General features: G+C 46.9%; 1 protein-coding gene across 1 annotated transcript; it reads right to left on the bottom strand.

Moving 5' to 3' along the window:
• Positions 1–31,136: 31,136 nt before the first annotated feature.
• On the bottom strand, positions 31,137–69,328 carry CTNNBL1 (catenin beta like 1). The gene is made up of 16 exons (XM_073683848.1): positions 69,176–69,328; positions 51,276–51,437; positions 49,709–49,815; positions 49,477–49,616; positions 47,653–47,750; positions 47,474–47,567; positions 44,972–45,063; positions 42,669–42,741; positions 42,349–42,407; positions 41,003–41,151; positions 40,686–40,867; positions 38,450–38,547; positions 38,264–38,344; positions 34,063–34,200; positions 33,774–33,846; positions 31,137–31,386 (listed from the first exon to the last, which is right to left on the bottom strand). Exons 1-16 carry the CDS (start codon positions 69,203–69,205, stop codon positions 31,298–31,300), a joined length of 1,665 nt encoding a protein of 554 aa, XP_073539949.1. The 5' UTR covers positions 69,206–69,328; the 3' UTR covers positions 31,137–31,297.
• Between the last annotated feature and the right edge of the window lie 2,761 nt (positions 69,329–72,089).

The raw sequence follows: 72,089 nt of genomic DNA, 5'->3' as shown, positions 1-72,089 counted from the left end.
CCTCGAACAGCCGAATTTTTCTCAAATCGTTCGTGTTCGCCGAACGGCTCGAACACCGCCCAAAACAGCTCGAATTTGAGATTGGCGAACAGTTCGAGTCGAACAACGCTCATCTCTACTTGCAACCCTCACAGCCTCGGACCCCAATGTCCGGTAGTGTAGTTCTCTCAGCCAGGACCGGCTCTCGTCACCTCTGTCCCTGGCTCGCAGCTTCTCCTCTGCCTCACGGACTCCTCGGCTGCAGCTGAACTGTCCCTCCTTCTCTGGGACTAGTCTCAGTCCTGAGCTAGGTCGTCCAGTTCTCTCTAACCCTGCCCCCAGTACCAGCTTTTATAGGGGCAGCCAGCTCCCCCTACTGGCCTGGGACAGGAGGTGCTGTATGCTAATTGTCCCTGACCAGGGAACCTCCCTCCTGCTCTCAGACACAGCCTTTAATATTTGTGCCATCCAGGCCTGGGGTGACACACTTCTTACTAACAAAAGTACCAAGTAATGAACAGAGAGAAGTTTTATCCAAGGGATTAAATTTTGTCCCAGATCAGAAATTTGATTTATTTCAAACATCATTAGATGTTGTTATGCTCGCGCTCAGTTTAGCGCAAGCATGGATTGTGGTCCCACTGTGCCAGGGACCAAGGAGTGCCTGGAGGGGCGTAACTAGGGACCTCAGCAAATCCGAACACAGATGTACGATGCCTTTATTACTCCGCCGTCCGAAGAGCGACGAGGGAGGTGGACCAGACCTTGGACACACGGCTGTACGGTTGTGACCCTCAGCGAGGTATGCAGGCACTGGCCGGTTCGGCTGGTATGCAGATAAGCACTACCAGGTGCGGGCAGATCCGACTGGTATACAGACAGGCAGGTAGGTGCTGGCAGGCACGGCTGGTATACAGACAGGCTGGGTAGGTGCTGGCGGGCACGGCTGGTTTACAGATAGGCTGGGTAGTTGCTGGCAGGCACGGCTGGTATACAGATAGGCAGGTGTTGGCGGGCACAGCTGGTATACAGACAGGTACGGTAGGTGCTGGCGGGCACAGCTGATACAAAGCCAGGCTGGGTAGGGCCCAGGACTGACTGAAATACAGGAACGAGTAGGGCCCAGGACAGACTGGATAAGCACTGGCAGGTGCGGGCAAATTCGTCAGGTATGCAGACAGGTAGGTAGGTACTGGCAGGCACGACTGGTATACAGACAGACAGGTGCAGGCAGGCATGGCTAGTAAACAGACAGACTGGGTAGGTGCTGGTGGGCACGGCTGGTTTACAGACAGGCAGGTGTTGGTGGGCATGGCTGGTCACGTGACCATCAACTGAGCGGTGACGTCAGTATCCTGCACAGCAATGTACACTGTCAGGGGGTGATTTTACACCCCTGTCAGTATACATTGCTGTCTTCTACAGCAGTGACCTAAGTGATGGCTGATGTCACTGCTGTAGAAGTGACACGAACTGTCGTGGGACACTTGGTGGTACGAGGACTGCGTCGTTGACGGCAGACAGGTTAGGAATATGGTTGCTTTTAATTTTACGTTTTTTTCAGGAGATCGACGGCTTCGCAGAGGCGTGTAATAAAAAAAATTGTGTGTTTTATTGCATCATAATACTTTATTCTGGTCATGTCTTTTATTGAAAAAGCGGCGACCATTTTACTACGCAGTTAGTAATGGAGACGCCCTCCATTACTAACCTGGGCGTCACGTCAGCCACCAATACAAAGCTGATGTGAACCCCAACCCCATTACCCCACTCGCCACCGCTACAGGGCAGTGGGAAGAGCGGAGGCTAAGCGCCAGATTTGCCACATCTTATGGATGTGTAATTTCTGGGACTGCTGAGGGGTGATATTAATAGCCACAGAGGGGGCTAGTATCCATGGCCCCTTCCCTGGCTATTAATATCAGCCCGAAGCTGTCTAGTTTAGCCTTTGCTGGTTAGATTTTATAGGGGGACCCTACGTCAATTTTATCTGGGGTCCCCCTGTAATCCAGCCAGTAAAAGCTAAACAAACAGCTGTGGGCAAATATTAATAGCCAGGGAACATTGTTGGCTAATGGCCCCTTCTCCGGCTACTAATATCAGCCGCCAGTGGTCGGCTTTCCTTTTGCTAGTTATAAAAATGACGCGGGAGCCCACGTCATTTTTTTTTTAAATGTTTGGCTATGTGCAAACGATCCGGTAGCAGCGCTTTGGATGCATATTTTTTGCTGCATCCAAAACGTTGCATTCTATTGAACGCAGGTAAATCCACATGTGTTCACTCAACCATGTAGATTTACCGCATTCAATACTTTCTAATGGTCAAATTTCTGTTACGGAGAATAGCGACTCCGCAATAGAGTTTGACATGCTGCGGTCCTGAAAGACGCGCCGCATGCCAGTGTCCATGGGTGATTCACAGCCTCTGATGCATGCATAATGGTCATGGGATTTCTAGAGATCCCATCCACTATGCTGTATCATCTGGATGCTGCAGGTTTGACGCTGTATAAACACGCAGAGTCAAACCTGCAGCGGCTCCCGATCGTGGCCACGTACCCAAACTCACCCGCAGCATGTCAATTTCAGTAGCGGACACGCCAGTCTTCGCTGCAGATTTTGACCGATTGAAGTGTCATTATATGAGCTGGATTCCCATTTACCGACAACAAAAGTGCGGCATTAGATCACCACATTTTGGACGCAGCAAAAATAAGCTGTGTCCAAAGCACTGCTGAGTGCTGATCGGGGGACGTAGTGGCTAGCGAACCAGCTGTGAGATGTTATTAATAGCCACTGACCATGTTTGCCTAATGGCACCTTCCCAGGCTAAAAATAGTAGCTCACAGTAGCTGCATACATTACGTGAATAGAAATGCTAATGAAGATTGGGTGAATGGGACTAGCTGACATCTTGCTCTTTTGTTTGGTTATGACAAGGTGTCAATCAGACCTTTTCATTACCAAACTTAATTAAAGTAAAGTAAAGAGTTAAATAAACACACAGAAATAGAGCAAACACTTTATTTGAATTACAACAAACACATTATTTAATCATTCAAATTAACCAATATTCTCACCCCAGTTCTGATGGTAATCCAAGGTTTAAGCATTGTCCCACCAAATTAATTTATTTAGCTCCAAAAATCATTCATTGATGTACAAAAACGCTTCAAAAAAATGCATCAAAAAACGTTTCAAAAATGCATGTAAAATCGCATGTATTTTCCCTGCCAAGGAGAAGCAGAAACGCACAAAAAATTTCTGCTTCAAATACGCATCTTGCGCACATAGCCAAATAGTTTATCTGGACATGACATTTCTTGCAGGGGTTTCACTGTCAAGAAATAAAAGGAAAGAGCTTGCCAATGGGAAGAATGATAATAGAAATCACCTTCAGTAGAAACAGATAAGGATTCAGAGGACTACTCACCAAAAGTGACACCTTATAAACAACGACCTAAAATGGACTGTACTAGTCCCTCTTCCACACTTGCTGTTCCTACCTAAAAATATTCCTAGTGATATTTCCCAAACATTCCCAACAACTAAACACTGTGTAAACCTTTCAGCATCACAGAAGTGTTTACTAGACCTTCTGACATCTACAATACAGCAATTGAATGTCAATATGATCAAAAGGTTTAACAGTTTACAAACATCACTGGATGATATAAATCACAAAATTATTGAAACTGACAATCTATGTAAATACTTTTAAGTCCAAAAATGACAAAAGTATTCTAGGAGTGATTCCTTTATTGGCTAACCAGAAAAAAATATACTGTATATGTAAGCTTTCAGAGCACAGAGGCTCCTTCTTCAGGCAATATTACAAATGAATACATAAAACACAATGCACAACATTTAAGAGATGTTACAGTATGACATTTGTTCATGAGGTGGAGGGGGTGATGCTTCCTACTGATAAGTCAAGGAGATCAAATTAGTTTTTTTTTTGTTGCAAGTGGAGATGCAGTGGGGATGTTTAGTTATCTGGAGGTATGAATTGTGTCCATGTAGTGAGTCATAAATCCAGGTGTTAGGTTGCGTCCTGTTGATAAGGAACTGAATAGCCTTATCAATTTGAATTCCCAGAAAAATCTGGGAATTCATTGGCTGCAATGAAACAAAGAGTAAAAATTTAAAGGGGTCTGAATACTTTTCGTACCCACTGTAGCCTACATAAAGTATAATGCACAACACCAGTGTAACGGGTCTGGGAGGCGGAACCTCTGAGCTACTATACAAGGGGGCGGTCCTTGTAAGGGAGCGGGTGGCGACCAGGGAAGACGGGCAGGAAGTCACAGCAGGTGACCGGGACAGTCTCTGAGTGAACGGGCTGGAGGTCACGGCAAGTGACCAGGGCAGTCTCTGGATGAACGGGCAGATGGTTACGGCAAGTGACCGGGGCAGTCTCTGAATGAACGGGCAGATGGTCACGGCAAGTGACCGGGGCAGTCTCTGAATGAACGGGCAGATGGTCACGGCAAGTGACCGGGGCAGTCTCTGGATGAACGGGCAGATGGTCACGGCAAGTGACCGGGGCAGTCTCTGGGTAAAGGGTTGGTACGACCTGTGGCTGCTGATGATAGACGTGAGCTCCCAGGTGAGCAGGCGAGAGTCTCTGGATGAACGGATGGTCACAGCATGTGACGGCGGAGCCTCCAGGAAGACCAACAGACAGGCGGCAGATGAGCGCTCCCAGGTGAGCGGGCAGAAGTCTCTGGACAGGCGGGTGGTCACAGCACGTGACGGCAGAGCCTCCAGGTAGGCTAGCAGACAGGCAGCAGATGAGCGCTCCCAGGTGAGCGGGCAGGAGTCACTGGACAGGCAGGTGGTCACAGCACGTGACGGCGGAGCCTCCAGGTAGGCTAGCAGGCAGGTAACAGGTGTGTGCTCCCAGGTGAGCAGGCAAGCTGGTCCATAGACAGACTGACAGGAGTTGGAAGGCAGACCGTCGGACCTCAGACTAGCAGGCAGGTAGCAGATAATCAGGCAGGAATCTGGCAGGAATCTGGCAGGTAACTGGCAACGGGACCTGAGGGCTGAAGCAGAGTAGTGAACAGTGCAACAACATTGCTCGGGCACCTCCATTTTGGAGGAGGTGCCTTATATATGGTGAAGTCCTCCGGCCATTGGCCGGGGACTCCTTAGGACGGCGCGCGCGGCCCCTTTAAGAGGGAGGGAGAGCGCGCGCGCGCGCCCTAAGCACAGTGGCCGGGAAGGAGCGCGCGCTGCCAGCAGAGCGGGAGGAGGACGCCGGGCACGGAGCAGAGAGGTGAGGGGAACAGCGTCCCTGCCTAGCAGAGGGCAGGGACGCCGGCGGTACAGTACCCCCCCCTTTAGGCCCCCCCTTTTTTAGGCCAGACAGAATTTTAGCTAGGATAAGAGGGGCATGGATGTTCTCCCGGGGCTCCCACGTTCTCTCCTCAGGACCAAACCCCTTCCAATCTACTAGAAAAAAGGTCTTTCCTCTTACCCTTTTGGTGGCAAGAATGTTCTCTACCTCAAACTCGTCCTCAGCAGAAACCGGAGCAGGAGGCGTACCTGTAGACTTGGAAAAAGAGTTAAGTACCACAGGTTTGAGGAGAGATACATGGAAGGAGTTAGGGATCCGTAAGTTGGCCGGGAGTTTCAATTTATAGGCCACCGGGTTGATCTGACTGATGACCTCCAGAGGATCGATGAACCGAGGCCCTAACTTGTAAGAAGGTATCTTGAGTCGGACATATTTAGATGAGAGCCAGACTTTATCTCCAGGACGAAATTGTGGAGGATCCAGGCGTTTTTTATCAGCGTGTCTTTTCATCCGTTCGGACGACTGAAGGAGTGCGGATCGGGTACTCTCCCAAATGGAGGAAAATTTGCTAACGAGAGATTCCGCAGCCGGGTTGTCCACAGAGGTGGAGACAGGAAAAGGAATCCGAGGATGCTGACCGAAGACTACAAAAAACGGGGATTTGGAGGAGGATTCGCTCTCGTGATTGTTATAAGAGAACTCGGCCCATGGTAGGAGATCCACCCAGTCTGAATGATGGGCATTAACGAAGTGCCGGAGGTAACTGGTCAGGTTCTGATTGATCCGCTCCACTTGACCATTGGACTGTGGGTGGTAAGCGGAAGAGAAGTCCAGGGTGACGTCTAGCAGTTTACAAGTGGCTCTCCAGAAACGTGAGGTGAACTGTACCCCACGATCCGACACGATGTGGAGGGGCAGGCCATGAAGACGGAAGATGTGGCGGATAAAGTCTTTAGCCAGCTCGGGTGCAGACGGGAGGGCTGGCAGGGGAATAAAGTGAGCCATCTTGGAAAAGCGATCAGCGACCACCCAAATGACCGTACAACCGGCGGAGACGGGGAGATCAGTTATGAAGTCCATAGCAATATGCTGCCAGGGGGCAGCAGGCACAGGAAGCGGAAGGAGGCGATCGGCTGGCAGGTGTCTCGGGACTTTGTTGCGGGCGCAGGACACACAGGCAGAAACAAAGTCTATTACGTCCTTGTGCAGGGTAGGCCACCAGTAGTGCCGGGCAATAAGCTGGAGGGTCTTTTTCTGACCGGCGTGGCCAGCTAGTTTAGACGAATGGCCCCAGTGTAGGATCTTCTTCCGATCAGGTACTGAAACAAACGTCTTACCGGGAGGGAGACGATTTAGACTCACGGGAGCCACCTGCATTACTCTGGCGGGATCGATGATATGTTTAGGTTCTTCCTCGAGATCGGACACCAGAAAGGATCGGGACAAGGCGTCTGCTTTGACGTTTTTGTCAGCCGGGCGAAAATGAAGAACAAAATCAAAGCGAGCAAAAAACAAGGACCACCGGGCTTGGCGCGGGTTAAGTCTCTGGGCATGCTGGAGGTAAGCCAAGTTCTTGTGGTCAGTGTAAATTATTACCGGGTGAAGAGCCCCCTCGAGTAGGTAACGCCACTCCTCCAACGCCAGCTTGATGGCCAATAACTCTCGGTCTCCTATGGAATAGTTGCGCTCAGAAGAGGAGAAGAGTTTGGAGAAGAAGCCACAAGTTACCATTCTCCCGGAAGATGATTTTTGAGTAAGTACCGCTCCGGCTCCAGAGGAGGAGGCGTCAACTTCCAGGAAGAACTGCTTGTTGCCGTCCGGGCGATGCAGCACCGGGGCGGAAGAGAAGGCCTGTTTTAGGGAAAGAAAGGCTTCCTCAGCTTCGGGCGGCCACTCTTTGGGATTAGTACCCTTACGGGTGAGCGCGGAAATTGGGGCAGTCCGGGAAGAGAAGTGTGGTATGAAGAGGCGGTAGTAGTTAGCGAAGCCCAGGAATCGCTGAATGGCCTTCAACCCCTCCGGTCGAGGCCATTTCTCGATGGCAGACAGCTTCTCTGGATCCATTCGTAGGCCGGTCTGAGAAATAATGTAGCCCAAAAACGGAAGCGAGGTCTGCTCAAAGAGGCACTTCTCGTATTTAGCGAAGAGGTGATTCTGCCTGAGCCTGAGCAGGACCTGACGAACGTCCCTCCGGTGAGTCTGGAGATCCGGAGAGAAGACCAAGATGTCGTCCAGGTACACCACTACGCAGGAGTAGAGAAGGTCCCGGAAGATGTCATTGACCAACTCTTGAAAGACGGCAGGAGCGTTACAGAGACCAAAGGGCATTACCAGATATTCATAGTGGCCGTCCCGGGTGTTGAATGCCGTCTTCCATTCATCCCCCTGACGGATACGAACCAGGTTGTACGCCCCACGGAGGTCCAGTTTGGTGAAGATTCTAGCCCCCCTCAGACGATCAAATAACTCCGGAATGAGCGGAAGGGGGTACTTATTCTTCACCGTGATCTGGTTAAGGCCTCTATAGTCTATACAGGGACGGAGAGAGCCGTCCTTCTTTTTGACGAAAAAGAAGCCTGCTCCCGCCGGGGAGGTAGATTTCCGGATGAATCCCCTGGCCAGATTCTCCTCAATATATTCGGACATCGACCGGGTCTCAGCAGCGGATAATGGATAAATACGCCCACGGGGAGGAGTAGTACCAGGTAACAGGTCGATAGGGCAGTCGTATGGTCTATGAGGGGGTAGTGTCTCTGCTTCCTTTTTATTAAAGACATCAGCATAAGACCAATAAGGAATCGGAAGTCCAGGTAGATTAGCTGGGGTAGGAGAAGGACGGACGGGATGGACGGGAACCAGACAGGTCTTATGGCAGTCCTGTCCCCAGGGAAGGACTTCTCCGGTCTGCCAGTCAAGCACGGGTGCATGTCTCTGGAGCCAAGGTAGGCCTAGCAAGAGGGCGTGGGAGAGTCCAGGCAGAACATGAAAGGAGATACTCTCAGAATGCAGCATTCCCACCTGCAGAGTAATGGATTCGGTGATGAGTTGGATGGGGCGTGGTAAGAGACCCCCATCCACGGCAGCAACAGACAAGGGTACAGCCAGAGGTTTGGTGGGGATGCGGTATTTCTCTACCAGGGACTGTGAAATAAGATTCCCGGCTGCTCCAGAGTCAAGTTGGGCTAGTTCGAAATAACGGTTCTCCCCGCAGACGATTGAGACTGACAACAGCAGAGATGGAGAGGATTTATTCTTGTCTAGGTCGACCTCTCTGAGCGAACCTAGACACAGGCGTTTCCCGACCTCTCCGGGCAGGTACGGATCCGGTGCTCCTTACTGCCACAGTAGAAGCAGCTCCCCTCGGCACGGCGTAAGTCCTGACGGGTTTTGACCATCTTGGTCTGGTCGACCTGCATAGGCTCAGGAGAGTGTACCTGGGTAGAGACGGAGGGAGTGACGGGTTTCTGAAAAGTAGGAGCTAGACGTGGTAACCTCCTCTCACGGGTGACCTCTTTGGCACGCTCCTGGAACCGTAGGTCAATCCGGGTGGCAAGAGTTATTAGGTCATCGAGAGTGGTAGGGATGTCCCGACCGGCAAGTTCATCTTTAATACGGCCGGACAGACCCTCCCAGAAGACGGATACCAGAGCGTCGTTATCCCAGGCCAGCTCCGAGGCAAGGGTACGGAACCGTATGGCATATTGGCCCACGGTGAGACTTCCCTGACGGAGGCGTAGCAGTGATGATGCGGATGAGGTCTTCCGTCCGGGTTCGTCGAAGACTTTCCGGAAAGCCGTGAGAAAAGCAGGCAAGTTGGACACCAGGGGGTCTCCTCTCTCCCATAGAGGATTTAGCCAGGCCAGGGCCTCCCCGGTGAGATGGGACATGATGAATGCAATTTTGGCTCGGTCGGAGTTAAACTGGTGGGACAATAGTTCAAAGTGCAGGGTGCACTGATTTATGAAGCCCCGAGCCTGGGCGGAGTCGCCTCCGAAGCGAGGAGGTGCAGAAAGCCGGGGTCCGGGGTAGGATACCATGGTATTACTGGGCAGCGGAGCTGCCGGATTGCGAGGCATGGCACTGGCGGAGGTTGCTGGTGGAGCAGTCAGAGTGTCCAGGCGAGTATTGACATTCCGCAGGTGACCCAGGATGGACTCCTGTTGGGACCTTTGACGGGACAGTTCATGACACAGGTCCGAGAGCGAGAGAGCTTGGGTGCCACCGGGTTCCATGGCCCGAGCAAACTGTAACGGGTCTGGAAGGCGAAACCTCTGAGCTACTATACAAGGGGGCGGTCCTTGTAAGGGAGCGGGTGGCGACCAGGGAAGACGGGCAGGAAGTCACAGCAGGTGACAGGGACAGTCTCTGAGTGAACGGGCTGGAGGTCACGGCAAGTGACCGGGGCAGTCTCTGGATGAACGGGCAGATGGTTACGGCAAGTGACCGGGGCAGTCTCTGAATGAACGGGCAGATGGTCACGGCAAGTGACCGGGGCAGTCTCTGAATGAACGGGCAGATGGTCACGGCAAGTGACCGGGGCAGTCTCTGGATGAACGGGCAGATGGTCACGGCAAGTGACCGGGGCAGTCTCTGGGTAAAGGGTTGGTACGACCTGTGGCTGCTGATGATAGACGTGAGCTCCCAGGTGAGCAGGCGAGAGTCTCTGGATGAACGGGTGGTCACAGCATGTGACGGCGGAGCCTCCAGGAAGACCAACAGACAGGCGGCAGATGAGCGCTCCCAGGTGAGCGGGCAGAAGTCTCTGGACAGGCGGGTGGTCACAGCACGTGACGGCAGAGCCTCCAGGTAGGCTAGCAGACAGGCAGCAGATGAGCGCTCCCAGGTGAGCGGGCAGGAGTCACTGGACAGGCAGGTGGTCACAGCACGTGACGGCGGAGCCTCCAGGTAGGCTAGCAGGCAGGTAACAGGTGTGTGCTCCCAGGTGAGCAGGCAAGCTGGTCCATAGACAGACTGACAGGAGTTGGAAGGCAGACCGTCGGACCTCAGACTAGCAGGCAGGTAGCAGATAATCAGGCAGGAATCTGGCAGGAATCTGGCAGGTAACTGGCAGGTAACTGGCAACGGGACCTGAGGGCTGAAGCAGAGTAGTGAACAGTGCAACAACATTGCTCGGGCACCTCCATTTTGGAGGAGGTGCCTTATATATGGTGAAGTCCTCCGGCCATTGGCCGGGGACTCCTTAGGACGGCGCGCGCGGCCCCTTTAAGAGGGAGGGAGAGCGCGCGCGCCCTAAGCACAGTGGCCGGGAAGGAGCGCGCGCTGCCAGCAGAGCGGGAGGAGGACGCCGGGCACGGAGCAGAGAGGTGAGGGGAACAGCGTCCCTGCCTAGCAGAGGGCAGGGACGCCGGCGCTACAACCAGATAGTCCCCAATATAGTATAATGCGCTCCCCATAGGCCACTATAGTGTAATACACTCCCCATAGGCAGACTCTATATAGTAAAATGCATGCCATAGGCCTCTATAGTATACTGCACCCCCATAGGCCTCAATATAGTATAATGCACCCCCATAGGCAGAGTCTATAGTATAATACACTTACCATAGGCATAGTATATAGTATAATACATCCCCATATGCAGAGTCTATGGTATAATGCATCCCCATAGGCAGTGTATATAGTATAATGCACCCCCATAGGCAGTCTATATAGTATGATTCACCCCTATAGGCAGAGTATATAGTATAATGCACCCCATATGCAGAGTCTATACTATAATGCACTCCCATAGGCAGAGTATATAGTATAATGCACTCCCCTTAGGCAGAGTTTATATAGTATAATGCACCCCCATAGGCAGAGTATATAGTATAATGCACCCTCATTGGCAGAGTATATAGAATAATGCACCCCCATAAGCAGAGCATATAGTATAACGCACACCCATATGCAGAGTCTATAGTATAATGCAGCCCTATAGGCAGAGTATATAGTATAATTCACCCCCATAGGCAGAGTATATAGTATAATACATCCCCATAGGCAGTTTATATAGTATAATACACCCCCATAGGCAGTCTATATAGTATGATGCACCCCCATAGGCAGTCTGTATAGTATAATGCACCCGTATAGGCAGTCTATACAGTATTATGCACCCCCATAGGCTTCTATATAGTATAATGCACCCCCATAGGCAGAGTATATAGTATAATGCAGCCCTAGAAGCAGTTTATATAGCAATGCACCCCCATAAAAATAAATAAATACAATACTCAGCTTTCCTCCTCATTCCCCCACTGCTCCGAGTGCCCGTAGATCTACAGAACAGCAGGCACCAAGTGTAACGTCATCGCGCCCGTTCAGCAACGTCAGGCGCAGGGGGGACTGAAGGGAGAGGGAGCGTCACGTTTCCTCTCTCATCATTAAACTATCTTGGGGTGACTGATGGGGGGCCCGATGCTGGCACTGGGGGCCCCCCTTTTGCTCAAGGGCCCGATAGTGGGCACCTGGCGGTGCAGGGACATCGAGTCTCCCTGCTCTGGCCCAACATGTAACTGTATCGGCGTGTTGTGCACGCTGATACAGTTACACTGGGGTACCTCCGTTGTGGTCCCCCTCAGAGCGCAGCCCCTCTGCCGCCCCCTCTGTCACCCCGGTAGCTATGCTACTGGGCGGAACAATATAAAATTCAGAGGTATCCCGGAAAATGTACCACCAGCAGATCTTGTTCCATATTAAATATATATTGCACAAATCCTTGCCTTCCTTTCCTACTGTAGATTTAAAATCGACAGAGCACATAGGTTACAAAACCCTAGCTTTCTTCCAAAAGAAACACCAAGAGAAGTGATTGCAAAAGATCAATTTAAGAGACTATCTAAGAAAACGCAAGAACCCACCTCCCCCCTATGAGTCGATTAAAGTTTTTCCTGATTTCTTGAAAGAAACTTTAGACACCAGAAAATCTTTTGCAGGTATTACTTCCATTTTAAGATCAAACAACATTTCCTTTAAGTGGGGTTTCCCCACTAAACTCACAGTATTTTTTAATGGAAGGACAAACACGTTACAGGATCCAGAGACGAGGTGGAACTGTTTAAAACAATGCAAAATACCCGGAAATAGATACAACTGCGACCATGAAGGAAAAGAAGACACTGCGGAGTAATGGTAGTTGAAGGTTTTAAAGTAAAACTTGCTATACAGTTTCCTTGTTCATGTTCTATTTTATTTTACAGCTGATTATAAGCAATCTTCTGATTTGAGTTCTCTTCTTCTACTTAAAATTGCTTTAACTCCAGGACTCGCACACAGAGTTCGCTGAACTTTCTTTTCCCAGATATAGCATGAGGTGTTCGAGAACTGGTATATTTTTGTTCTCAACCTTTTCCCCCAGATCATCTAAGGAGTATCAGAATCTGTCTTTCTTTTGTTTTTTGTTTTGTTTTATGATTGGTTTTCTACAGAATTGCATTTCATTTTACCACCTTCACCATTGGTATATGCTTTTAAATATTGTACAAAACACTACATATGTTTTTTTCTGGCTATTATACATATTTTTCTTGTTTAAATCCTAATGGTGCTAAAAATTTTATCACTGGATGTCAAAGGACTAAATAGTCGGTTTAAGATGTATTCCGCCTGGAGGGAAGCCAAGAGCTCTAATACTGATATAGTGGCATTCCAAGAACCTAAATTCTCTCAAATTAACCCACCAGAATTTTCTCCATATTTTTAGATCCTCTTTGGAGGAAAAAAAGACCGGTGTGATTACAACCATAAGAAACACCGTGTCTTTTCATTTATTAGAAGAGATTATAGATAACAATGGTCGCTACCATATTCTTGTCTGCATTAATGATACAATAACGTACACTTTGGTAAATGTGTATGCCCCTAACAGAGCCAAATTTCCTTACTCAATAAATTAATGAAAAAGGTATAGACACCAAAAAAGAAATGTATTTATTTTTGGTGATTTTAATATTATCCCCAAGCAAAATTTGGATACTTCGGCTTCTCCGAGATGTAAAATGTTTACTTTAAAAAATTGGTTAATAAAGGAACAGTTATTTGATGTATTCAGAAATTTAAAATTTACCTCAAGGGAATACACCTATTATTCGGCTAAACATAAAACCTTTTCGAGAATAGACATGGTTCTGACTAATTTACATACCCTACAAAAATGTAAGGATATTCAAATAGGTACCATCACTTGTTCAGACCATGCTCGTATCAAATTGTCTTTGAAACCCACACAATCAAATAATTACTCTAAAATGTGGAAATGCAATTCTTTTCTACTGTATTTTCCAATGTATAAAACAAAAATTGATAACAATTAAATTATACTTCCAAGAAAATATCTCACAAGACATTTCCCCCGCTACTATATGGAACGCCCATAAGGCAGTACTTAGAGGAGTTGTCATACAATTAAACTCACAACATAAAAGAAAAACTAGAGAAAGTATCAAAAATATAATTCAAAAGATTAATGATGACGTTGAAAAACAACAACAAAACCCGACAGATAAAACCCACTCAGTTATACAGAGTCTTAGAGCAGAACTTAAATTCATTCTTATGGAATAATTACGATAAATTAATGAACTCTATCAAACTTAATTATTATTTGTCCTATTAACAAAATGACCAAACGTATGGCAAATAAAGTTAGAAAACCACGTATAAGATCAAGGGTAATTTCTATTAAAAAAAATTGGAGCCTGAGCAATTTGCAGCATTCTATTCCTCTTTATATAACCTGAAAGAGGATGTGAATACCACCCAACCAAACATCAAAGAAATAAATCAATTCCTTTCTAAAGTCAACCTACGGCAACTAAATTCTGAACAAATTAACTCGCTAAATTCCCCTTTCTCCATAGACAAAACAGAAATTGCCATTAAAAAACTACAAGAAAATAAATCTCTTGGACCTGATGGATTCCCCAATGAATATTACAAATTATTTAAGCATAAAGTATCCAGCCCCTTGACCTCCATGTTTAATCAAGCTAATAACGAAGGCCTTCTTCCAAAAGAATCCTTAGAAGTGACTATCGTTGTTATACCAAACCAAACAGTGCTCTTGAGGCGATTTCGAATGATAGACCCATATCCCTCTTAAAAACAGACATAAAAATTTTTGCTAAACTAATTTCTGAAAATCTTACCCTTATTAATTTAGTCTGATCAAGTAGGTTTTTTAAGGGGAGACAGGCTTCAAATGTAACCAGGAGAATTTTGAATTTACTTACATATGTGGAAAAGGGGAAAATCCCCTTCATTCTGATTTCTCTAGATGCAGAAAAGGCGTTTGATAGGATCAATTGGGATTTTATGCGCGTCATTTTAAATAAATTTGGCTTTCAGGGACAAATTCTTAAGGGCATCTTTTCCCTATATTCTTGCCTTTCAGCAAGGGTCCAAGTCAAAAATCTACTTTCTTATTCCTTTTTTATCTCAAACGGCACACGCTAAGGTTGCCCATTAGCCAAGCTTCTTTTTGATCTTATAATGGAACCTTTCGCTGAAACCATTAGAACCAGCAATCTCATAAAGGGCATTCCATTCAATCACAATATAGACAGTATACAATATAGAAAATATAAAATTGGACTATTTGCGGACGTCATTTTAATGTCTATTATGGAACCTATTAACTCTTTAAGAGCTGTTTCTTTAATAATTAGGGAGTTCTCGTCGGTATCCTATTACAAAATTAATCTAAAAAACTCAAAAATTTTAAGTTTTTTTAGACTCTCAATTAAAAAAAGCAATGGAAAGGGAAGTTCCCTACACCTGGGAAACATCCCAAATTCCTTACTTAGGAATTAAAATTATGAACCCCTTAAACAAAATCTTGAATGAAAACTTAAATTGCTTACAAAAACATATTCAAACTAGTATGAACAATTTTGATAAAATCAACACTTCATGGTTAGGCAGAATTGTTTTTTTATAAAAATGATTATCTTGCCTAAATTGCAGTATATTTTCAGATCAATCCCTATTCAAATACCAGATCTATGGACTAAAAAACTTCATAAACAGATTTCTAACTACATATGGCAAACAAAAAACCCAAGAATCGCAAAATTATTATTATTCAAAAAGAAAAGAAAAGGTGGCATGGGCCTCCCAAATATTCAGGCCTATTCTGAAACCAACATCATTCTCCAAAGCAGACACTGGTTTCTAGATGAAGGGAAAAATAATTGGACAGCAATGGAAAGGCTGTACAATGGAAATTTTTCTTTGTTAGCACTCACTATTTCACATTTATTAGGCCAAACTCTTCTATTACCCTAACATACACTAATAAAATGAACTATTACATTATGGAGGAAATTATTTAAGATCACAAAAAATAAACAACATAACTACGCATTAGAGAAACTTCCTATATCTTTTTTCCACACTGCCTTTCCTAATTTTACGATTGATAAATGGGAAAAATTTTGAATTGTAAATTGCTCTGCTTTAATTACAGGTCTTAAAAAAGATGCAATTATTAACTTTCAAGCCATAAAAATTCTATACAATCTTTCAGAGGAGGAAATTTTTTAATTTTCTAGAGCTTAGGAAATATATTAGAAAAAAATGTAATCTCCCTATACTTCTTCCTAGAGTTATTATTTCCCTTTTCAAAAACTTTACAAACGCTAATATTTGGAATACAAGAAATATACAGTACAGACCAAAAGTTTGGACACACCTTCTCATTTAAAGATTTTTCTGTATTTTCTTGTACATTCACACTGAAGGCATCAAAACTATGAATTAACACATGTGGAATTATATACTTAACAAAAGAGTGTGAAACAACTGAAAATATGTCTTATATTCTAGGTTCTTCAAAGTAGCCACCTTTTGCTTTGATGACTGCTTTGCACACTCTTGGCATTCTCTTGATGAGCTTCAAGAGGTAGTCACCGAAAATGGTCTTCCAACAATCTTGAAGAAGTTCCCAGAGATACTTAGCACTTGTTGGCCCTTTTGCCTTCACTCTGCGGTCCAGCTCACCCCAAACCATCTCGATTGGGTTCAGGTCTGGTGACTGTGGAGGCCAGGTCATCTGGCGTAGCACCCCATCACTCTCCTTCTTGGTCAAATAGCCCTTACACAGCCTGGAGGTGTGTTTGGGGTCATTGTCCTGTTGAAAAATAAATCATGGTCCAACTGAACACAAACCGGATGGAATAGCATGCCACTGCAAGATGCTGTGGTAGCCATGCTGGCTCAGTATGCCTTCAATTTTGAATAAATCCCCAACAGTGTCACCAGCAAAGCACCCCCACACCATCACACCTCCTCCTTCATGCTTCACGTTGGGAACCAGGCATGTAGAGTCCATCCGTTCACCTTTTCAGCGTCGCACAAAGACACGGTGGTTGGAACCAAAGATCTCAAATTTGGACTCATCAGACCAAAGCACAGATTTCCACTGATCTAATGTCCATTCCTTGTGTTCTTTAGCCCAAACAAGTCTCTTCTGCTTGTTGCCTGTCCTTAGCAGTGGTTTCCTAGCAGCTATTTTACCATGAAGGACTGCTGCACAAAGTCTCCTCTTAACAGTTATTGAGGAGATGGGTCTGCTGCTAGAACTGTGTGTGGCATTGACCTGGTCTCTAATCTGAGCTGCTGTTAACCTGCGATTTCTGAGGCTGGTGACTCGGATAAACTTATCCTCAGAAGCAGAGGTGACTCTGGGTCTTCCTTTCCTGGAGCGGTCCTCATGTGAGCCAGTTTCTTTGTAGCGCTTGATTGTTTTTGCAACTGCACTTGGGGACACTTTCAAAGTTTTCCCAATTTTTCGGACTGACTGACCTTCATTTCTTAAAGTAATGATGGCCACTCGTTTTTTTTTACTTAACTGCTTTTTTCTTGCCATAATACAAATTCTAACAGTCTATTCAGTAGGACTATCAGCTGTGTATCCACCAGACTTCTGCACAACACAACTGATGGTCCCAACCCCATTTATAAGGCAAGAAATCCCACTTATTAAACCTGACAGGGCACACCTGTGAAGTGAAAACCATTTCCGGTGACTACCTCTTGAAGCTCATCAAGAGAATGCCAAGAGTGTGCAAAGCAGTCATCAAAGCAAAATGTGGCTACTTTGAAGAACCTAGAATATAAGACATATTTTTAGTTGTTTCACACCTTTTTGTTAAGTATATAATTCTACATGTGTTAATTCATAGTTTTGATGCTGTGGCAAGACGACTCGCTCGGCTCTCCTGGAGGCAGACTCAGGACACACGTTCTCAGGTTTCCTTTCTGCTGGTTTATTATCAGCCATAAACTCATGCAGGTTTCACAGGAAAAACAAACATGACCCCTCTGGGTTAAACGGAAAAAAACAAAGTATAACTCAGTCCATAGATGAGCGGGTTCCGCCCGCTCTCGGTAGCATAAACTGCACTGCTAAAGTCCATGTGAAAAGCTCTGCAGCTTCCACAATACTGTCTGCAGACTTCCCGCTCCAGAACACACTCCAGAGAAAAAAAAACAGGCCTGAGCTTTAACACATTGCTCAGCCACACCCTGAGGGGAGGTAGGGGGAATGGCGTCCCGCCCTCTTTGCCATTCCCATAAAACCGCACACCCTTTAACAGAGTAAGCCTACCAGCATATAACATGCTGGCAGAAAAATAAAGTAGGTCTTAGTTCACACAGGAGAGCATCCTGAGTGACACATACCTCCCCTCACATATAAAACCAGTGACACTGTCACAATGCCTTCAGTGTGAATGTGCAATTTTCATAGTCATGAAAATACAGAAAAATCTTTAAATGAGAAGGTGTGTCCAAACTTTTGGTCTGTACTGTATATATATGCTTTTTTCAATTCTCATAGTTTTTGAAAAATCAAAACCCATGTTAAAATGGGAAAACGACTTAAACCTTAATTTCTCTCCTGAAATATGGAGGGAAGCGATTGACGTAATATACAAATTCAATGTCAATGCTAATCTCCATGAAAATTACTTTAAAATACTATCGAGCTGGTTTTTCACACCAGTAACACTTAAAGCTTTCATGGAACATAAAGCAAATCTTCTACATATCTTCTGAATATGTCCTAAAATTATAACAATATGGAAAGAAATCTCTAAATTACTAAATAAAATCAATAACTACAGTTAAAATCCCTCCTCAACTATTTCTTCTTTCTCTCAATTCAAACTTGCTCCCCCAGAAGATAAAATATATTTCAATTCACATATTTGCTATAACGAAACTACTTATTGCATCTAAATGGAAGTCTACTGATGTTCCTACTATTTAAGATATTATAAAAAAAATGTCCACTCATAATTCTTTTGAATACTCTTTTGCTTTAAGAAACAACTCTCCTAAAAAATATTATTCTAGATGATCTTCCTGGAATAAGTACTTCTCCCCAAGCAGGAATAACCTCTCTACATAAATGTGTTATTATTTTTAGCCAGAAAGTATATAGATTTCTTTATTTCAATACATATAAATTGAAAACCTGTGAAATTATAACTATGATTATAATATGTATGATCTCTCTTTTATTTCCCTTTATCCCTCTTTCCATATTTAAATTTACCTCCCCCCCCTTTTTTGTCCACCTTTTCCTTTCCCCTTTTCCTTTCCCCTTTTCCTTACCCTCCGAATCTCTTTCCCTGTTTTCTTCTTTGTTTCTTCTATGTTACAAGTTTGTTTTCTTGAGGTTGATGTAACAATATATTACATTTTATTTTCCCTTTCCCCTAATTGTAAAAATCCCCAAATAAAAAGATTATTATTCAAAACATGAATTCTGGATTTGGAAACCCCAAGTGTAGAAATGCGAAATTAAAAAGTTTGCAATGTACAGTGAAGGAAATAATTATTTGATCCCTAGCTGTTTTTGTAAGTTTGCCCACTGACAAAGACATGAACAGTCTATAATTTTAAGGGTAGGTTAATTTTAACATTGAGAGAATATCCCAAAAAAATCAAGAAAATCACATTGTATAAATTAGATAAATTTATTTGCATTTTGCAGTGAGAAATAAGTATTTGATCCCTCTGGCAAACAACACTTAATACTTGGTGGCAAAACCCTTGTTGGCAAACACAGCAGTCAGACGTTTTTTGTAGTTGATGATGAGGTTTGCGCATGTGTCAGGAGGAATTTTGGTTCACTCCTCTTTGCAGATCATCTCTAAATCATTAAGATTTTGAGGCTGTCGCTTGGCAACTCGGAGCTTCAACTTCCTCCATAAACTTTCTATGGGATTAAGGTCTGGAGACTGGCTAAGCCACTCTATGACCTTAATGTGCTTCTTTTTGAGCCACTTTGTTGCCTTGGCTGTATGTTTTGGGTCATTGTCTTGCTGGAAGACCCAGCCACGACTCATTTTTAATGTCCTGGTGGAGTGAAGGAGGTTGTCACTCAGGATTTTACTGTACATGGCTTCATCCATTATCCCATTGATGCGGTGAACTAGTCCTGTGCCCTTAGCAGAGAAACACCCTCAAAACATAATGTTTCCACCTCCATGCTTGACAGTGGGAACGGTGTTCTTTGGGTCATAGGCAGCATTTCTCTTGCTCCAAACATGGTGAGTTGAGTTAATGCCAAAGAGCTCAATTTTTGTCTCATCTGACCACAGCACCTTCTCACAGTAACTCACAGAATCATCAGGTGTTCATTGGCAAACTTCAGACGGTTCTGCACATGTGTCTTTTTGAGCAGGGGTACCTTGCGGGCACTGCAGGGTTTTAAACCTTTAAGGTGTAATGTGTTACCAATGGTTTTCTTGGTGTCTGTGGTCCCAGATGCCTTGAGATCATTAACAAGTTCCCCCGTGTAGTTTTAGGCTGATCTCTTACCTTCCTCATGATCAAGGATACCCCAGGAGGTGAGATTTTGCATGGTGCCCCAGATCGATGTCGATTGACAGTCATTTTTTATTTCTTACTATTGCACCAACAGTTGTCTCATTCTCACCCAGCGTCTTACTTATGGTTTTGTAGCCCATTCCAACTTTGTGCAGGCCTATGATCTTGTCCGTGACATCCTTAGAAAGCTCTTTGGTCTTGCCCATGTTGTAGAGGTTACAGTCTGACTGATTAATTGAGTCTGTGGACAGGAGTCTTTTATACAGGTGACTATGTAAGATAGCTGTCTTTAATGCAGGTAATGAGTTGATTAGGAGCATCTAACTGGTCTGTTGGAGCCAGAACTCATAATGGCTTGTAGGGGATCAAATACTTATTTCTCACTACAAAACGCAAAATAATTTATCTAATTTATACAATGTGATTTTCTTAATTTTTTGGGGGATATTCTATCTCTCAATGTTAAAATTAACCTACCCTTAAAATTATAGACTGTTCATGCCTTTGTCAGGGGGCAAACTTACAAAAACAGCAAGGGATCAAATACTTATTTCCTTCACTGTATCAAGCTGCAACCCTTCCTAGTTACTTGTCAGGACGGCTTTCAGGGTGAATAAATACCACTCGAGACATGTCCCAAGTGTCAGAGATGCAGCATTGTGAACAAACATACTTCATCTGCTCACTAAGCCACAGAGCAGGGCTGTAACACGAATGGAAAAAAAACAAAAAAACTTCCCCCTCAGCTAACAGCACAATGTTTGTTTTTTTTGTCCACTTTCAGTCTGACTGTGTGCTCAGTCAGTCTCTGTGCCCTGCTGTAAAGCTGTCAGACTGACAGGGGGTAGATCAGATTTGAGTGGGAAGATCAGATGTGTTCGCTTACAGTGTTACTCCTCTGACAGTTGACATGTCTCAGATGGTGTTTGTTTAGGATGTAGCCCATCCTAACATGACTAGAACAGATTGTAGCTTGAAATATGTGTTGGGGGACATTTTTATCATATTCTCAGAGAATCTCTATATTAGAATTGATTTTTCAGATGGGCTAAACAGACCATTTGGTCCCCCGCCTTCCCTAGGCTCCTGGAAAAAGATGCAACTGCAACCGCTGCACCCACTATAGTGACCAAAAATCTAAGACACATGACTATTGCACAGGTGTGCCTTGTGTTGCCCACAATAAAAGGCCACTCTAAAATGTGCAGTTTTACTGTATTGCAGGGGTCAGAAAACCAATCAGTATCTGGTGTGCTGAACTGCGTGATGCAAATGGTGGTCAAATCTCCTTCGCATAGAGTTGATAAGGCTGTTGATTGTGGCCTGTGGAATGTTGGTCCACTCCTCTTCAATGGCTGTGCAAAGTTGCTGGATATTGGGGGAACTTGAACAAGCTGTCATATACGTCGATCAAGAGCATCCCAAACATGCTCAATGGGTGACATGTCCGGTGAGTATGCTGGCCATACAAGAACTTCGCACAGCCATTGAACTTTCGAACAGTAAACCGGATGTAACATACCTGGCGGCGTCCTTGCATAGTGGTCCATCTCCCACTGTGCAAGAGCGCGCACTTGATTTCCAGTCCAGACTGCCACTTTGGCTTCTTTCCATACTCTCTGCTTTGCTCTGTTCTGGCTGCTTAGGGCGACGCCCGCTGAACTTCCTGTTTCTTGTAGCTGCTGCAGACACACCCCTAATGCGTCCTCAGCCTATTGCTGTCTGTCACCTGATATTTAAACCAGCTCCTCCTTGGAATCCATGCCTGAGCATCTTGTTCTGTCAGTTGGCTTCTTGTCACTGATGTGCCAGGTCCTGTCTATGTTTTCTGCCTTGCGGTATAAGTTCCCGTGTCTGAACTGTGTCCTGTCTGTGTGCTCTAGCCAGCTATCTGTCTGCCTTCCTGGAGGCCGTATTTCCAGGCCTGTCTGAACACGCTCCTAGCCTGTTCGTCTCGCCCTCTGGGGGCCGCACACTCAGACTCGCTCCTGTATTTGTTGCAGTACAGTTCCTGTCTGAACTGTCTCCTAGCTTCCTACCTGTTTTGTCTTTATGTCCATTTGTTCCCTTTTTCTGCAGTGTCTGAACCAGCACTTGGCTTTACCTAGGCTCGCTCCTGCATTTTGTTGCAGTTTCTGTTCTTGTTTGAACTGTCTCCTAGCTTCTTACCTGTTTTGTCTTTATGTCCGTTTGCTCCCTTTTTCTGTAGAGTCTAAACCTGCACCTAACTTCTATTCGTTGTCATTGTACTTCTGTTTGTGAGTTGGAGTCCTTTCGCTACTTCTTTGCAAGTACCTTGTGTGTTTCTGGTTCTGCCTTTCTTTTCCAGTCTGTTCAGTGTGAACAGAGCCCTGTACCCTTTGCTTTATCTTTGTTTACCGCTTCGGCGATTTATCTCTGTCCTGTCTTACTTACCGCTTCGGCAGTTCCTGTCCGCTCAGTCTTGTCTACCGCACTTGCAGTTTTGCTCTGCTCAGCCCTGTCCACCGCGTCTGTGGTTTTGCTCTGCTTGGCCTTGTCCACCGCGTCTGCGGTTTTGCTCTGCTCAGCTTTGTCCACCGCGTCTGCGGTTTCGCTCTGCTCAGCCTTGTCTACCGCGTCTGCGGTTTCGCTCTGCTCAGCCTTGTCTACAGCGTCTGCGGTTTCACTCTGCTCAGCCTTGTCTACCGCGTCTGCGGTTTCGCTCTGCTCAGCCTTGTCTTCCGCGTCTGCGGTTTCGCTCTGCTCAGCCTTGTCTACCGCGTCTGCGGTTTCGCTCTGCTCAGCCTTGTCTACCGAGTCTGCGGTTTCGCTCTGCTCAGCCCTGTCCACCGCGTCTGCGGTTTTGCTCTGCTCAGCCTTGTCCACCGCGTCTGCGGTTTTGCTCTGCTCAGCTTTGTTCACCGCGTCTGCGGTTTCGCTCTGCTCAGCCTTGTCTACCGCGTCTGCGGTTTCGCTCTTCTCAGCCTTGTCCACCGCGTCTGCGGTTTCGCTCTGCTCGGCCTTGTCCACCGCGTCTGCGGTTTCGCTCTGCTCGGCTTTGTCTACCGCGTCTGCGGTTTCGCTCTGCTCAGCTTTGTCTACCGCGTCTGCGGTTTCGCTCTGCTCAGCCTTGTCTACCGCGTCTGCGGTTTCGCTCTGCTCAGCCTTGTCTACCGCGTCTGCAGTTTCGCTCTGCTCAGCCTTGTCTTCTGCGTCTGCGGTTTCGCTCTGCTCAGCCTTGTCTACCGCGTCTGCGGTTTCGCTCTGCTCAGCCTTGTCTACCGCGTCTGCGGTTTCGCTCTGCTCAGCCCTGTCCACCGCGTCTGCGGTTTTGCTCTGCTCAGCCTTGTCCACCGCGTCTGCGGTTTTGCTCTGCTCAGCTTTGTTCACCGCGTCTGCGGTTTCGCTCTGCTCGGCCTTGTCCACCACATCTGCGGTTTCGCTCTGCTTAGCTTTGTCTACCGCGTCTGCGGTTTCGCTCTGCTCAGCCTTGTCTACCGCATCTGCGGTTTCGCTCTGCTCAGCCTTGTCTACCGCATCTGCGGTTTCGCTCTGCTCAGCCTTGTCTACCGCGTCTGCGGTTTCGCTCTGCTCAGCCTTGTCTACCGCGTCTGCGGTTTCGCTCTGCTCAGCCTTGTCTACCGCATCTGCGGTTTCGCTCTGCTCAGCCTTGTCTACCGCGTCTGCGGTTTCGCTCTGCTCAGCCTTGTCCACCACGTCTGCGGTTTCGCTCTGCTCAGCCTTGTCTACCGCGTCTGCAGTTTCGCTCTGCTCAGCCTTGTCTACCGCGTCTGCGGTTTTGTTCTGCTCAGCCCTGTCCGCCGCGTCTGCGGTTTTGCTCTGCTCAGCCTTGTCCACCGCGTCTGCGGTTTTGCTCTGCTCAGCTTTGTCCACCGCGTCTGCGGTTTCGCTCTGCTCAGGCCTTGTCTACCACGTCTGCGGTTTCTCTCTGCTCAGCCTTGTCTACCGCGTCTGCGGTTTCGCTCTGCTCAGCCTTGTCTACCGCATCTGCGGTTTCGCTCTGTTCAGCCTTGTCTATCGCGTCTGCGGTTTCGCTCTGCTCAGCCTTGTCTACCGCGTCTGCGGTTTCGCTCTGCTCAGCCTTGTCTACCGCGTCTGCGGTTTTGCTCTGCTCGGCCTTGTCCACCGCGTCTGCAGTTTTGCTCTGCTCGGCCTTGTCCACCGCGTCTGCGGTTTCGCTCTGCTCAGCCATGTCTACCGCATCTGCGGTTTCGCTCTGCTCAGCCTTGTCTACCGCGTCTGCGGTTTCGCTCTGCTCAGCCTTGTCCACCACGTCTGCGGTTTCGCTCTGCTCAGCCTTGTCTACCGCGTCTGCGGTTTCGCTCTGCTCAGCCTTGTCTACCGCGTCTGCGGTTTTGCTCTGCTCAGCCCTGTCCGCCGCGTCTGCGGTTTTGCTCTGCTCAGCCTTGTCCACCGCGTCTGCGGTTTCGCTCTGCTCAGGCCTTGTCTACCACGTCTGCGGTTTCGCTCTGCTCAGCCTTGTCTACCGCGTCTGCGGTTACGCTCTGCTCAGCCTTGTCTACCGCATCTGCGGTTTCGCTCTGTTCAGCCTTGTCTATCGCGTCTGCGGTTTTGCTCTGCTCAGCCTTGTCTACTGCGTCTGCTGTTTTGCTCTGCTCGGCCTTGTCCACCGCGTCTGTAGTTTTGCTCTGCTCGGCCTTGTCCACCGCGTCTGCGGTTTCGCTCTGCTCAGCCTTGTCTACCACGTCGGCGGTTTCGCTCTGCACAGTCTTGTCTACCGCGTCTGCGGTTTCGCTCTGCTCAGCCTTGTCTGCCGCGTCTGCGGTTTTGCTCTGCTCAGCCCTGTCCACCGCGTCTGCGGTTTCGCTCTGCTCAGCCTTGTCTACCGCGCCTGCGGTTTCGCTCTGCTCAGCCTTGTCTACCGCGCCTGCGGTTTCGCTCTGCTCAGCCTTGTCTACCGCGTCTGCAGTTTTGCTCTACTCAGCCCTGTCCACCGCGTCTGCGATTTTGCTCTGCTCAGCCTTGTCCACCATGTCTGTGGTTTTGCTCTGCTCGGCCTTGTCCACTGCGTCTGCGGTTTTGCTCTGCTCGGCCTTGTCTACCGCACCTGCTATTTCGCTTTGCTCTGCTTGATTACCGCATCTGCGGCTCTGATCCCGTCTCCCAGTCTGTACTGGACCCTACCCAGCCTGCACTCTAGCCTGCCTGTTCCTGTATTCCCCAGTGTGGGTCAACAGCCGTGTCCGGGGTCTGACCTGGAGTGGCACCTGGTCCCTCTGTTCGGTTCCTCCCTGGTGCACTGGCGTCGTATGCAGTAGTGCGACCTTGGTCGGATCGGGCAGATACTTAGTTACGCCCCTCCAGGCACTCTTCGGTTCATAGCACAGTGGAATCACAAATCACGCACACGCCAGTCAGTCCGGGCGTGTGCATTACACCGGACATCCAGAAAAAAATCACCAGGTGTCCGGTACGAACCCCGAACTTTACAGTTTGGGTTCGCTCATCCCTAAACATGTCCATGTTTAGGGTAGAATTTCTCTTCTAATTGTTCTGAAATTAATATTAGTTACAAACTGTCTGCAAACTGGTCTCTTGTGGACATTACATATCTCTACTGTTATGGGGTGAGATTGGTCTTGTTACAGGTTTATAGGTTGTTGTTTATAGGTTTACACATAGGCGGATTATAATGAGGGCAATCTGGGCTACCGCCCGATGCCCGTGGCTCCGGGGGGCCCATGGCCAGATTGCTCTCATTATAATATGTGGAAGCCAATGCGGCACATACTGGCGGCAGGCAGAGGCGGGGGGGCCCGGACCGCTCCCACAGCAGCTGCGCACGGCCGCTGCTTCTTTGGCCGGGCCAGCACTGCACCTGTTAACTTCCCTGTGTGCTTGTGCTGGCGCGGCCGCGTCACATCTAGCAGACACGGCCCTGTCTGCTAGCATGACGTCACGCAGTGTGGGCCCTGTACTGCTGCATCGGAGAGGAGCTGGATGACTGGAGCCGAGCTGGGGGATGGTGAGTGTGTGTGTGAGGGTGTGTGTGTATATGAGTGAGTGAGTGTGTGAGTGTGTGAGTGAGTGTGTCTGTGTGTGCAGGCAGAAATCATTGTGTAATGTCTGTTTATACACTGTGTTCCAAATTATTATGCAAATAATATTTTCTCAGATTTTCCCAAATTACCTATATGAATTGCAGTCATTGTAATTTTCCAGTCAAATAACTATTAGAGTACAATTGAAAGGTTTTTGTACAAACTGCCTATGATAACAGTATATTTTTAAAAAAATAAAAAACTCAAACTGCACTCAAAATGCATGTTCCAAATTATTATGCACAGCAGAGTTTTCAACCTTTTCATTTTAATAAAGAACAAAAAAATGGTCTAAGCTGTTGCTTAGATGTGAACTGCCTCCCGCCATCATAGACACTCCTTTTGATGATGCTCCAGAGGTTCTCAATGGGGTTGAGGTCAGGGGAGCATGGGTTCCACACCATAAGTTTGTCCCCTTTTATGCCCATAGCAGCCAGAGATGCAGATGTGTTATGTGCAGCATGAGACGGGGCATTATCATGCACGAAAATGATCTTGCTGCGGAATGCACGGTTCTTCTTCTTGAACCATGGAAGGAAGTGCTGTTTGAGAAACTCAACATACATTATGGAGTTCATCTTTACCCCTTCAGGGATCCTAAATGGGCCGACAATCTCTCCAAAATGATTCCAGCCCAAAACATTACTCCACCTCCTCGTTAGCGCGTAGCCGTGTTTGCATGGGGTGTCCATCAACCAGCCATCCTCCACTCCATCCATCTGAACCATCGAGATCATTTCATGCATGATAATGCCCCGTCTCATGCTGCACATAACACATCTGCATCTCTCGCTGTATGGGCATAAAAGGGGACAAACTTATGGTGTGGCACCCATGCTCCCCTGACCTCAACCCCATTGAGAACCTCTGGAGCATCATCAAAAGTAGTGTCTATGATGGCGGGAGGCAGTTCACATCTAAGCAACAGCTCTGGGAGGGTACTCTGTCCTTATGCAAAACAATTGAAGCAGAAATCATCCAAAACCTGACAAATTCAATGGACGAGAGAGTTCAGAAGCTCCTTTCGAACAAGGGGTCCTATGTGCAAATGTAACATCACCTAGAATAAAGTTTTGAGTTGAAAACTGTTTGATTTCAGTTTGTAATAACCTGCTAATGCTTATAATTTCAAAAATGACCATTTTTTTGTTCTTTATTAAAATGAAAAGGTTGAAAACTCTGATGTGCATAATAATTTGGAACATGCATTTTGAGTGCAGTTTGAGTTTTTAATTTTTTAAAAAATATACTGTTATCATAGGCAGTTTGTACAAAAACCTTTCAATTGTACTCTAATAGTTATTTGACTGGAAAATTACAATGACTGCAATTCATATAGGTAATTTGGGAAAATCTGAGAAAATATTATTTGCATAACAATTTGGAACAGAGTATATGTATTTTTGTGTTTCAAATGTGTTTATGCGTATGTCTGTATGTTTGTATGTGCGTGACTGCGTGCGGCCTCCCGCTGTCTAAGGGGGGGCACCGTGCGGCCTCCTGCTGTACCTGGGGGGCGCCGTGCGGCCTCCTGCTGTGAATAGATGGCTACGTGTGGCCTCCTGTTGTGTATGGATGATTTTGTGCGGCCTCCCGCTGTGTATAGATGGCTACGTACGGCCCCCTGCTGTGTATAGAAGGCACCGTGCTGCCTCCCGCTGTTTATAGAAGGCTACATGTGGCCTCCCGCTGTGTATAGATGGCGCCATGCTGCCTCCTGCTGTTTATAGATGGCTACATGCGGCCTCCTGCTGTGTATAGATGGCTACATGTGGCCTCCTGCTGTGTATAGATGTCTACGTGCGGTCTCCCGCTGTATCTGGGGGCGTCGTGTGGCCTCCCGCTATGTATAGATGGCTACATGCGGCCTCCCACTGTGTATAGCTAGCTGCGTGTGGCCTCCCACTGTGTATAGATGGCTACGTGCGGCCTCCCGCTGTGTATTGATGGCACCGTGCGGCCTCCCGCTGTGTATAAATGGCGCCGTGCTGCCTCCTGCTGTGTATAGATGGATACGTGAGGACTACTGCTGTGTATAGATGGCTAGGTGCGGCCTTACGCTTTGTATAGATGGCACCGTGCGGCCTCCCGCTGTGTATAGATGGCGCCGTGCGGCCTCCCGCTGTGTATAGATGGCGCCGTGCGGCCTCCCGCTGTGTATAGATGGCTACGTGCGGCATCCTGCTGTGTATAGATGGCAACGTGCGGCCTCCTGCTGTGTATAGATGGCTACGTGCGGCCTCCTGCTGTGTATAGAAGGCGCCGTGCGGCCTCCTGCTGTGTATAGATGGCTACGTGCGGCCTCCTGCTGTGTACAGATGGCTACCTGCGGCCTCCTGCTGTGTACAGATGGCTGCGTGCGGCCTCCTGCTGTGTATAGATGGCTGCGTGCGGCCTCCTGCTGTGTATTGATGGCTATGTGCGGCCTCCTGCTGTGCATAAATGGCGCTGTGATGCCTCCTGCTGTTTATAGATGGCTACATGCGGTCTACCACCATGTATAGATGGCTACATGCGGTCTACCGCCGTGTATAGATGGCACCGTGCGGCCTCCCGCTGTGTATAGATGGCTACGTGCGGCCTCCCGCCGTGTATAGATGGCTACGTGCGGCCTCCCGCTGTGTATAGATGGCTACGTGCGGCCTCCCGCTGTGTATAGATGGCTACGTGCGGCCTCCCGCTGTGTATAGATGGCTACGTGCGGCCTCCCGCTGTGTATAGATGGCTACGTGCGGCCTTCCGCTGTGTATAGATGGCTACGTGCGGCCTTCCGCTGTGTATAGATGGCTACGTGCGGCCTCCCGCTGTGTATAGATGGCTACGTGCAGCCTCCCGCTGTGTATAGATGGCTACGTGCGGCCTCCCGCTGTGTATAGATGGCTACGTGCGGCCTCCCGCTGTGTATAGATGGCTACGTGCGGCCTCCCGCTGTGTATAGATGGTTACGTGCGGCCTCCCGCTGTGTATAGATGGCTACGTGCGGCCTCCCGCTGTGTATAGATGACTACTTGCGGGCTCCTGCTGTGTATAGATGGCTACGTGCGCCCCCCCGCCGTGTATAGATGGTGCAGTGCAGCCTTCCGCTGTGTATACAGTAGATGGCTACGTGCGGCCTCCCGCTGTGTATAGATGGCTACGTTCCCGTCTCCCGCTGTGTATAGATGGCTACGTGCGGCCTCCCGCTGTGTATAGATGGCTACGTGCGGCCTCCCGCTGTGTATAGCTAGCTGCGTGTGGCCTCCCACTGTGTATAGATGGCTACGTGCGGCCTCCCGCTGTGTATTGATGGCACCGTGCGGCCTCCCGCTGTGTATAAATGGCGCCGTGCTGCCTCCTGCTGTGTATAGATGGATACGTGAGGACTACTGCTGTGTATAGATGGCTAGGTGCGGCCTTACGCTTTGTATAGATGGCACCGTGCGGCCTCCCGCTGTGTATAGATGGCGCCGTGCGGCCTCCCGCTGTGTATAGATGGCGCCGTGCGGCCTCCCGCTGTGTATAGATGGCTACGTGCGGCATCCTGCTGTGTATAGATGGCAACGTGCGGCCTCCTGCTGTGTATAGATGGCTACGTGCGGCCTCCTGCTGTGTATAGAAGGCGCCGTGCGGCCTCCTGCTGTGTATAGATGGCTACGTGCAGCCTCCTGCTGTGTACAGATGGCTACCTGCGGCCTCCTGCTGTGTACAGATGGCTGCGTGCGGCCTCCTGCTGTGTATAGATGGCTGCGTGCGGCCTCCTACTGTGTATTGATGGCTATGTGCGGCCTCCTGCTGTGCATAAATGGCGCTTTGCTGCCTCCTGCTGTTTATAGATGGCTACATGCGGTCTACCACCATGTATAGATGGCTACATGCGGTCTACCGCCGTGTATAGATGGCACCGTGCGGCCTCCCGCCGTGTATAGATGGCTACGTGCGGCCTCCCGCTGTGTATAGATGGCTACGTGCGGCCTCCCGCTGTGTATAGATGGCTACGTGAGGCCTCCCGCTGTGTATAGATGGCTACGTGCGGCCTCCCGCTGTGTATAGATGGCTACGTGCGGCCTCCCGCTGTGTATAGATGGCTACGTGCGGCCTCCCGCTGTGTATAGATGGCTACGTGCGGCCTCCCGCTGTGTATAGATGGCTACGTGCGGCCTCCCGCTGTGTATAGATGGCTACGTGCGGCCTCCCGCTGTGTATAGATGGCTACGTGCGGCCTCCTGCTGTGTATTGATGGCTATGTGCGGCCTTCCGCTGTGTATAGATGGCCACGTGCGGCCTCCCGCTGTATATAGATGGCTACGTGCGGCCTCCTGCTGTGTATAGATGGCTACTTGCGGCCTCCCGCTGTGTATAGATGGCTACGTGCGGCCTCCTGCTGTGCATAGATGGCTATGTGCGGCCTCCTGCTGTGTATAGATGGCTGCGTGCGGCCTCCTGTTGTGTATAGATGGCTACGTGCGGCCTCCTGCTGTGTATAGATGGCACCGTGCGGCCTCCTGCTGTGTATAGATGGCACCGTGCGGCCTCCTGCTGTGTATAGGAGGATTATGGCAGCTCATATTGCGTGTAGGGTCTCATACTGTACATAGGTGATGTCAGCATACTTAATTGTGCTCAATATTAAGTTATACAATTAATGCAAAAAAATTATTATAATTAACATATTAAAATTGTGCCAAATTAATTTCATGTGAACTATCACATGATCTATCACAGGGGTATCACGTGATAGAAGTGTCCGGCATTGGCTTAGGCTCTTCTCCCCAATAAAGATTAGGGGATCAAAAAGGATAGCCATTGGCTGACGATTATCTGATGTGGATGGCCACCTTTAGAATGGAATTTCCCTTTAAAAATGTAAACAATCAGCCTCAATATGATCACATGACCTCCGATAACCTTAAATAACTAAGAATAGACAGTCGAATATTTAATGATTTTTTTTTTTTTTTTATAAAAATAGGACACACATAAAAGTGATTTTCAATAAACTTCCCACTAATCACAGAGAGTAGGCAGAAACCCGATGTCTAATACATCTGATCCCAAATCAGTATATACAAAAAAAACAGATATCCGAAGTCCTGGAATTGTGCAATGCTCTGCAAACTCTGTATTGTTCTAGGAATGAATTACGGCTAATCTTTTACAATGTCTCTATCAGCTCCAGGATTCGCTTTTGCTCACTCTCCCGGAAATCTGCACTCTTCCCGTCACCGATGTTCTCAGAATATTCTGCAACAGATAAAACATTTTAACAAATATTAATTGTTACACAGCATAACTGGGTTTTTGGCAGCCACATCTAATAAACAGTAATGGTCAATAATCGGAGAACTGGTGTTTGTAGGAATAGTCGTTCCCATCTAAATCAGCCCAGCTAAAGAAGATGGCAAGCACCAGTTTAACAACCAAGAAGCTTGTTCATCGGGTGCAATGATTTTTATGCGGGCATCAAAATCATCGCTCTTGGCAGGACATCGCCCCATGAAAACATGTGTACCAAATGATTCTGTATGCAAGGCCTTTTAGGTTTAACAGGCCAGTAAGTGACCAGTTAATACATAGCCTATCAGCACCTGCGGTCCAACACACCATTAATGATCTGTTGTGTAGATATATATTGAGTATACACTATATTCTCCATAATTTTGCCTCCTTGTGGGACTTTCAGATCCATAATATTACATGTACAGTGGAGAAAATAAGTATTTGATACACTGCCAATTTTGCAAGTTTTCCCACCTATAAAGAATGGAGAGGTCTGTAATTTTTATCGTAGGTACACCTCAACTGTGATAGACAGAATCTAAAAATAAAAACACAGACAATCACATTGCATGATTTTTAAATAATTAAATAGCATTTTATTGCACGAAATAAGTATTTGATCACCTACCAACCAGCAAGAATTCTGGCTCTCAGACCTGTTAGTTTCTCTTTAACAAACCCTCCTACTCTGCACTCATTACCTGTATTAATTTCACCTGTTTGAACTCGCTACCTCTATAAAAGACACCTGTCCATACACTCAATCACATTCCATCCTCTCCACCATGGCCAAGATCAAAGAGATGTCTAAGAACACCAGGGACAAAATTGTAGACCTTACACAAGCCTGGGATGGGCTACAGGACAATAGGCAAACAGCTTGGTGAGAAGGCAACAACCATTGGCACAATTATTAGAAAATGGAAGAAACACAAGATGACTGTCAATCTTCCTCGGTCTGCGACTCCATGCAAGATCTCGCCTCATGGGGTAAGGATAATTCTGAGAAAGGTCAGGAATCAGCCCAGAACTATATGGGAGGACCTGGTCAATGACCTGAAGAGAGCTGGGACCACAGTCTCAAACATTACAGTTAGTAACACACTACGCCGTCATGCATTAAAATCCTGCAGGGCACGCAAGGTCCCCCCCTGCTCACGACAGCACATATCCAGGACCATTTGAAGTTAGCCAATGACCATCTGGATGATCCAGAGGAGGCATGGGAGAAAGTCATGTGGTCAGATGAGACCAAAATAGAACTTTTTGGTATCAACTCCACTCGCCGACTTGGAGGAAGAAGGATGAGCACAACCCAAAGAACACTGTCCCAACCATGAAGCATGGTGGGGGAAACATCATACTTTGGGGGTGCTTTTCTGCAAAAGGGACAGGACGAATGAATTGTATTGAAGGGAGGATGGATGGGGTCATGTATTGCAAGATTTTGGCCAACAATGTCCTTCCCTCAGTAAGAGCATTGAAGATGGGTTGTAGCTGGGTCTTCCAGCATGGCAATAACCCGAAACAGACAGCCAGGGTAACTAAGGAGTGGCTCCGTACGAAGCATTTCAAGGTTCTGGAGTCGCCTAACCAGTCTCCAGACAAGAACCCAATAGAAAATCTTTGGAGGGAGCTGAAACTCAATGTTACCCAGCGACAGCCCCAAAACCTGAAAGATCTGGAGAAGATCTGTATGTAGGAGCGGTCCAAAATCCCTGCTGCAGTGTGTGCAAACTTGGTCAAGAACTACAGGAAACGTCTGACCTCTAATTGCAAACAAACGTTTCAATACCAAATATTAAGTTTTCATTTTTCTATTGTATCAAATACTTATTTCATGCAATAAAATGTTAATGAATTATGTAAAAAATCATACAATGTCATTTTCTGGATTTTTTTTTTAGGTTGTCTCTCACAGTTGAACTGTACCTGATGATAGAAATTACAGACCTCTCCTTTCTTTGTAGGTGGGAAAACTTGCAAAATCGGCAGTGTATCAAATACTTATTTTCCCCACTGTATCTGTACTATTTTCTTTGATTAAATTCAGTAACATTTCATTTTCAGGACAATTCCACCCAAAAGAATATAATATTATTCTAAGAAAATGCCCTTTACCTGCATAGTTTATTACAGTCTGTTAAAGGGGTTGCAGACATTTCTAGCTATAACCTATTGCCAGAGAAAGCTGCAAATAGCCGTATGAATGAACTAGTGACGAAATCAAGTTAAAAAGTGTGACCCTAATTAATGGTTACTGTAAGGGGGCCCTTTACAATAGGGCACATGGACAAAAGTGTTTCCACCTTGAATGAATATGACAAGCTGAAACACTGTTTAATACTCACCCTTCAATATATGTCGAATGATTTTGATGGAGCTGCCCCTCATGTTCAAAATCTGCATTACTCTCTGTCGTACCTACAGCAAAGCAGATAGGACAGAGTATGAAGGCAGAGAGCACACAATACAAGCTTCAATCATAAAAGTCAGTCTAGAAAATCACTGCGACGGACAATAAAGGAAAGAACCATCGTTCTGGTTTATGTAAAAGGTGCACGGGTTAATAACTTTGTACTGAAGACAAGTCATGCTGCATTCCCCAATAGATGATCTATCAGGCGGCGCTGCAGTCACCTGTGGCATGCTACTGTTGCAGAGCTCTGCAGTGATGTAACACAGCAGCTGAAGGAGGAACAGCCCAGCATCAAGTCTGCGCAGGTAAAATTCGTCTTCCAAATCATCATCTAGTATTTCACCACGCCGCACCATGTCCTAGTTAGAGAAAGAAAAAGTGATGAATGGTAGCTCGACAACAGCACACTGTTTTCCCAGTTCAGAGGATGGGCTATTACTCTTTTTACAAAACTTTAATGTCAGATTTTTTTCATAAAAAAAACAACTAAAAATCAATAAGGCTTGTTACCCTGTAAACTTTAATATGAAATTTCAAGAGAGCCCTTAAAGGGATGCTGTCATGTCCCCAAACTATTAACCTGCAGATTAATAGCGTTACAAGGGTGTCTGGCCACTGTACTGAAAGTGTTGCTACTGGGAGAAAATATAATTTATTCCTCAAGGGAACCGCCAGCTTTCAGTCATAGAGGTGTGCACGGAAAGGGTAGTCATCAGTCAACACATTAGTGAGTAGAGGCTGTAAGCATGTCCCGGCACTGTGATTGACCGCTCGTTCTGCACAGATAGAGCTGTACAGCTGGCTGTCAGTCAGTGCCGAGGCGTGCTTACAGCTGCAGCTCGCAGTGTACTGAGCAGTGACTGTACCTGCTCTGTGCACACCTCTAGGACTGAAAGCTGGCAGCTCCAGGGAGGAACAAAAATTCATTTTCTCCCGGTAGCAGCTCTTTCAGTGCAGTGGCCGGACACCATTGCAATGCTCTTAATCTACTGGTTAGTGCTATAACTGCAGGTTAATAGCGTTTGGGGGCATGACAGACACCCTTTAACTGTTTTGCACATCTCGTAGCCAGGACAATTTTTGCACTTTTGATCTGTACAAATAACTTAAATTACTAAATTCAAAAAATTGCTATTAACCCCTCAATACATATATAATAATATATTATATTTATAAATTATAAATATATAATATATTTCCTGAATGTAGACATCTAACACTGTCAAAACGCCACTCAGCACTTTATAAACACAGGCACCTTGATGCAATTTTGCGTTCATGTTTTTTTTTTACGAAAATAAAGAGCAGAAATATTGGTATTATTGCCTAAAAGCATGAACAAACAGATTAGGTACGCCACACATATTTAAAGGGGTAATCCGGTATTTTTATATTAATGGTCTGTCCTCAATACGAGATCGGTGGGGTTTGACATCCAGCACTCCCGCCGATCAGCTGTGGAATGGAACTACACAGCTCCGACAACTGTTTAACGGCCGCAGCCAGGTACTTCACATCCATGACTATTCATTTGAATAAAGGTAGATCTGTAGTACCCCGATAAGGCCATTATACAGTTGACAGAGCTGTGCAGTTCCGCTTCACAAAACTTCCGGCCACTGAATGGGCAGCAAGGCAGCTCAGTGGTTAGCACTTTTGCTTTTCAGTGCTGGGGTCCTGGGATCAAATGCCACCAAGTACAGCTTCTACAAGGAGTTTTTAGGTTCTCCCCGTTTTTGCCGTGGGGGTGTCTGACAGACATATCTCCATTACTAATCCCAAAAACAATTACCCGATTGCCACTGCACTAAGGCAATTGGGAAGAGATGGGGCCAAGTGACAGAATTGGCGCATCAAATATGATTGGCCACTTCTGGGGTGGCTGTAGGCTGATATTTGTAGGTTGGGAATGGCCCAACAAACATGGGCATTTCCAGCCTATTAACATCAGCCCGCAGCTGTCTGCTTTCCCTTAGCTGGTTATTAAAAATAGGGGGGACCCCCATGTCGGGTTTTTCATTCATTACTAATAAATAAATACTAATAAAAAAACGAAGTGGGGCCCCCCCTACTTTTAATAACCAGCCAAGCGAAAGCAGACAGCAGTGAGCTGGTCTTCTTATTCTGGGAATGGGAAAATATCCATGGACCTTCCCAACCTATTAATATCAGCCCCCAGCTGTCTGCTTTGCCATTGCTGGTTATTGAAAATAAGGGGACCCTTAAAAAAATGAAGTGGGGCCCCCCCTATTTTTAATAACCAGCTAAGGCAAAGCAGACAGAACAGCTCTCAGAATGAGATTCCATAGGGTTACTCAGAGTCAGTGGCAGGCAGGAGCGTGAGAATTTACGTGCCTGCTGCTGAACGGGAGAGAACTATGAAGTCTCGTTCTGAGAACTTTCTCACAAGACTCCACTCCATAGGATTTGATGGGCATCATGGGACATTTCACCATCTATTGAATTACCGTAGGAACTTCCTGGATTTATTTTTAATAAATGGGTAAATGAGGGAGTGTGGGGTAATCTTTATTCAAATAAAGTATTTTTTTTTTACTTGCGTGTCTGTCTTTTTTTTTTTTTTTTTTAACCCTCTCGCTTACCGGGTTAGTAAGTTAGTAATGGGGGTATCTGATAGACGCCGTCCCATTACTAACCTATGGGCGTGATATCAGCGGACATTACACACCTGACATCAACCTCAAATATTAACCCGATTGCCAACGCACCAGGGCAAGCGGGAAGAGCTGGTCAGAGCGCCAAAATTGGCACATCTAATGGATGCGCTTTTTCTGGGGCAGCTGCGGGTTGCTATATTTAGGCTGGTGAGGACCAAATATCCATGGAAATTCCCAGCCCGAGAATACCAGCCCCCCAGCTTTACCTTGGCTGGTTATCAAAAAATGAAGGGGGACCCCACGGCGTTTTTTTTTTTCAATTATTTATACAATTAAAGAAGAAATTGGCGTGGGGGCCCCTCTATTTTTGATACACAGCCAAGATAAAGCAGACAGCTGAGGGCTGCAGCTATCGGCTTTACCTGCGCTTGTTATCAAAAATAGAGGAGACCCCACGTTTCTTTTATTATTTTTTTTTTTAACATGGTCCGCCGGCCAATCACACCAATGCCAATACTTGCCATAGCTGTGATGGTGCCGGAAGTGCCCACATCGGAAAAGCTTGTTGATAGGCTATGCAGCAGCCTTTCAACAAGCTTTATTAATCTGCCGAACCCGAAGAGTAAACCGGGCGTACAATAAGAAGTCCGTGTTTGGGATTCGGTACCGGAACATGTTTGGGTTCGCTCATCCCTATTTATAAGTTAAGGAAGTCAGAGGTAACGGTCATAAAGTTCTCAGTATAAGACGACGGCCCCGATATCAGTATTTGGTCAGTATTCGGTCAGTATTTTTTCTCAGGAGTGGGAGCAAAAACCAGGTGTGGAACAATCAGAGGAAAAGTATAATAGAAACAAGTCACCAATTCTGCATTTATCACCCACTCCTGGTTTTGGCTCCCATTCCTGAGAAAAAATACTGACCGAATACTGATAGTGGGGCCGTAGCCTAAAGCTGAGAATATTAGCGGGATGGCTGCTATGATATGGCCAGTAGTAGCCAGGATGGATCTCATTTTGTCCTTGGCTTCCAAGCTGTTACCCTGCAATGACGTAGAAGATATATCCTTGGCAGGAAAAAGGTTAGCCTGGTTTAGGAGACCAGTTCTCAAACACCATTAAGCAATTCTGAGTCCATAGAGGAGGTAAAACCAAGTTCAGGACCCTCATTTACCATCCAAAGCAGAGAAACAGTAACAAGGAGTGTGTCACTGGCATGCCTGTTCAGTACAATCAATGTAGCCCTTTAAAGCCATTCAGTGTCATGTGAGCACTGGTCCAGCAGGTGAGTTTTTTCCCCACCTCCCTGATATCATTAACAAGGGATTGTCCCTTAGTCGACAACACCTTTAAATTCAGGTATTGATTATTGCAGTTTTATCACATTCTTTGCCTTTTGAGAAACAAAAATAGATATTTGAAAAAAAAACAAATAATTGAGATTTTCATGATTGCAGATGCCCAATGATGGACTCAAATGATTAGCTTAGACTTTTCAGTCAATGGCCAGACATGTTCAGCTATAATCAGAGATTTCTTTTATTATTAATGTAGATTTTGAAAGGATTTTGAGCGGTGCAGGAATAGCTCCTCCATCAACAGAATCACTGCAAAATAGATTCTCCTCCATTTGCAGGGTGCTGATGACTACACAGCCCCTGTCAATGGTGGGCAACTAGAAGAGCGGCCTCACATAGAGGTAGACATACTATAATTTCTGATTTGCATGGTAGAGGTAGACTGGACAATGTGTCCTACACACAACATTAAGTGCCTTAGGAAATGTGGGACTGCACGATACTAACGTGTTTCTCGCCTTCAATCTTCTTGTCAGCCACCCGCACAGCTTCTAAATACTTGAAATACAGCTCCATAAGGCGGTCCACCTGGTAAATGGAAATGCTTCAGATAAGGAGCAGACGGTTCCTAAGACACACAGCAAATCTCAGTATAACATGCTATGGGGACAAGCCTTTCTGACCGACACTCACCTTCTCGCTGTCATTCTCGGTGAACTTGTTGAGTAGTCTGGTTCTCTGCTGCCCTTTCAGATTCCGCAGTAATGAAGCCAAGATGGAACAGATATGTTCTGTATAGTAAAAATGACCAGTTACAATAGAAACGCTGATATGAAAATGTATAGAGTGCTTCTTTAATGACATACAAGTGATCCCTATGGTTTGTCTTAAAGTAAACCCATCATCAGTTTTTTCATATCTGAACGAAGACAAGCACATTAAATCAGCGGCTGTGCTGCATTCCATAAAGGGGTATATAACCCCCTGACTCCCCCTGTACCAGGGCTGTGGAGACTGAGTCGGTGTCCATTTTGGTGGAGTCGGTATGTAACGGACCGTCTCCTAAAATATATAATAAATTGAGTACAGTAGTACAATGCAGAATGTGCAGTAAATGTTTTCATAAGAATTTGGGAAAGTTATGAAATGTCCTATAAATGTCTGTTCTGTTCCTGATCTAAGGATCTAGACTTTTAGTTGAGATGAATCTGTGCAGCACTTTATGTACACGCTCAGTAGTGGAGGCAGCGCGGTGGAGTCAGATGTCAGGGAAATTGAGGTGTCTTAGTTGGTGGATTGGGTTACCAAATCAACAGCCCTGTTGTATACTCCCCCAAAAACCTGTAAATCCTGCCGGACCGGTCCGATAGGCATCCAGGCGTCCTTGCTTCCTTCTGATCGCCGTCCTCCTGCTCTGATTAACGTGGATGACGCCTCCTGCATCATCCACAACCAGGCAAATTCTCGCTTGCGGAGAGACATCGCCAGCTTTCACTTGCGCACTCTGCTCTGCCCTATTGCGAGCAGAGCCTAAAACATAACTACGCGTGCGCCCTTATGTTCCGTCCTCTGCCCGGAGCAGGGCAGAGCAAAGTGCACAGGCATGAGCCGCCGATGTTAATGCACAGACGAGATTTTGCCCGGCTATGTGGATGATGCAGGAGGCATCATCCACATCAATCAGAGCAGGAGGACAGCAATCAGAAGGAGGCATAGACGCCTCAGCAAGGACGCCTATCAGAACGATCCGGCAGGATTTACAGAGCGTGGGTGAGTTTCAAAAGGTTTTTGTGGGGTATGTAGGGGGAGTCAGGGGGTTATATACCCATTAGACTATGTAGTATATGTCCGTTTGACAGCAGCATCTAAATGGTTAACAGCAGTGATCAGAGCTCCGGTATCTGCTGTTAAACACAGATACCAGCTGTGTTATATAGCCGACATCTACTGACTGTAACCCCCGCATGTACAAACATGTGCGTCATTTTATACAAAGGAATTAAAGGGGTTGGCAAGTTTCTTCAAACAGTGAAACTCTTATCCATGGTCTGGGCCTGGTATAATAGACCATACCCATGTAAGTGAATAGGACTGAGCTGCACTAGCAGGCACAGCCCAGCAGACATGTGGGACTCATTACAAATCAGTTTCCCCTTTTCATTTGTGTGCTTACTTAACCAATATAACCACCATTTAATTATTTCCCATTATAATAAGTCTGATTTCCAGACTTATGAACAGCATGTCTGCTTGCTTGTGCCAAGAAACTATGCCAGTTGTTACATCGTTAGCCAATATTACCCTTCAGTATGCCAGTAAAGCTGGATGGAAACAAGTCATTTATTGGTGATTTCTTTACACTTACTGGGAAACTATTTCTGCATCACTAAAATAAAATATAGCCTTTTATTTTTTTTTCGTATTTAGACCGCAGTGTGGAAAATCTCACAAAAAAACGAATGGCAACTTTATCCACATAAAAGCCAAGTCAGAGGAGCCTGTGATAAAGGTCAGAGCAGGAATGACAGTGACATTTGCTACTGGGAAAATAACAGCAGCATTCAGGGCTTTAGTTTCCTGCCATCACAAAGTGACTAACAGCGTCACATGGGAACACGGTCTAAAAGCAATGCGTGCTGTGTGCTCCTGGGTAATCAGATGGATTAGTCCAACCTCGGGAAACTACTCCTCTGAAAGTCTACAAGGACTTCCTGCAGAAGAGAATAGATATGCAGTAAGAATAACGTCTCTGGGATGCTAAGCTGGATAAGACAAGACGTGTCATTGACAGCATTTATGCCCTACTTATAACCTTGTGCTCTCTGAGCCGTGGCGGACTGCACTGCTGAGGCGCGGAGCATTGTTGGTGCCGGTGGCAATGCCACAAATCATCCTGCAATGCACAGCGCCAGTTTCTTTGCGTCCTCACCCTCGTGTTCCTTCTCGGAAACACCGCTTTTCTTCATCTTTTTGGGCGATTTCATGAAGAGTGGAAAGATGGTCCTGAGACCGAGGATGTCTACAAACTTGTGGCAGTTGTCACTGCCTTCAGGGCCAATCATGGCGTGGTCCAGCACCCGAAGAGCGCTACAGCGGGACATTTTCTTCTCTCTGCAAAGGACCAAGGATTACAGGACATTGGTGCAACTAACACACGCGGGCTAATATCAGTAATACATGTTCATAAAGCAGCACATTTATTACACTGCTTGCTTTCAGAAGTCTTTAAAATTGGGAGCACCTCACCTAAGCATAAGGTTCATGAGCTGCAGTCCTTCACCTTTCAGGAATCGGTCTCTGTTACTGCTCAACATTAGGCATGAGCAAAGGGCATCAAACAGGTTTTCCATCATTTCCTGCTCCTCTGCGGTGCTAGGATCATGCCGCTTAAACACCTAAGAGGAAGCAAAATACTCAGCGACACACTATGTTCAATGCATAAGTTCACCCAAAATACATAAACCTAAGAGTATCCCCAAAGGCGTATACGCCAAGAGCCATACACATCGTACTGGTACTAGATCTGGCATCTGTATTATGTGAAAGGAAGAGACGAGATGTCTTTAAAAGGGAATCTGTCATCAGGTTTTTGTTGTGTAATCTGAGAGCTGCATGATGTAGAGTCAGAGGTCCTGATTACAGCAATGTGTCACTTACTGAGCTGCTTGCTGTAGTTTTGATAAAAATCACTGTTTTATCTGCACAGACCTACCAGTTCTTTGTATAACTTAACCACACTATTGAATGGCAGCTTTCTGAGTACACTCTGCATAGGCAGAAAGCTGCCAATCTGTGCTGGGGGTGGGGTTATACAGAGCGCATGAATATGGAGGACTACATGGCAGCAGGTTTACTAGTCCTCTAGAAATGATCTCCTGCCGATAAAACAAGGATTTTAATGAAACTCAAACAAGCAGCTAAGTGACATATCACTAGAGTCAGGGTCTCTGTCCCTACATTATACTGATCTCAGATTATATGGCAAAAAACTGGGATCTGTATTTAGCTGGCACCAGAGTGGGTAGGCTGATGTTCTCAATTTTGAAACGGTCCACACAGATTACGATAATCTGTAGAAAATCTCAATGCCAGCTCTAAGCAATATAGATGGCCTTCTCCCAGTACCTAAAGAGAATGCGATTTTGCTTATAGGCTATATGACAACCCTTGCAGATGACAAAGAGGCGTCGAGAAAACTACCAATTATATAAAGAGCACTGCAAAAAATATGTAGCAGATACTTGAGCTGGAATATGTTCATTTAAATGTATATAGTATATACCTGTATAGATCCTAATGAATGTATGGCTCCTGATCAAAGCTGTAAACCACATTAAAAGTGATTGCTGTGAAATGGGTGTATGCCACACTGGGAATTGGCAGAAAGATAAAAGCTAGACATGAGAAAATGATGTGAAGAATAGCAATAATCAATATTTTAGCAGAGTCTGGGTGGCATGGGGCTTGGCATTAGACAGTATCTCAGGCAGGTGCGCAGTGACATTCTCTTGTAAAAGCTGAGACAGCAGTCTACCACCGTATGCTCGGAGAGGTGCCAAGGTGTAAGCGGGCAGGGAGTAGGAGGCGCTCACCGATAACTGCTGAAGCAGCACGTCTATTCCATCCAGCTCCCCCAGGAGTTCCCGAGTGTCTGAGAGAAAGGAAGATAATGTCAGCACAGAAGAATAAATCCATCAGCAGAGAGGATCAATACACAGTGACACAGGGCAAGATGGTACATGAGGCTGAGGAGGGAGAAGAGGAAAGGAGAGAGGGAGAGTGGTGTCAGGACGAGGAGAGGACTGGATGCGAGGAAGGTGATGGAATGCTTCAGCGCAGTCAGCTGAACACTAAATCCAATCCACAAATAACAGAAGGCAGAAACAATACAGTAAAACCCTAATCCTCTTACCATCGTTATTCTGGAGAAGAATGGCCAGAATTTCACTGCAGTACAGCTTGTTGGCATCAAATGGCAGCTTGGCCTACACGCCAGGAAAAACTCAGGAATTAGTGTGTTGGCAGCCACAAAACACACAGAGCAGCGAGGAGGGAATATATGAAATTATAATGCAGGAGTATACAGAAGAGGGAGACTGCAGCCAGGCAGAACCGCATCCAATGATAGTCAATGGGGTCGCATGGTATCTAACAAGAGGGCGGCAAGGAATCCACTCTGGGTTAGATTCATCATTATACAATGCAAGTTGCTCATGACTCTGCTGCCATAAACCTCAATGTAACTTGCATGTGACGGCAGCTGCTTCAGTACCGCTGAAGCGCAGACCGGTTGCACAAATGTGTTCAGCAGCCGACTTGTCCTAGACTTGCTGAGGAGTCCTAACCTCACTACATTACTATATCTGGGACATCTGGAAAAGACACGTTTTTCTTCTCGTCCGTGTCTTTTTTTAAAATGATGAAGGAGATAAGCTGTCTGAACTTTTATTTATCCACTGACACTAAATGATCAGTTAAAATGCATGAAACCTGGATGGAAAAATTAAGTAGTAAATATCAATCCATGTTTCATTTTTTAGCCAGGTTCAGATTAGTGCATAAAAAAATAATCCAATTTTCATCCCTAGTGACATCCGTATGTCCGGGTTTTTATAACCCCTTTGTGACCACCCATACGGCTTTTTACTGACCTGAGATGTAAGTGAATAGCATCCCCCGACAAGTGGAAATGCCGCAGCCGTCAGCTGTGCGCTATAGCTGACACCCTGCTGCATCAGCCATGATCAGTGTTGGCATTGACCATGGCCATATAACCCCTTAGTCACTGCTGTCATTAGTGACTATGGCATCTAGATAGCTAACAGTGTGGGGGCTCCCTCTTTAACCTCATCAGCACCCTGAGATCTTGATCATGTGGTCCTGATGTTTGCCATGGCCAAATACCGGCCTTAGAGTCTACTGGCTATAGCGGCCTGTTCAGATGTTAGCAACATTTAGGTGGTAGAAATATATTTTTTCCATTCCTGACATGTCACTTTGCATTAATTCCTGAAAAGCAGCTGAGGGGTTAATAAAGTACCTAAAAGCAATTTTGAATTTGTTGAGGGGCGCCGTTTTTAAAATGGTATCTCTTTTGGAGGTTTTCCAATATATAGGACCCCCAAAGTCACTGCAAAACTGAACAGGTCCATAAAAAAAATACGTTTTGTAAATTTCCTGAAAAAATGAAAAATTACTGCTACATTTTTAAAACTTCTACAATTTTAACAAAATGAACAAATTTACAAATGGTGCTGATGCAAGGCAGCCATGAGGGAAATGTTATTTATTAATGTTTTTGTGGGGTATTACTATGTGGATTAAAAAGATAATCAAAGTTTGAAAATTGCAATTTTTTTTTAAAATTTGTCAAATTTCAGATTTGTTTTTCAAATAAAACAAAAAGCATATTGACCTAAAATTATCGTTATCATAAAATATGTATCACAAAACAATCTCAGAATCACTGGGATATGATGACGCATTCCAGAGTTATTGTCATACTGGTCAGATATGCAAAATTTGGTCTCATCACTAAGGGGTTAAAGCCGTATCTGCTTTTATACATCAGCAGTAAATACAATTTGTGAAAAGTTTCCCATGTTAACAATGGCAATGTGTAAGTAAGATCGGTTGCAATATGACTGACCCGTATGGGACTCCATTTTTGTTTTTAAGCCACCATAGGCTTGAATAGGGGAGTCTCATCCGAAATACGGAAGGGAATAGTGCATGCTGCAATAGTTTTCACATGAGAACAAACTGTCATCTAAACAGATTGGTCAGCGTGCGTACAATAGGCACTCATCTGAACAAGCCCTTATACAGATCCCATAGACTTTATAGGACAATCTGACATGCACACAGATGAGAATAGGACATGCTCCGACTAACAGAATGGATCTGTTTTTAAAATGGATGTGTGCAAGGATCAATGAAACCATGGGTCTGTGTGATGTACACAAGATAAAACCGAACAGCGCACACGTGTCACATGGATGTGTGAATGTAGCCTAAAAGGAACTTGTACAATACAGAACAATGGTAGCAGCAATATATAGATGCATTATGGAACAAGGGCTGTTTTACATCAGTCAGACAGAATACAGACTGGCCTCCGTTAAAGGACTTGTAAGGGAATGGCCTCCTTCTACTTAGCGTCATGGCCTCATTTCCTAGCAAGGAGCCAAGAGTCCAGGTGATCCTTCCACCTACCTTTAACCTCTTCAGCAGCCACTGCAGCAATCCTTGTTGAGCCGCCTCAGAACATATCTCCGGGCGAAACTCTGTCATGTTTTCAATAATTGCTGAAGGGAGAAGAAGGACGTTACTGAACCCTAATGTTTCCACCATCTATTTTCCTCTTCTCAATCAAGCACTTAAGAATCAGTAATCGGGAAGAAAACTATACACAACACACTGTGAATGGCTGCACTCTACAATTCACACGGGCTCAGTATTGTTCAATTATTTCCATTTTGGTAGAGTCAATGATGAAAAGGACCATTACCTCCCCTCTCAGTTGTCTAGTGTCCTCTTCTGGTTAGCAAGATCACAATATATCATCAGAAACCTGTAACATCATTGCTTAGGAATTGCCATGTAAGCAATTCCCACAGCATAATCTTATAAATGTGTCTGAGATCGGATCACATTGCAGGGGGTGACTGCGGGGCCCATTTCTCTTTGTGCAACCACTTAGATACCTTGGTCAATAGCTACTGACTGTGACACCTATGGGGTGAGCTGCCACGATTGGACTTCCTTTGATTGCCGCAATTATAGACGACTGTCATCAGTATATCTCAGCCATGACCCAGGGTGTATACAGCAGACTTCGTTCAGGATCTTGCTCCCTACATGCAGCCTTGCAAACAGGAGTGTTTTCCCTTCTCATTTGCAGGAAGGCGATGAAAGTGGAATTTAAAGGGGTATTCCCCATCTCCAAAACCAATAATAATAATAGGAAATACCTCCAATTAGAAATGTAGAATAGTTCTTCTGATTAGCCATGTCGCTTTCCCCTTGTAGGGCAATAGATATCCAGTTCGCTGTTTGTGGTTCTAACCATGGATATCTAGCTATTGCAATACTCTGCACATGGGGTAAGTGACATACTGTAGCGTATTAGAAGAATTATACTACTTTTCTAATTGGAGGCATTTGCTAATATTATTGTTACACCTATTACATATTGGGATAGGGTCTTGCAGATGGGAATACACCTATAAATTCAGTTTTCATTACAAAGTCACCTAAGTGAATGGGGACTGGGATAGATCTAGTTTTATAAAGGAACATTACAGACATTACATGAGATATCATTAATATTATGCAAGTTAATGACTTAAAGAGTAACCATTTTATGCTTTTCATAAATCAATAGTACATGTGTAAATAAGAACATATGTACTATATCTTATCAGAGAAATCTGCTTCTTTCCGCTCTTGGACTGATCATTAATTCCCCAAATTCTCAGATCACAGGTAAATCTTGAGTTTAGTGAATACAGATTTTCTCATAACTGAGAAAGGAGATGACAGTTGATGCTCATAAAGGTCAATGGAGATCTGTAAGGGCTTGTTCACACGCTGCATTTTTGCCACATTTTTTCAAGGGTTAAAAAAAAAAAAAAAAACAGTGATGTACCAGCAATGTGAAATCTCATTCACACGCTGCTTATTTTTTCCTTGCGGATTTCAACCACTAAGGCTACGGTTCCACGATGAGCTTTTGTATGTTGCAGATTTTCTGCACCCATTAAGTAAAATAGGCTACTTGCATTTTTATTAAAATATGCAGCATAAAAAAATAACCAAAAACTCATTGTGGGAATGAAGCCCTAAAGCATGTCAATTCTTGAAACCATTTTTACCCATTTAAATTAATTGGAAAAATTTTTTAACAGAAAAACGCAACAAAAATCTCACATAAAAAAATGAATATTTTACACCTTTTTTTCCTGCGAACAATTTGGTTTTTGGAACAGAAAAATCTGCAGCAAATACTCAACATGTGAACATACCTTAAAGGAAACCGGTCATGTCTTAACTACTATATAAATTGCCCCTATAGTGTTGTTACAGCGCATGCGGCTCCCAGCGCTACAAGCATTACTGCCTGGCCATCTCATACTGTGCAAGCATCCCACACTTCAGGTAGGATATAAGTGTATAAAATGTTATATACTCATTATATTTGCGCCAATTTGAATGAAAAAAGCGTGTTAGTGATGCACATTGCATCACTAACACTATGGAGGCAGTTTACATAGTTAAAGGGAACCTGTCATGTCTTATCTAGACATGACAGGTTCCCTTTAACTATCGTTTCTGCCGCCAGCTCCTTCCCCTATAAAATTTTATAAGCATCAGCCATCATCTTCTACCTTCTTAATGGGAAAGTCTGTCTTTACTGAGCTCAGATACTACCCATGTACTGACAATGGAAGATCAGTCCAGGAGGAGAAAGAAGCAGATTTCTCTGATAAAATACATTACAAAGTTTATCATTTTTGTGGGCACTATCAATTTATGAAATAAAAATAACTAGACAGTTATTCTTTCTGAAATTATATAACATTTTAATAATCTTTCCTAGTCGTTTTCAATATCTTTTGCTGTTTTTCTGCGTCCTGATCATGCGATGGACACGGCCTGTATGATAACTGTACTGTAGGACACACCACCAGAACAGATTAGTATCTGCAGCCGTACCTAGAGTGTTGTGCACGCCATCTGCTTCTTCCTTCACAGTTTCATCAAGACGCTCCAGATTCTGCACCAGCAGGGCGATCACTTGTCCTTCCACCTCAGGATTAGCAGAGACAACGCCAGTTTTACAAGCAGCATTGCATCCCGTCAATACAGTGCAGTGCTCCTGTAGGATTACTCACCAATGCGTCTATAAGGACCTGCGCTCCCTCCTCGCTCTCATGTAAAGTGTCTATATCCGTCAGCTCTTGCAGCAAGTCAACCACAGCAATACATACATGTGGCACGCTAAGGAAATACGTTCTGTAGTGGGGTCAGGATGTCAGACAGTGAGCACAAAGGGAAACGACCGTATCCACCATTGTGTAATATACTTTCTGTACTAATTTATCATCATGGACAAAATCTCTTCAATAGGAGCCATTATTGAGTATTTGCAATGGTCATGCTATGGTAGCACATAACAGTACAGTAACAACCCGTGCACCCGAGTGTCCAGCATCACAAGACTGCAGAGTTATCCACTGAAGGTAAACGATAAAGGTCCCTATCGAATGACAGCAAGCAGAGATCTTGAGAACTGTCAGGAGTATATACTGAAACCACGGTAAAATATTGCATAGCATTGCCCCGTACATAGCTTTATTTAACGATAATGTCCCTTTAACTGTAAGGGTGATCATACAAGTACATCTAATTTGCCATATCTATTCAGAAATCAAAAGGGGGAAGTTTTTCCTATAAGCTACATTAGTAGTGTTAAGAAAAAAAATAAATAAAAAACTGTTTTATATACCCTGCCCAGGTCCAGCACTGGCTCTCAGCCGCTATTCCCCGTGTGTTGAGGTCACGTCAACAGTGCAGCAGCCAATGAATGAGCTCAGCAGTGGGCTAGGCTCCTGCCGTCTACATAGACAATAAGTTCAATTGTCTACAACACCAGTCACCGGAGCTGTCGACAACACCAGTCATCGAGTACAGCAGTTCAGACTCAATGCAGGTCCCAAGCAAGGCAAGTAAAGCACATTTTGGCTTTGTATTACTAACGAAGCTGATAGAAAAATACTGTTCTGAAAGGGGACAGTCGTTTTATTTAAAGGGGTATTCCCATCTCCAAGATCCTATCCCAATATGTAGTAGGTGTAATAATAATACTACTAGCAAATACCTCCAATTAGAAATATAGTACAGTTCTTCTGATTCGCTATGTTGCTTACCTCATGTAGGGTATTGCAGTAGCTAAGGCAGTGTTTCCCAAACCCCATCCTCACGGCCCCCCACAGGTCATGTTTTCAGGATCTCCTTAGTATTACGCAGGTGACTGAAGTATCATCAACGCATCAGGAATTCTCTCACCTGTGCAATACTAAGGAGATCCTGAAAACATTGACCTGTGGGGGGCCGTGAGGATGGGGTTTGGGAAACACAGAGCTAAGGTATCCATGGTTATGACCACAAAGAGCTGTCTGTCACTATATGAGTGGTCGGAACCATGGATACCCAAGCTACTGCAATGCCCTACATGAGATAAGCGACATAGCAAATCAGAAGAACTATACTACATTTCTAGTTGGAGGTATTTGGTAATAATTATTATTAGTATTATTATTACACCTACTACATATTGGGATAGGATCTTGGAGATGGGAATACCCCTTTAAATAATACAAATGTTTATAGCACTGCCATATTCCATAGTGTTGTACACAGAACAAATAATCTCACGTCAGTCTCTCTTTCACATGGTCTTAGTGGATCTTACACTCTATAGTCCACCTTGACAACCATGACGCATGCCTGAATCAATTTCATAAGAAGCGATGTTCATGCCATATTTTTTAGAGGAGATTATGAACAGTTATTTTCACTCGTAGAAATAGGGGGAAAAAACAAAAAAAAAAAGATTTGTGCCCAGCATTCTGTATATTTCAGGTCCACAGTAATCCCATGCCCACAATAACACACTCAACAGTTTATTGAAAAAGTCATTCTATGTAAAAGGATATCAGTGTTTTCATGGCCCAGCAATCCAAGCAGAGACTGCACGGCACTCAGCTCCACCAGCAGGTGGTACAGGTCGGGTATGGTGGCGATCACGTGCATCTCCTGGATGATGTCGTTCAGGTCCAGCTCCGACTCCATGAACCTGACCGTGCAAAGAGGAAGAGCCTGGTGAGCAGAGCAAAGGGCAGCAGAGCCACAAGGGTCACCAATAACACAACATAAGGGCTTGCTCACTTTTCAGGGTTGTCTGGGAATTTAATACGCAACTCCTGGTTCTTATAAGATCTCTTCTCAAAAGTCAGGATCATCCTCTTCACTGCACTTTCATCTAGAGGCTCCACCTAAAAAGGAAAAACATTAGCACCCCTTAAATAGATCTCCCCAAAACACAAAGGGTTCTACTCAAGAGAAAACTGCAGTAATAAAGGTAACTGATCAGATATTAATTACTTAAAAGGAGTTTTCTGATTGGGTCACATCATGTATAGTGATACCTGCCAGGTCATGTGCCCGATTGGCGGATAATGTACAATGTACCAGTGCACGATGCCGGCCGCACACATACAGGGCCAGGCAGATATCAGCAGATGTGGCTGGTGATCTCACGGTCAGTGTTCCCAGGCAGGTGTACAGACAGTACCAGGATGCTGCACAGTAGCAGTGCCCACACCAATAACCAATCAGCTGCTTGTTCACGTGCACTCTATGGAAAGTAGCTGCAAGTAAGAAGCTTTTCTATTGGTCAAAATATTCAGAAACATCAAAACCTGTCACATACGACAGAGAAGACAAGGCGATTCTAGCCTGTTTAGAGTTACGCATCACCTAAATATTTTATTTCTAATCTGTTTGTATCTTCTGATTGTAGATTTTATTTCTGTACATTATGGGGGGCAGCCATTGAGCCTAATATCTTTCAGAAATATATCTCACGGCAGCCACATGGACATTTGAAGCTGTCAACTGGTGAAGAGTTTTACCCAACAGAGATCCAGGCATGCTCTGTAATCTGTGCAGAGGTCATTGTGCAGGGAGGGGAGAGGAGGTGAATGAAGACATTCACTTGTTTTGATTGGTGGATCCTGTGTATGCAGGTGTTATCTGTCAGTGTAATCTTTGCTGTGATGATAATGAAATGACTACTGAAAAACAGTCTGGGCAATACAGGGAGTATCAGCCTATTAGTGGCCAGAGTGAAAACTGCAAGAATTATTTTTTAGTTTAACCTCTTCCCACATTAGGATGTGAATTAATTGTGAAGGGATCCAAAAGTGTGGAGAGGTCTCAGGAGCTGAGCTCCTTACACACGTGGCAGATACCAGCTATATTATATAGCCGGCATATGGCAAAGCTGTAAACCACTTCAAGGGAACCTGTCACCAGAAAAAAAAAAAACACAATTAACCTGCAGATAAGGGGTTAATCTGCAGAATAATAGCGTTACTAACCTGCCCGGTGCCTGCACTTAGCCAAATGCTGCGGGGAGAAAATGAACTTTATTCCCCCAGGCAGCGGTCCGAGTGTCAGTCATAGGGCCAGGGGCGCGGTTACAGCCACCATTCTGTATACTCAGAGCAGTGACTGATAGTGTTAATACTATGCTAAAAATTTTAATGAATTTTCTTTTGATGCACTGCAAAATAGTTCAAATACTGGATCCAATTATAAAATGCTGTGTTTGTCCCTGTACCAAGAGTTTTTGCTGCAGAAATTAAATTTAGGGTTCCCCAGGAGAGGAAACATTTTTTCAGGCTGGCTCCTGCGATTCTAAAGTTGGGAGTCACTGACAGCCACTACTAACATCGTCGTCTTCAGCGCTACCCGCTCCATCGGTTGTTTTCCGCTCATCCTCTTGTAGTGCCCGATCTTCATCGCGGACCCAGTTGCGGGCAACTCTCTCTTTTCTTGGGGGTTTTACCTCATCTGGGTCATCTTCTCGCCCCCTTTTAGCACCTCTGTCAGGCTTAGGAGAGAAAAGAGGAAAACAAAAAATAGCATCAAACAGGATCATAATGCAAATATGAAATACAAAGGCACGAAAAGCAAAAACTATGGCTCTTACAGTTCCAGTAAAGTGGATGTGATTTATAGAAATCTCCTGCCCACTGTGCTTCAAAAACTGACCTGCGGTGCGTGTATGAAATCCGCAACATGTCCATTTCTCTTGTGGGTTCGCTGAGTTTTATGTGTGGATTTTACCCATAGAATTGTTTTAGGTACGGAAAATAAGCAGGTAAAAAAAAATGTATATGCGTTTTTAGTGCGTTTCTGCTTTGGAAAAGTATTCAAAACCCAGGTAATCTGCACATGACTATCAAGGTAACAAAAATAAAAGCAACTTTATTTAAAACATGACACCCCAAAAAGAGGCAAAAAACGCAGCGTCAAAAACTAAAAATGTATGAAAAAAAAAAAGCAAGGTAAAAAAATGCTAGGAAACAAATTTACCTAATAGGTGCAGAAAATCTGCAAAATCAAATACTCAAGGTGGGAACATAGCCTTATGCAACCCGCCAGCTATTCTATGCCAACGCGGCATTGCTATGCCTGGCACATATAGCTCTGGTATGGAGACAAGACAAACATCAAATAGTTCGATAAAGCAGCAATGAAAAGCCGCTTAATATTCAACTCGGCCCGAATAACAAAGCTGAACGCTAAATGCGAGCAATCAAATGTGTGGTGAGGGGTTACAGAGCAAGACCAAGCTTGTTCTGGATGCAAATGGTAATTTGCCATTAATAATTCATGGCCCTCGTTAGACAGTCACTAATCTTGGCCTGCCAGCCTACGCTGGCGCGCGGATGAAGTACTGGGATTTGGTGTAAGTGGATCCCCTCTGTCCGCTCATCTCCCTGCTCTGAGGCTAGTTTATGGGGTTTAATTAAAATTATTAATTACACGAAAAGACCAATCTTATCTTCCGGAGACAGATTTTGAGGCTGTGCAGAGCAGATGATATGCCAGTGCGCAGACTTTCTGGGTCCATATGCCCTGCCCGTGTATGCCTATGCTTAGACCCCTATTTACTGATAAAGGGTCTTCAGTAAACCCAGAAAGGTTAAGGTTTCATCCTGTAATTTCTATGATCCGCGTTCGCTGACCAGAGTGTGATTACTTGAGAGGCAAATAAGCCAGCATGGAGGAGGATGAACAGTTCACATACTGACATGTCCACCATGTGCTGCACCGTACGCCAGGAATAAAAAGCTATTTTCCTTTTAGCACCCTCTCCCTTCATGCAAATTATTCATTTTTCTGCTGTCAGATTCTCAGGCGGCTCGCTAAAGTACCGTCAGCGCTGCACCAGTGTGACTTGTGAAAATAGACACCCGGCTTGACGACACGCTAAACCTGAAAATTCCCGTTAACTACAATCCCTCGAGTTATAAACATGAGTCCCGAAGATATGGGGGGGCAGGGGGGTGTCAGGTAGGATCCATATACAAGAGTGCTGCTTTAACACAGCGTTTAGCATCTGCCCCTGCAGCGGCTCTGATGGGTGAAAGTCTGTCTGGAGTTTTTAGATCACAACAAGCCGCAATTTCATAGTTCAGGTAAAAAATATTATATGTCCACAGATCCGAGCTGATTCAGTGCCAGTAAAAAAAGGAATAAATCGCTAGGATATGCCATCTCTTACCAACCCATCACTAATCCGGAGAATGAAAGTGATGTGTAGGTGGTACAGCTGGCACACTGTTGCGCCCTCCTTACCGTTTCTTCCCTGCAGGAGCATTTCTGCCCATAAGCTGCAAGACAGTGATCCCAGCCGATCATAAAGTGATGGCACCCTGCATCCTTTACCCTAGGAATATTGCCTCTAGGGAAAACATCCCTATATGCAGACTCGGACGGAGCCTGTACACCCTCGCACAATATCTGCATGCAATACAAACCAAACCCGTGAAAAAATCCACAATGGATTCTGACACAAGTGGAAGTACCAGAAAACTTTATGCAAAAGGCTTGACGCCATTAATGAGGCTAGAAAGCCAAATCTAATGTCTGACAAAGTAGTGAGATTCACGTAGGGTGAAGCCAGGCGCAAGGTATGCTAACCATCATCTGGTCAGAGAGACATGGGCTGCACCATATTTTAATTTTTTCCTCAACATTCTTGATTTGCTTGGTTCCTCAACAAAAATCTCAACATTATTGGTGTTTTTATTTTAGCCCTTCAGATAATTCCTAGCATTTTTAATTTATGAAGTTATTACATTTCTAGTGTCAAATAGGAAACTATCCACGTATTTAACCTCTTAGGCATCAAGCAATTTTTTGATCTTGAGTTTTAATTTTTCCCTTCTTCCAAGAGCCATAACTTTTTTTTTATTTTCCCACAGACAAAGCCATGTGAGGGCCTAGTTGTACTTTTGAATTATACCATCCATTTTATCATATGATACAAGGGAAAAAAGGAAAAAAATGCAATTACACAATTGATTTTTGAGGGTTTCTTCTGTACCAAAAATGACCTGAAAATGATACTCCAGTTCAGTTCGATTACAATGATACCAAACTTGCATTTTTTTTTTATTTAAGTGGTGAACAAATATTGCAAAAATTCATAAAAAAAAAAAAAAATTTGCTTCAGTTCTCATTTTCCAAAACCTGTAACATTTTTATTTTTTGGACGATGGGAGCTGTGCGAAGGCTGGTTTTTAGCATGGTGACTTGATGTTTTCTTTTTGTACTATTTAAGGGCTTTTTCACACGTCCGTGTTTCCAGTACGTGTGGTGACAGTGTCCACACGTACTGGAGACACTGACACACGCAGACCCATTCATATCTACAGGTCTGCTAAAATGTCAGTGTGTTTCCAAGGACAGTGTGCCCATGTGCTCCACACTCTGACATGTGTTTTTTTGCGGATGCACGGTCCGCAAAAGTGTCTCACACTGAACACACACGGATGATATCCGTGTGTCATCAGTGTGACACGGTCCGGTGCCTGGGAATCAGTGTACAGTTAGCGCTGTTCCAGAGCGCCAGGTGCTAAACACTGCCCTCATCATGGTTCTCTGCCGGGACTGCGATCAGCACCAGCAGGGACAATGATGAGGGTAGTAGTGTCTGTTCCCGCAGTGTCCACCTGTAAAAATAAGAATAAAATAATAAAATCCATATACTCATCTGTCCGGAGATGACCCCCGCTGTAATCCTCTGACCGCCGACGAGAATGAGCAGGAGCTGTGCTCAGTGAGTGACAGGACACCACTCCTGAGCGGCTCATTCTCTCTTGCTCCTCTGCTGATCGGTCGCTGATCATTACCCTCATCATTGTCCCTGCTGGTGCTGATCACGGCAACGGCAGCGAACCATGATGAGTGCAACGTTCAGCACCTGGAGCTTGGGAACAGCGCTAACTGTACTGCTGATTCCCAGGCGCTGGTCCTTGTGATCCTTATGCGGCACATGGTTGCCACACACAGACATCGATATCTCCTGTACCAGAAATGTGCGGACGTGTGAAACCAGCCTTAGCGAAGATACGACTCTTTGATCACTTCGTAATGCATCTTTAGTGGAGTTGTGACAACCAAAAACCCGCAATTCTAGCAGTTTGATTTTTTCCTCTTTCTTGTTTTTACAGATCAGGATAATTAATTTTATATTTTGAAGGACTGGACTTTTCTGAATACGTTGATACCCAATATATATAAGTTTTTTTACGTCTCTTTATTGTTAACTGGAAAAAAGGGGGGGTATTCGAATTTTTATCTCTTTTTTATAAACTTTCTTTACTTTTACTTTGTTAGTCATCTTAGGACCTGCGATTGTCTGATCGCTTCTACTATATACACGCCCCTTTTACGACGCCCAGCGATCACATGACAGGCACGGGGCGTTCAACTGGTCCCCAGCTTTCATAGAAACCCATTGGTTCCCTGCGATTGTGTCATAGGAAAGCTGATAGGCATCTGAACTAACGTCTGGGTTGGATCACGGTGCTTAAATGCCACTATCAGCAATTCATTGCAGCATTTAAGAGGTTAACAGCAGCGATCGACGAGCATGCCAATTGCTGCTCTTAGATCTCAGCCATATATTATAGGCAGTATATGCCCTGTGTGGAGCTGGCTATGCCTTTGAGAGACACGCTCCATGACTGATACATCAATCATGTGGCATTAAGGGGTTAAAGAAATTCTCTGAGGAGGGGGGAAACAGTTGTTATCTCCTATACACTGGAAGGACAACAACTTGTTAATCAGTGGGGTCTGACAGCTGGGACCTGCACTAGCAGGTAGAATGGATAACTTTACATGTTCCTCTACCGCTCCAGGCATTCCCTATGGGGCTACCAAGCACTGTGCTTAGCTTTTTCGCACATAGAGAATGAATGGAGCAGCGGTCAACTATGCACTGCAGCCACCCTATTCTCACAGAGATATACGTACCCCGCCAATGATAGAGATTCCTCATTCTGCTGATCGGTACGAGTCCCAGCGATTGAAACCCCCACCGATCAATAAGTTATCACCCATCCTGTGGATAGACGATGACTTGTTTTCACTGGAGAACCCATTTAATCTGTACCTGCATAGTGTTTTTACTTATGTTTGCAATTTTATTATGTTAAGGGGGGTTGCAGAAATAGCTGAGATCACTGATTGACTGCAGCGGAACTGACACAAACTGTAAGCAGAGGTGGAGACTCAGCACCAGACCCGGGGAGGGGGAGTAAAGCGTAGTTTGTGTTTAAAATCAAACTGCCCCTGTGTTCTGAAACTGGAAAACCTCTTTAGGCTATGTGCCCACGATGCAGAAATGAAGCAGAAAATTTCTGCAGCATTTCTGCATCTCCCTGGCAGAAAAAACGCATGCAGATTGTGCATGCGTTTTTCCTGCCAAATACATGCGTATTTGAAGCGTTATTCACATGCGTTTCTGCATGCGGATTGACAAGCGCTTTCCAGGCGATTTTAGCATCACTTGGAAAGTGCTTGTCAACTAGGTCACACTATATAAATCCATGCAACAGAATGTTTAAAAATACAAAAATAAACCTATACTTACCCTCTGATGGCCCGGCGTGTGTTGCTGCGCTCCTTCCTGGCTGCCAGCTGATCGCGGGACAGTGCACTGAAGGGCCTGCGGTCACATGACTGTGACGTCACCGCAGGTCCTTCAGTCCTGCCCACAAGCACAGGGAAGGAGACCGGGGGCCGTCGGAAGGTGAATATTATCTTTATTTTTTATTTTATTCTTTTTTTTACAGGTACAATGGTACCCAGGTCTGGGTGAGAGTCTCCTCTCCTCCAGACTTGGGTATCATCCGCACATTGAAACACATATAATCCGTGAGTACAAATGTACTGACACGGATTATGCGCGTCTCAATGCAAGTCAATGGCGGCGATTACGCCGCGCTTCCGCAAAATTAATGGACATGCTGCGGATTTGAGAGCAGAATGGGCATAGAACTTGCTGAATCCCCTTGGGGACCATGGGGGGCGGATTACCTAGCGTTTATGCTGCGGAAATTCCGCAGCATATATGCTTGAAAAACGCTACGTGGGCACTTAGCCTTAGGCTGTGTGTCCACGTAGCGTTTTTCATGCAGATATGCTGCGGAATTTCCGCAGCATAAACGCTTGGGAAACGCTTGGTAATCCGCCCCCCATGGTCCCCAATGACAAGCCGCACTTTCAATGCCCATGCTGCGGTTTTTTCCGCAGCGCTTATGCTGCGCTCAAAAATCCGCAGCATGTCCATTAATTTTGCGGAAGCGCGGCGTAATCGCCGCCAATGACTTGCATTGAGACGCATATAATCCGTGTCAGTACATTTGTACTCATGGATTATATGCGTTTCTATGTGCGGATGGTACCCAAGTCTGGAGGAGAGAAGACTCTCATCCAGACCTGGGTACCATTGTACCTGTAAAAAAAAAGAATTTAAAATAAAAAATAAAGTTTATACTCATCTTCCGATGTCTTCCCGGTGTTTTGTCTACTCCGTCCAGTGTCTTGCAATGTTCGCGTAGATGTGAAGGACCTGCCATGACGTCACTGAGTCATGTGACCCATCACATGGCTCAATGACATCACCGCAGGTCCTTCACACCGCCGAAAGCAGTGCAAGACACCGGACGGAGCAGACAAAACACCGGGAGGACATCGGAAGGTGAGTATAAACTTTATTTTTTTTATTTTTCACCATTCTTATTCTTTATTTTAAATAACTTGGTCAGACTACTATAAATCCATGTCGGTTGCATGGATTTATATAGTGTGAACAAGTTTGTCAAGCACTTTTCCAAGTGATGCTAAAATCGCTTGGAAAAGCGCTTGATAACCCGCATGCGGAAATGCATGCAAAAACGCTTGACAAACGCTTCTACCAGGCAGGAAAAACACATGCAAAATCCGCATGCGTTTTTCCTGCCCGGGAGAAGCGTAAAAAATATGCTTCATTTCCGCAACGTGGGCACTTAGCCGTATTTTGATAATAGATTGTTTGCTGGGCTTCTGGTTGATGCTGAGGATTTGTGCCATTATTGCTTTCTCCCCTAATCCCCTCCCCCACCACCACTTTAAAAAAAAAGTTGTTTTTTTTTTTGTTTGTTTTTTTATAGTTTTTGAATACAATATAATCTTGAATATATTATTCACTATAATTTTCCACATATACGGGACTACAGAGGCCACAGCGCCCTCTAGTCCTGGGAACAAGACATTATCTGATTCTCATAATCTGGGATAATTTAAGATCCAGCAGTTCGGCTAAAGTGACGGACCTACAGTGATCACATGATCCATCACACAACGACATGGCATCAGTTGCTGCTTTTCCACTGATAAAAGTTGATCACTGGGTGAGAAGGGGTAGAATTTATGGGGGGGGGCTGTAATGTGATAAGGCTAAGTGGCTGTCTAAACTTGACAAACTATGGACTCCATCATTTGCAGTTTTTTGGTACCTTATGGTACTCATTGACGTTTCGTGCTCCAAATTCTTCAAAAGTGGTTCATGAATTTTGCACAAAATCATTAATACTCTTCACTTTTGTGACTTTTTAGTGCAAAAGTCACAAAAAAATCAGATGTAAATAAAAACCCTCCTGGTGGGGACTGGAGTATATTCACGCAAAACATTTGCAACTTTTTAAGAAGGAGCAACTGATGAATCAGCCAAAAACATCTTAAAACCCCAAACCTCGCCAACAACGGGGAGAAAAAAAAACAAAGACTTGAAATAGATGTTAAAGAGCTTTTTTATTTTATTTTTCATTTCGGTGCTGGAGTGGTGCCACTAATGTCTGTTCCCTGCCCCTAGCCTTATACTTACCAGCCGCTGTCTTGGGTCATTCCCGGTGCCACTCCGGTCCCGCAACACCATCTACTAACTGACCGGAAGTCAGAGGTAACAGTCACAAGCTCTCAGTGTAAGGTATACCTTGACTTCTCCAAAGCGTTTGATACTGTGCCACACAAAAGGTTGGTATATAAAATGAGAATGCTTGGTCTGGGGGATAATGTGTGCAAGTGGGTAAATAGCTGGCTGAGTGATAGAAAGCAGAGGGTGGTTATCAATGGAGTAAGCTCAGGGTGTGTTAGGGTTACTAGCGGGGTGTATACAGCAAAAAATGGCAGAATTAAAATATAACTTTTAATGGGATAATTAAAATCTAAAATAGTATCTAGATACACACAAACAAACATAAATAGGGATGTTATTCACCCAGTGGGGTGGACTAGTTCAGAAAATACAACAGGAGATATATGTTCCTTAATTTACTACAATAATGTTTACTCCTTAATAGTAGAGAGAGACTATCATATGCAAACAGTGGAAATTCATAAGTAGAAAGAAAAGGAACAATCTCACCGGTCCTGCAGCACGAATTTCTCCACAGAATAGCACAGGGTTAATCCAGCGGTCATCCACCTCTGACCCTATAATGCCCTGTTCTCATATGCTGTCCCTAGGACCCCAAAGCTCCCGCCCTGACAAGGGCAGTCCACAGCTGACCCTAAAGATCTGATCAGCCCTACATAGACCCTACAGAAGTTTCCCTAACGCGTTTCCTCACCATCAAGTGATTCATCAGGGGAGTAACAGAAAAATTATTATCAATGGTCTAGGGCAGACCTGGGCAAAGTGCGGCCCGCGGGCCACATGCAGCCCTCTGGCTGTTCCAGTCCGGCCCGTGGACCAAGACTGCCAAGGGGCTGATAACAGTGGCCCACGGGCCGCACTATGCCCTTCCCAGCTCACACACATGCCGTCACTGCCCGCCGTCACTGCCCGCCCACACGCCGTCACCGCTGTCTCAATCCGCGGTCTCAATCCGCTGTGAATGCATTGGTGGAGGAGGGGCCGCTACCTCGCTCTTCCATCAATCAGCATTAGAAACAGCTGACGCGATGGCGTCAGCCTGTGCACTGCGGAGAGTCAGTGCTTCTCAGACAGGAGCGCCAGGGGAACAGGGAGTGAGGTAAGTATATGCTGGACGAAGGGGGGGCTTTAATGCTGGACACAGGGGGGGGTACTCTCAGGCCGGACACTGGGGAGGGGCCACTCTCAGGCCGGACACTGGGGAGGGGCCACTCTCAGGCCGGACACTGGGGAGGGGCCACTCTCAGGCCGGACACTGGGGAGGGGCCACTCTCAGGCCGGACACTGGGGAGGGGCCACTCTCAGGAAGGACACTGGGGAGGGGCCACTCTCAGGCCGGACACTGGGGAGGGGCCACTCTCAGGCCGGACACTGGGGAGGGGCCACTCTCAGGCCGGACACTGGGGAGGGGCCACTCTCAGGCCGGACACTGGGGAGGGGCCACTCTCAGGCCGGACACTGGGGAGGGGCCACTCTCAGGCCGGACACTGGGGAGGGGCCACTCTCAGGCCGGACACTGGGGAGGGGCCACTCTCAGGCCGGACACTGGGGAGGGGCCACTCTCAGGCCGGACACTGGGGAGGGGCCACTCTCAGGCCGGACACTGGGGAGGGGCCACTCTCAGGCCGGACACTGGGGAGGGGCCACTCTCAGGCCGGACACTGGGGAGGGGCCACTCTCAGGCCGGACACTGGGGAGGGGCCACTCTCAGGCCGGACACTGGGGAGGGGCCACTCTCAGGCCGGACACTGGGGAGGGGCCACTCTCAGGCCGGACACTGGGGAGGGGCCACTCTCAGGCCGGACACTGGGGAGGGGCCACTCTCAGGCCGGACACTGGGGAGGGGCCACTCTCAGGCCGGACACTGGGGAGGGGCCACTCTCAGGCCGGACACTGGGGAGGGGCCACTCTCAGGCCGGACACTGGGGAGGGGCCACTCTCAGGCCGGACACTGGGGAGGGGCCACTCTCAGGCCGGACACTGGGGAGGGGCCACTCTCAGGCCGGACACTGGGGAGGGGCCACTCTCAGGCCGGACACTGGGGAGGGGCCACTCTCAGGCCGGACACTGGGGAGGGGCCACTCTCAGGCCGGACACTGGGGAGGGGCCACTCTCAGGCCGGACACTGGGGAGGGGCCACTCTCAGGCCGGACACTGGGGAGGGGCCACTCTCAGGCCGGACACTGGGGAGGGGCCACTCTCAGGCCGGACACTGGGGAGGGGCCACTCTCAGGCCGGACACTGGGGAGGGGCCACTCTCAGGCCGGACACTGGGGAGGGGCCACTCTCAGGCCGGACACTGGGGAGGGGCCACTCTCAGGCCGGACACTGGGGAGGGGCCACTCTCAGGCCGGACACTGGGGAGGGGCCACTCTCAGGCCGGACACTGGGGAGGGGCCACTCTCAGGCCGGACACTGGGGAGGGGCCACTCTCAGGCCGGACACTGGGGAGGGGCCACTCTCAGGCCGGACACTGGGGAGGGGCCACTCTCAGGCCGGACACTGGGGAGGGGCCACTCTCAGGCCGGACACTGGGGAGGGGCCACTCTCAGGCCGGACACTGGGGAGGGGCCACTCTCAGGCCGGACACTGGGGAGGGGCCACTCTCAGGCCGGACACTGGGGAGGGGCCACTCTCAGGCCGGACACTGGGGAGGGGCCGTCAGGCCGGACACTGGGGAGGGGCCGTCAGGCCGGACACTGGGGAGGGCCGTCAGGCTGGACACTGGGGAGGGCCGTCAGGCTGGACACTGGGGAGGGCTGTCAGGCTGGAGACACTGGGGGGCTCTCATGCTGGACAATAAGGAGGGCTGTCATGCTGGACACAGGGGTGCTCTCATACTGGAAACTGGGGGGCTTTAATGCTGGGCACTGGGAGGCTTTAATGCTGGACACTAAGGAGGGCTGTCATACTGGAAACTAGGGAGGGCTGTCATGCTGGACACTGGGGAGGGCTGTCATGCTGGACACTGGGGAGGCTCTTGGGCTCTCATACTGGACATGAGGGGGCTGTGTGGGGCTCATGCTGGACACGGGAGGGATGTGTGGGGCTCATGCTGGCCACGGGGGGGCTGTGTGGGGCTCATGCTGGACATGGGGGGGCTGTGTGGGGCTCATGCTGGACATGGGGGGGCTGTGTGGGGATCATGCTGGACACAGGTTGGCTGTGTGGGGCTCATGCTGAACACGGGCGGGGCTGTGTGGGGCTCATGCTGAACATGGGGGGGCTGTGTGGGGCTCATGCTGGCCTTGTGGGGCTGCGTGGGACTCATAATGGACATGGGGGGCTGTGTAGGGCTCATGCTGTATATAGAGAGGCTGTGTGGGGGCTCAAGCTGTATATAGGGGGATGTCAGCACACTTAATTCTGCTCAATATTAAGTTACACAATTCATATTTATGTAATCATTAATAATAATAATTAGAATTAATATGTTAATATTAATATTGAGCAGAATTAATTTCAGCCTATTGGTTCGGCCCTCCCCAACAGTCACAGTCTCTCATGTGGCCCCTCAGGAAAATTAATTGCCCACCCCTGGTCTAGGGTATGGTAACCCTCCATGCAGGTATATAGAAAAGGCAGTGGCAAAATGGCCACAGGTTGATTGCCTTAAGTATGTTCAGGTACAATTAATCCAAATAATTCCCATGTGTGTACCTTGAGACACATCTGGTCTCATTGGATAACACCGTAAATAGCAGCGAACTTTAGCCAATTAAAGCTCATATATGCAAATGCCCCCTGCAGGAGCTAAACCCACCCACACATACATGCCCCAGCGATCCACAAACGCCCCATAAAGGGCAGACAACGATCCCCTACCCCCCCAAGGCAGGATCCCCCCGAGGAGACACATATAAGACCCCCACAAAGAAAAATCCATTATAAGACCCCCTGAAAACGAGACAATCTAACACTTCCCATGCAGTATGCTCCATTCCCACGCCGTGGAACGCTGTTTGCGCTCCACCGATGTCACTTACGGTCATGTGATCCACACCGCGGCGTCACTTCCAGTTTCTTGGAACGCAAGCCTGCGTTCCACCGCCGTCATTTCCGGTTTCGTGGAACGCAAGCCTGCGCTCCACCGCCCCATAGCCATCTCACAGACCCAAAATCAGTGGTCTCAGCAAGCATAGCACAATGACCGACCACAAAGAGCATCCCCACTATGTCATAAAGCCTGCACAATGCCCCTAAAGAGGGAATGTGCAAATGACAAAAAAGGGGGGGGGGGGGGGGGACGCCTCGTATACATAAGATCTATAAGACACACCCCCTATATATATATATATATATATATATATATATATATATATATATATATATATATATATATATATATATATATATATATATATATACCTCATAAGCTTAAAGCCACACAACCTCCAGTGGGAGGATAAAAATGCAAAGAGTGAGGATATGTACAGGGGTTTATAAACGATCTTAGATAGCATGGGATAAGAGGGCATAATCAGTACATTTGAAACGAATAAGTGGTGAAAAGGGGGGGGGTGAAGATGGAGAGGAGGGGGGGAGGGGAAAAGGAAGAAGGGAACGGGAGGGGGACAAAAAAGCTCAACTCACAGGGAGAATATATAAGTAGATTTGCATATAGGGATTCAGAGCCATATCCCTGTTCACTCTATCTCATACACATATGAAAGAGAAAAGGTGTATTTATACATTGATGTCCAAGCAGGTTCAAAAGAAGGTTATGTAATATCTAGTTCCAAAGAGTAAAAGAAAGTCCAAGGCTAAGGAAGCCAGCAGTATCGGGAGAAAAATACAAGAGTTTACTCATCTATAAAGCAGTTGAATGTAAGTTGTTCATTCAGCCCCATAGGGGCCATAGTTTTAAGTCGGAAAATCCACCTTGTTTCCTTCTGTAGGATTATACGATCCCAGTTACCTCCCCTATGGGGTTTAGGGACCTTTTCTATCCCCATGAACAAAATGGCCTTCTTACTAGCGGGGTGCCTCAAGGGTCTGTCTTGGGCCCTATATTATTTAATATATTTATTAATGATCTAGTGGAAGAGTTGCATAGTAAAATAGCAATATTTGCAGATGATACTAAACTTTGTAAAGTAGTTAATAAAAATGAGGATAGGGCACAGCTACAGGAGGATTTAGATAAATTGGGGAGTTGGGCCAAAAAATGGCAAATGGGGTTCAATGCTGATAAATGTAAGGTCATGCACATGGGAAAGAAAAACAGCAGTCACCCATACTTATTAAATGGGAAACCGTTGGGGAAATCTGACATGGAGAAGGACCTGGGAGTCTTGGTTAATAGCAAATTAAATTGGAGTGCCCAGTGTCAGGCAGCAGCTGCGAAGGCAAATAGAGTCATGGCATGCATCAGAAGAGGAATAGGGGCATATGATGAGAACATTGTTCTTCCTCTGTATAAAGCGCTGGTAAGGCCGCACTTAGAATATTGTGCACAGTTCTGGGCTCCGGTGCTCAGGAAAGACATATTGGAGCTAGAGAGGGTACAAAGGAGGGCGACTAAGGTAATAAAGGGAATGGAGGGACTAGAATACACAGAGGTTGTCAAAATTAGGCCTATTTACGTTGGAAAAGAGAAGGCTTAGGGGAGACCTCATAAACATGTATAAATACATCAGGGGGCAGTACAGAGATTTCTCCCATGACCTGTTTATACCAAGGATGGTGACAAAGACGAGGGGGCACACTATGCGTCTGGAGGAAAGGAGGTTCCTGCACCAGCATAGAAGGGGATTCTTTACGGTCAGAGCCGTGAGACTCTGGAACTCTCTGGGAGAGGAAGTGGTGATGTCCAACTCACTTAATGAGTTCAAGAGAGGCCTGGACGCCTTTCTTGAGAACAAATAAAATTACATCTTATGCTTAATTAATTAATCCAGGGATTTAATCTGACTGCCAGATTGGTGTCGGGAAGTGAATTTTTCCTCAATGATGTAAATTTGCCTATACCGCATGGGTTTTTTTTTGCCTTCCCCTGGATCAACGCTGCGGAATAGCTGCAGTGCACAAGAAATAGGCTGACCTGGATGGACGCTAGTCTTTTTTCGGCCTTATAAACTATGTAACTATGAGCCCACGATGCAGAAATGCTCTGGATTTTGCCCAGTATACAGAATAGTGGGCCCCGCACAGGCCCCCCAGTATACAGAATAGTGGGCCCCGCACAGGCCCCCCAGTATACAGAATAGTGGGCCCCGCACAGGCCTCCCAGTATACAGAATAGTGGGCCCCGCACAGGCCTCCCAGTATACAGAATAGTGGGCCCCGCACAGGCCTCCCAGTATACAGAATAGTGGGCCCCGCACAGGCCTCCCAGTATACAGAATAGTGGGTCCCGCACAGGCCTCCCAGTATACAGAATAGTGGGTCCCGCACAGGCCTCCCAGTATACAGAATAGTGGGTCCCGCACAGGCCTCCCAGTATACAGAATAGTGGGTCCCGCACAGGCCTCCCAGTATACAGAATAGTGGGCCCCGCACAGGCCTCCCAGTATACAGAATAGTGGGCCCCGCACAGGCCTCCCAGTATACAGAATAGTGGGCCCCGCACAGGCCTCCCAGTATACAGAATAGTGGGCCCCGCACAGGCCTCCCAGTATACAGAATAGTGGGCCCCGCACAGGCCTCCCAGTATACAGAATAGTGGGCCCCGCACAGGCCTCCCAGTATACAGAATAGTGGGCCCCGCACAGGCCTCCCAGTATACAGAATAGTGGGCCCCGCACAGGCCTCCCAGTATACAGAGTAATGGGCCCCGCACAGGCCTCCCAGTATACAGAGTAATGGGCCCCGCACAGGCCTCCCAGTACACAGAGTAATGGGCCCCGCACAGGCCTCCCAGTACACAGAGTAATGGGCCCCGCACAGGCCTCCCAGTACACAGAGTAATGGGCCCCGCACAGGCCTCCCAGTACACAGAGTAATGGGCCCCGCACAGGCCTCCCAGTACACAGAGTAATGGGCCCCGCACAGGCCTCCCAGTACACAGAGTAATGGGCCCCGCACAGGCCTCCCAGTACACAGAGTAATGGGCCCCGCACAGGCCTCCCAGTACACAGAGTAATGGGCCCCGCACAGGCCTCCCAGTACACAGAGTAATGGGCCCCGCACAGGCCTCCCAGTATACAGAGTAATGGGCCCCGCACAGGCCTCCCAGTACACAGAGTAATGGGCCCCGCACAGGCCTCCCAGTACACAGAGTAATGGGCCCCGCACAGGCCTCCCAGTACACAGAGTAATGGGCCCCGCACAGGCCTCCCAGTACACAGAGTAATGGGCCCCGCACAGGCCTCCCAGTACACAGAGTAATGGGCCCCGCACAGGCCTCCCAGTATACAGAGTAATGGGCCCCGCACAGGCCTCCCAGTACACAGAGTAATGGGCCCCGCACAGGCCTCCCAGTATACAGAGTAATGGGCCCCGCACAGGCCTCCATACAGAATAATGGGCCCCGCACAGGCCTCCATACAGAATAATGGGCCCCGCACAGGCCTCCATACAGAATAATGGGCCCCGCATAGTCCTCCATACAGAATAATGGGCCCCGCATAGTCCTCCATACAGAATAATGGGCCCCGCACAGGCCTCCATACAGAATAATGGGCCCCGCACAGGCCTCCATACAGAATAATGGGCCCCGCATAGTCCTCCATACAGAATAATGGGCCCACATAGGCCTCCATACAGAATAATTGCCCCACATAGGGGTGGCGATTCTGGTGTTGCGGGCCACATATAACCACCATGCGGGCCACATTTGGCCCACGGGCTGGAGCTTGACATGTAGGATTTAAACTAAACTATCGGGGCAGAAGACAGACTGGGACTCAGACTCATTAGCAAAAACCTTGCAAAATAGATATCGTGCTGAGATGTCAGGACTTCCCGCCTTCATCTCGGTGTCATGAACGTCCTGATCATTAATATTTCCAACAACATGAGGGCCCCAGTGGAGTTTATGAGCTTTCACCCAGGATGTACATCCAATAAGAATCTACTTCTAGATAGTTATTGGGGGCTATATTAGCTACAGCTGTAGAGGTCTGATTTTTATGATAAATCGTATGTACATTTTTTCTCTCTAGAATTAGATGAAAGGTGATTTCCCTGTATCGCTATGAATGTTCTGCAGTACATTATGTGTCAGCATCCTGAGAGCATAGGCGCTCACTTGTTCTATAGGTTTATTACATTTCTCAATAATTTTTGCTATATGTAGCAGCCCGTTTAGTCATGTTAGGCTGTGGATGTCCAGGTCCCAAGGCACCCACTGATCTTTCAGGTCAAGTGGTAGAAGCAATCAGCCCATGGACGTCTTAGAGAGTCCGCATCTCTCTCCAGGATGAAACAAGCACTTCTGCCCCTGGGTTCACGAGATCCTGAGCGACCTCTTCTGGTAAATCAAAAGATCGTGATCCCGCAAGATCAGACAGCCCACGTACAGTCAGACATACTGGAAAAGTGCCTGACACTGCAGGCAGTCATTTCAGGTTAGTCTCTAACAAAGGGAATGTCAGAGATTTGTCCAAATGTATCAAGTGGTTCAAACTTAATAAAGACAAAGCGGCAATTGTATTAAAGAGAATCTGACAGCAGGACTTAACCCTATAATATAAAGGCATGGCCATAATGGCGCTGTGATGCTGATTAACCTCATGTGACGGGATCCGCTGAGTGGTTAATACTCCCTTTGGCTGTTTGCTCATGATGTGTTTTTTAAGCGTTTCCGCAGTGGCAAAGACGCTGCAGAAAAGCTTAAAAAACACATGGTAGAAGGCCTGCCATGTTCCCCAATGATAATCGGCATGTGCTGTGCACATGCTGCGGAAATTTCCGCTGCGGATTATCATTGCGGAAAAAAACGCAGCACTACCAATTATTTTGCGGAAGTGCTGCGTTTTCGCCAAGATTGACTTACATTAGAACACATGGATTACGCATCACTGTATATGTAGATGCGCATTCCATGCGTTCTAATGTGCAGATGGTACCCAGGTCTAGAGAAGAGGAGACTCTCCTCCACACCCAGGTACCATAGAAAACTGTAAAAAAAAATAATAAAATAAAAAGTAAAGATTATATTTACCTTCTGATGGCCCCCGCTGCACTCGTCCTTTCATGCCGGCAGCTAGCGATGGACTGGAGGACCTGCGCTGACGTCATAGTCAAACGACGCTGACGTCGGCAGGTCCTTCAGTGTACCGCGATCTGCCGGCAGCCAGCACGGTGAAGCAAGACTCTGGGGGCCATCAGAAGGTAAGTATAGATTTATTTTTTACCATTCTTCTTTCGGTCACACTATATAAATCCATGCCGGTTGCATGGATTTATATAGTGTGACCAAGTTGTCAAGCACTTTCCAAGTGATGCTAAAAATCGCTTGGAAAGAGCTTGTCAACCCGCATGGGGAAATGCATGTGAAGAACGCTTCACATCAGCATGTCCCTGGCAGGAAAACGCATGTACAATCCGCATGTACAATCCGCATGCGTTTTTTCTGCCAGGGAGATGCAGAAACGCTCAGGAAAAAATCCGGAGCATTTCTGCATCGTGGGCACATAGCCTTTATGAAGTTTTCAGGGGATGACGTCTTCTGTGCTTCGGGGTGGGACATGGGGGCAGGTCCTCTTCTCATTCAAACCTCCCCCCCATCCCTCACCAGTCTCCTGTTTCTTCTGCAGGTCATTGATTATTCAGTCACCTGCCTTTTTAAAATTCCACCAGGCTGCCATCACTGTGTGGGTAACGCATACGCAGTGGGAGCCGGTGTTCTGTGTGCAGGACTTCAATAAAATGGCGCTGGAGGCGGAACATGCGAGATCGATATTTCAGTTCAGTTCAGAGTTGAGATCTCGATCTGTGCATGCGCCGCCTCCAGCGCCATTTTATTGAAGTCCTGTACACAGCACGCCGGCTCCCACTTCATGAGGGGAGTATTAACCTCTCAGCGGATCCCCTTCACATCAGGTATCAGCTAAAAGCATCACAGAGCCATTATGGCCATGCCTTTAGTTTATAGGGCTAAATCCTGCTGACAGGGTCTCTTTAAGTGGATTGTTGCACTAGGAGAAGCCCTGTGCATAGAGCAGCCGCCTGTAAGCCGGGGCAGCCCATAGATTACACTAGTGCCCACTCATGCATTGGCACGGGCCCTGACTGCAGGCTATATACTGTGATGTGAATGTATGCATACATATAGTAACCTGCTGCTGGTGCAATATGTGCAGACACCATCCACAGCGCACACTACAAGTCCCATTATGCCCACCGGCAGTAATGCCGCGATTACACACAGCCCGCGGCCTCACCCGCACATTACCCCAGAGCTCTACCTGATACCGCAACAACTCCCCAACATCCATGGCCGAGACTGGACCTCAGCGGCTCCTGGGAGGGATGACGTAACAGGAAGGGGCGGAGCCTCCCACAATGCTGCGCTCATACCAGGAAGCAGCAGTGTACACGTGGGGTGGAAACAGAGGAGTTACAGGAGAGATCTGTGTATGTAGAGCTGAGAGGAGTGAGGAGCTACAAGAGAGAGCTGTGTGGAGCTGAGGGGAGTGAGGAGCTACAGGAGAGAGCTGTGTGGAGCTGAGGGGAGTGAGGAGCTACAGGAGAGAGCTGAGGGGAGTGAGGAGCTACAGGAGAGAGCTGAGGGGAGTGAGGAGCTACAGGAGAGAGCTGAGGGGAGTGAGGAGCTACAGGAGAGAGCTGTGTGGAGCTGAGGGGAGTGAGGAGCTACAGGAGAGAGCTGAGAGGAGTGAGGAGCTACAGGAGAGAGCTGAGGGGAGTGAGGAGCTACAGGAGAGAGCTGAGGGGAGTGAGGAGCTACAGGAGAGAGCTGAGGGGAGTGAGGAGCTACAGGAGAGAGCTGAGGGGAGTGAGGAGCTACAGGAGAGAGCTGAGAGGAGTGAGGAGCTACAGGAGAGAGCTGTGTGGAGCTGAGGGGAGTGAGGAGCTACAGGAGAGAGCTGAGAGGAGTGAGGAGCTACAGGAGAGAGCTGAGGGGAGTGAGGAGCTACAGGAGAGAGCTGAGGGGAGTGAGGAGCTACAGGAGAGAGCTGAGGGGAGTGAGGAGCTACAGGAGAGAGCTGAGGGGAGTGAGGAGCTACAGGAGAGAGCTGAGGGGAGTGAGAAGCTACAGGAGAGAGCTGTGTGGAGCTGAGGGGAGTGAGCTACAGGAGAGAGTTGAGAGGAGTGAGGAGCTACAGGAGAGAGCTGAGAGGAGTGAGAAGCTACAGGAGAGAGCTGTGTGGAGCTGAGGGGAGTGAGCTACAGGAGAGAGCTGAGAGGAGTGAGGAGCTACAGGAGAGAGCTGAGAGGAGTGAGGAGCTACAGGAGAGAGCTGTGTGGAGCTGAGAGGAGAGTGGAGCTACAGGAGAGAGCTGAGAGGAGTGAGGAGCTTCAGGAGAGAGCTGTGTGGAGCTGAGAGGAGTGAGGAGCTACAGGAGAGAGCTGTGTGGAGCTGAGAGGAGTGAGGAGCTACAGGAGAGAGCTGTGTGTTGCTGAGAGGAGTGAGAAGCTACAGGAGAGAGCTGTGTGGAGCTGAGGGGAGTGAGGAGCTACAGGAGAGAGCTGAGGGGAGTGAGGAGCTACAGGAGTGAGGAGCTACAGGAGAGAGCTGAGAGGAGTGAGGAGCTACAGAAGAGAGCTGAGGGGAGTGAGGAGCTACAGGAGAGAGCTGAGGGGAGTGAGGAGCTACAGGAGAGAGCTGAGGGGAGTGAGGAGCTACAGGAGAGAGCTGAGGGGAGTGAGGAGCTACAGGAGAGAGCTGAGAGGAGTGAGGAGCTACAGGAGAGAGCTGAGAGGAGTGAGGAGCTACAGGAGAGGAGTGAGGAGCTACAGGAGAGAGCTGAGAGGAGTGAGGAGCTACAGGAGAGAGCTGAGAGGAGTGAGGAGCTACAGGAGAGAGCTGAGAGGAGTGAGGAGCTACAGGAGAGAGCTGAGAGGAGTGAGGAGCTACAGGAGAGAGCTGAGAGGAGTGAGGAGCTACAGGAGAGAGCTGAGGGGAGTGAGGAGCTACAGGAGAGAGCTGAGGGGAGTGAGGAGCTACAGGAGAGAGCTGAGGGGAGTGAGGAGCTACAGGAGAGAGCTGAGGGGAGTGAGGAGCTACAGGAGAGAGCTGAGGGGAGTGAGAAGCTACAGGAGAGAGCTGTGTGGAGCTGAGGGGAGTGAGCTACAGGAGAGAGTTGAGAGGAGTGAGGAGCTACAGGAGAGAGCTGAGAGGAGTGAGAAGCTACAGGAGAGAGCTGTGTGGAGCTGAGGGGAGTGAGCTACAGGAGAGAGCTGAGAGGAGTGAGGAGCTACAGGAGAGAGGAGAGTGGAGCTACAGGAGAGAGCTGAGAGGAGTGAGGAGCTTCAGGAGAGAGCTGTGTGGAGCTGAGAGGAGTGAGGAGCTACAGGAGAGAGCTGTGTGGAGCTGAGAGAAGTGAGGAGCTACAGGAGAGAGCTGTGTGGAGCTGAGAGGAGTGAGAAGCTACAGGAGAGAGCTGTGTGGAGCTGAGGGGAGTGAGGAGCTACAGGAGAGAGCTGAGAGGAGTGAGGAGCTACAGGAGAGAGCTGTGTGGAGCTGAGAGGAGTGAGGAGCTACAGGAGAGAGGAGTGTGGAGCTACAGGAGAGAGCTGTGTAGAGCTGAGAGGAGTGAGGAGCTACAGGAGAGAGCTGAGAGGAGTGAGGAGCTACAGGAGAGAGCTGTGAGGAGCTACAGGAGAGAGCTGAGAGCTGTGAGGAGCTACAGGTTAGAGCTGTGTGAGGAGCTACAGGAGAGAGCAGTGAGGAGCTACAGGAGAGAGCTGAGAGGAATGAGGAGCTACAGGAGAGAGCTGTGTAGAGCTGAGAGGAGTAAGAAGCTACAGGAGAGAGCTGTGTGGAGCTGAGAGGAGTGAGAAGCTACAGGAGAGAGCTGGGTGGAGCTGAGAGGAGTGAGAAGCTACAGGAGAGAGCTGGGTGGAGCTGAGAGGAGTGAGAAGCTACAGGAGAGAGCTGTGTGGAGCTGAGAGGAGTGAGGAGCTACAGGAAAGAGCTGTGAGGAGCTACAGGAGAGAGCTCTGTGGAGCTGAGAGGAGTGAGGAGCTACAGGAGAGGGCTGTGTGGAGCTGAGAGGAGTGAGAAGCTACAGGAGAGAGCTGTGTGGAGCTGAGAGGAGTGAGGAGCTACAGGAAAGAGCTGTGAGGAGCTACAGGAGAGAGCTGTGTGGAGCTGAGAGGAGTGAGGAGCTACAGGAGAGAGCTGTGTGGAGCTGAGAG

Source organism: Phyllobates terribilis, unplaced genomic scaffold, assembly GCF_046119375.1.
Source record: "Phyllobates terribilis strain yellow unplaced genomic scaffold, ASM4611937v1 Scaffold_5__5_contigs__length_657084704, whole genome shotgun sequence".
In the NCBI taxonomy this organism is placed as follows: domain Eukaryota; kingdom Metazoa; phylum Chordata; class Amphibia; order Anura; family Dendrobatidae; genus Phyllobates; species Phyllobates terribilis.
Note: the sequence above shows the minus strand (reverse complement) of the source record. Positions and strands in the feature narration are given on the sequence as shown.

Excerpts from the sequence above, each read along its gene's own strand:
- CTNNBL1 (XM_073683848.1), bottom strand. The coding sequence starts at position 69,205 with ATGGATGTTGGGGAGTTGTTGCGGTATCAG. Across the intron at positions 47,568-47,652 it reads AGGTCCTTATAGACGCATTG|GTGGAAGGACAAGTGATCGC; the intron begins GTGAGTAATCCT and ends GCTAATCCTGAG. Across the intron at positions 38,548-40,685 it reads TTCCGAGAAGGAACACGAGG|AACATATCTGTTCCATCTTG; the intron begins GTGAGGACGCAA and ends TTTACTATACAG.